The 72,089-nt window shown below is 38.3% G+C and overlaps 2 protein-coding genes across 3 annotated transcripts in view; both read left to right on the top strand.

The window, feature by feature from the left end:
• Positions 1 to 14,888, top strand: part of septin5b (septin 5b) — an 18,543-nt gene extending 3,655 nt beyond the window's left edge. Inside the window, exons 4-12 of the mRNA XM_008280763.1 lie at positions 3,021 to 3,107; positions 3,198 to 3,321; positions 7,928 to 8,062; positions 9,195 to 9,312; positions 10,586 to 10,687; positions 11,919 to 12,015; positions 12,088 to 12,223; positions 14,020 to 14,122; positions 14,281 to 14,888. Coding sequence (XP_008278985.1) covers positions 3,021 to 3,107; positions 3,198 to 3,321; positions 7,928 to 8,062; positions 9,195 to 9,312; positions 10,586 to 10,687; positions 11,919 to 12,015; positions 12,088 to 12,223; positions 14,020 to 14,122; positions 14,281 to 14,343 — 965 coding nt within the window. The 3' untranslated portion in view covers positions 14,344 to 14,888. The remainder of the gene's footprint in view (positions 1 to 3,020; positions 3,108 to 3,197; positions 3,322 to 7,927; positions 8,063 to 9,194; positions 9,313 to 10,585; positions 10,688 to 11,918; positions 12,016 to 12,087; positions 12,224 to 14,019; positions 14,123 to 14,280) is intronic.
• Positions 14,889 to 19,283: 4,395 nt separating this feature from the next.
• Positions 19,284 to 66,011, top strand: mctp1b (multiple C2 domains, transmembrane 1b). Of its 2 annotated transcripts, XM_008280761.1 has the most exons (21): positions 19,284 to 19,936; positions 38,837 to 38,957; positions 39,029 to 39,171; positions 39,250 to 39,329; positions 41,149 to 41,272; positions 46,230 to 46,268; positions 51,074 to 51,241; positions 51,326 to 51,456; positions 53,347 to 53,533; positions 53,621 to 53,714; positions 53,823 to 53,925; positions 58,014 to 58,116; positions 58,248 to 58,349; positions 58,572 to 58,646; positions 59,285 to 59,404; positions 59,479 to 59,589; positions 59,714 to 59,767; positions 61,226 to 61,335; positions 61,528 to 61,637; positions 63,081 to 63,178; positions 63,888 to 66,011. In XM_008280761.1, the coding sequence occupies exons 1-21, from the start codon at positions 19,430 to 19,432 to the stop codon at positions 63,957 to 63,959; spliced, it is 2,652 nt and encodes an 883-aa protein (XP_008278983.1). In that variant the 5' UTR covers positions 19,284 to 19,429; the 3' UTR covers positions 63,960 to 66,011. The 2 variants fall into 2 exon arrangements, with proteins under 2 accessions (XP_008278983.1, XP_008278984.1); XM_008280762.1 differs by lacking the exon at positions 46,230 to 46,268.
• The last annotated feature ends 6,078 nt before the right edge of the window (positions 66,012 to 72,089 follow it).

The following is a 72,089-nucleotide window of genomic DNA, read 5'->3' as shown; positions in this document are numbered from 1 at the left end:
TTTCAGTGATAACAGGTTTTCTAACTTGTGTATCAGTGATCACAAGTAGATTCACTTTTATTGCACTTTTGAGTTTCTACTTTTCCTGTGTTTTCACTAAGCTAATTATAAACACCAAGGAAATATTGGACCACTACAATTGGAAATTATGTAATTTTAAATCATTCGGCATTCAAGTACTGCACCGGAGTGTACTCACTTCTGTTGTAAGCTGTATCTACACTGCTGCTATTGCAGACAGTGGACTTAAACACATCCATCCATCCATTATCTATACACCACTTAATCCTCACGAGGGTCGAGGGGGGGCTGGAGTCTATCCCAGCCGACTTAGGGTGAAGGCAGGGGACACCCTGGACAGGTTGCCAGTCTATCACAGGGCTACACTTAGAGACAGACAACCAAGCACACTCACATTCACACCTATGGACAATTTAGAATCACCAATTAACCTCAACATGTTTTTGGACCTTGTGGGAGGAAGCCGGAGAACCCGGAGAGAACCCACGCTGCACGGGGAGAACATGCAAACTCCACGCAGAAAGATTCCGGTGCCCCCACCGGGACAGCTTAAACACATTGTCAATAAATTTATTATACACCAGCACTTGGGTTTTTGATTTGTAAAGGTCCGTAGAGATACTGAGAATCTCTCAGTAGAGACTTAGTCACACTACTTTAGCATGTGGTAAAAATATAAAGCATTCTTCACACTTAAAGTCTCAAACCAAGACAGGATGTGCTTGTTTCGAGGCAGCTTTCCCATCACACCTCCGCAACGTCTCAGTATTCACAAATTTCATGTGTCCTGTGAAAATGTCTGGCTGTGTTGAAGGCTGAATGCTGATCTTGAGGATTAAAATGAGTCATAAATTAAATGTTAAGAACTAACCCCTGCAGCCTGAAGGATACTGAAGCATAAATCACTTTCTCCTTTGCACATTTTTTGTGTGTTTCTGAACAGTTTTGAGGCCATGACTGATTGTAATTTTGACACCCTATTTTTTGTTAATGTTATCTAAAGTTCCTCCAAAAATGTGACTGAAATAATCAAAGTGTTTGTGTTCAGAGCTGCATCTTGAGTCACATTTGTGGTATACCATGTTGGACAGCAAAAAATCAGTATGATATTTGTGTCAAATCAGATTTTCTACCAGTGTGAAAGAGTCTGGCAGAAATTAGATTTCAAGCAGTCCTGGGTGGATGTTAGATGGTTCTTTGTGTGTGAGATGTAGATGTGGGATAGACTTTTCGTAGGACTGATCATCACTGTTTGTTGTGCTTTAAGTCTGCATTTGTACCACAACCATCTATCTATCTATCTATCTATCTATCTATCTATCTATCTATCTATCTGTCTATCTAATTAGTTTTAGTTACCATGAACGATTTCAACTGTTTAGTAGTTTTAGCTAATTAGCATATTTTGTCAAGTCCCAGCTAATTATTTCAACTACTTATGTATTAGTTTAAGCTAACGTTAACTATTTACACTGTTTTGGTTAAGCTTTAACTATCAACTCTTTATTCACTAGTTTTAGCTAACTACTTTAGCAGTTTATTCATTACTTTAAGATTAGTTTAGATTAGTTTAATGTTAACTATAAGCTTTATATTCAAGTTTGGCTTACTATTTTAACTGTTTAAACTGTATAATCAATCATTTAAGCTAATGTTAAATATTTTAAATGTTTATTCAAGTCTTAGCTAACTATTTTACTGTTTATTCATTAGTTTAGCTAACATTGACAATTTTAAGTGTTTGTGCAAACTTTACCTAGCTAGTTCAGCCATTTATTCGTAGGTTTTAGCTGACATAACCACTTCAGTAACTATTGAAGTAACTAAACTATTTAAGTTTCGGTAACTGTTTCAGCTGTTTAACAATTTATTTGTTTTAGTCTACGTTACCCATTTACACTACGAATGTTCATTCATTTTAGCTTACTAGTTCAGTCGTGCATGATATTTTTTAGCAAGTGTAGCTGTTTATTGATTAATTTTTGCAAATGTTAATTGTTTAGCTTGCATGTTTCTTAGTGGTCTAACTAATGAACTCATTCATTTATTCCTTTAAGTGTAACTGCATATTCTTTAGCCTTTGCTAACATTAACTATTTAAACATTTTATACATTAGTTTTAACTAGTTCAGGTACTTTCAGCTATTTTCTGTTCATTCACCAGTTTAACCGAGAGACTTTAGTTTTGGTAATGTTGACTTTTTGACAACAGTGTCAACTTCTATCTATGTCAGCAGTTTATTGATCTTTGTTTTAACTCTTTTGCTTGTTTATTCATATATTTAGGTACCTTTTAAGAATTTCAACAATTTGTTAATTACATTTACCCTAATTTGTACATCTACCTTTAACTTTTTCAGCATTTAGGAAAATACTATGTCCTTTGAATGTTCATTACTTTTAGTTTTTTATTTTAACGACTTCAACTGCTTTTTAGTTATTAATCAATTAGATTATGAAGAATTCAACCATTTATGATTGCTTGCTAACTGTAGTTTTCCCTGTACATTGCAACAGGGTTGTTGCTTTTACTCTGCTTTAACACAAACATATGGGTATATGTAGTTTCCAATTATATGACAATTTCAGTTTTTCTCGAGTCTGTTAAACTGGATTACTTTAATATGCTCTCTCAGAAATTAATCAGGCATAACATTTGACCACTAAAATTAATTTTTCTGATCAGTAATGCAAGTAAATAACTATAATTTGACATCTTAATCAAGAAATAATAATGTGCTTACTATTTTTTCAGTTTTTGTAAAGCAGCAAATTTAAAAATTCATGGAAAACAATAATAATTATATTTTAGCATTAAACTTATCATTTTGTTTAAAGAGCTTCTGCATACTGGTGTATTAACCTTTACAGAAATATGAAAAATGATTTTGGTAATTACCAATGCTGTTAATTTAGGGCAGCTGTGGCATAAACCTTACATTCAGTGATGGTCTAATACATTTGTTAAGCACTGTCTATGTGTGTATGTGTCGTAACAGGTGAGTCTGGCCTGGGTAAATCCACTCTGGTCAACAGCCTCTTCCTCACTGATCTGCATAAAGACAGAAAGCTGCTCAACGCTGAGGGTGAGTGACAAATCAGTCAGACATCTCTATATCCTTGTTACTGTATCTTCGATCACTTTGTTGAATATCTTTATTGTTTTCGTCCTATAGAGCGCATCAGTCAGACGGTAGAGATCACAAAGCACACAGTGGACATTGAGGAGAAGGGGGTGAAGCTGAAACTGACTATTGTGGACACTCCAGGTTTTGGAGATGCTGTCAACAACACAGAGTGGTAAGGCTTCACTTCGTACTCTGAAGTCTGATCAATGAAAAAAGCTGTAAAAGCTTGGTGATAAATAATATTCTATGGAGGAGGCTCTCTATGGCCTTAAGTTAAGTAAACTTGTTCCACTACGTACCATTTATCTGTGCCGTTCTGTGTTCACCCACACATCAATAAAACTGCTGAAGTTCTGCCCTTCAACATAAAAGTAAAAGCTTTGCTGCTCAACCCTGTTTACTGTTTAAACAAGAGGAGACAGTGTTTTTATTGGGGACTATTTCTATCTGGGGGTCTGTTATATCTGAGTAGCCACTTCAGGACAACAGGACTGTGTTTGTTGGATTCACACAAGAAACTAGTGTATGTTAATGGTGATCATTTTTATTGCTGATTAAACTTTAAATTATTATTTTTTGATGAGTTGTTTGGTCTAGAAAATGTCACAAAATGGTGATAAACGTTGATCAGTGTTTCTCAAAGCCCAACATGACAAATGTCTTGTTTCATCCATAACACTACTGTCGTAGAGGAGGAAAGAAACCAGAAGATATTCACATTTAAGAAGGTGGAGTCAGAGAATTTAGATTTGTCCGTCAAGAATTACTCAAACCGATCAGTACATTAGCAAAACAGCTGGCCAATATTTTAATAATTGACAGTAAATTAATTAATTATCGGAGATTTAATGTGCTGCAAAGAGTTATTAATATTTTGAAGTAAATTCAGCAGTGAAACCGAGACGAGGCTCAGTACTTGCTAAACAATCAGTTTAAACTGTGATAAATTGTTATTTGATTAAAAAATATATGCAGATAAACAGATAGTACCTGATCCATTACTGAATTAGCCCTCTGCAACCTTAACCCAGGGGTGTCCAAACCTGGTCCTCGAGAGCCACAATCCTGCATGTTTTAGATGTTTCCCTCTTCCAACACACCTGATTCACATGATCAGGATCTTTATCAGGCTTCTGCAGAGCTTGATGATGAGCTGATCATTTGAATCAGGTGTGTTGGAAGACGGAAACATCTAAAACATGCAGGATTGTGGCCCTCGACTACCAGGATTGGACACCCCAGCCTTAAACCCACCAGTGGGTTTAAAAGGTATGTTATCTAAATAGTTGCCGATTAATTAATTACTTCACAAGTCGTCGATTAGTCCTTCCGACTCTAGTTTGTGGTAATAAGGGAATGTGTCAGTCAGTGCAACAGTGTAGTGCACTGATGTATTTTTGTTAGTTTTTGGAGAACAACGGGAATTCTGAGGTACGAAGGTAAAAGTCTTATCTGATGGCATTCATTGTTTTCATGGTTGTGGTCTTTTCATGGGATTTGTTAGGATTGGGATTTTGTTAAACTGGTCTAAAAACCGTCAACCAGGGTCTAGCGTTGATCAGACAACCGGCTCAAGACAAACAAACCCTGGTGTATAGTATAAAAACAAAACGGATCAACAACAGGATTTATGTGATGTGATTTAAGCATAGATTCAAAAATGAAACAACAGTTTTAAAAATCTGTCTGCTGAACAGAAGGGACCTTTACCTTAAGCCCAACCTGATAAAGCCGATGACCAGTTGGGGTTAAGTTTTTAAAGACATTTTGCCTTCATCTGAGAGGCTTCTTTAGTTCTGAAAGGAACTGACCTGAAAAAAGCCTTGGATGAAGGTAAAGAGTCTTCTGGAAACTAAATAAAAAGTGCTGTTGCTTTTTACTGAAGCTCCTAGGATTACCATGACCTGGATGACTGGGAACCTGCAGAAATATGTTTTCCTTCCAAGATGTCTCTCTTTACCTTCTGGAAGGCTGATGACTTAAGGGCAATTAACCACATTTAATTTGAATTAGTTGTGTTGAGTTTGTTTTTTGCTTAACTACATGTAGTTAGCACCTGTTCATTTTCGGTTTAACTGATTTCTGAATTACAATTAATGAATAGTTTGCTTAATTAGTGTCACTGTGTGCATCTCCCTTCTTTGTTATGTCGTGAATGAGCCAGGCAGCCAACAACCTCGAGAGGACAGAAAAAATGCTGCTTGTTGTTTTCCTCTCTGAGTTTAGTCAATCAGTGCAGAGACCTGCTCTGTTGTTTTTCATGGCTGCTCAGAAGTGTCTACCCTGGAGTAGGTAAAAACAACCCTGAAAGAGGTTCTGTAGGTCGGCTCTTGTGATCCAAGCACAAAGGTTCAGGACCCTGTAAATGGCCCACAAGTTCCTAGAGTGGAAAACAGCTTAATGTGTAGTTGTGTCACCTTGTGTCATTAAAAAACAGCCAAATTCACAATGTACTGTGAATTTGCATAACAAACCTTCTTTTCCTACATAGAAATTGAGTTGCATCCAGTAAATACCATTTGTCCTTGTTTGGTAAATTCTGAGTTAACCCTGTTCAGGACTTTGGGGGTCTTTTGGACCCCAGGTCATTTGTTTTAGGTGACAGATATTGTTTTATTTATTTTTGAAGATGTTTTTTTTTTTTTAAATAAAAAGAGGGACATATGTCATGCATTTGGAACCAAAAATACGTCAACTTATCAGAACATTTATTTAACATAGTATAAAAGTCTATAATGAATACCAACAAATATTTTGCACATATTCTTTCTTGGGGTCCAATGGGTCCTGAAAGACTTTCTACGTATGGCAACATGAAAGTCCTGAATAGGGTTAAACTACACGGTTGAGGATGTTGGATCGTACACTGCAATGGAAGCAGAGAGACTGAAAGGGCTAATTGGGCGCCTGTTCTTGCGAATGTTCACACCACCTTGCACAGAGTTCTTGGAGTAGAAAGCTGCTTCATTTTTGGCCACAATCCAACATTTCTCAACAGAACATACCAAAATGGTTGATCATATCAACTATAACTGTCAGTGGTTTTAATGTTGTGGATGCCCCTGTATATACACGGTATGTTTTCCAAATAATTTGGGAACCATGGTAATCCAGGTAACAGAAGCTAAAACAGATCTGTGTTGTGTTTATGCCCCACTCTGTGTATTTTGACAGTTCCTCAATAAAAGGTGAGTAAAATATAGTGGCCACACTGGAGTTAATATTGCAGTAAGAGACTCCTGTTTTCCCTCCTGGTCAGCATTGTTCATTAAATCAGTTACAGTTAAAGTGAAGTCATAGTACTAAGTATCCCTAAAGACCTTCATTATATATAAGAATGTGTTACGTCAGCCAGCATTTACTGTTGAATTTCTAAAACTTTACACCAGCTGATAAATTGGAATATCCTACGATGCTTTAAGCTTTTCCTCTTTCCTTTTGTCTGTTATAGCTTTGTTGTGCATGCAAATGATCTGCAAACATAAAATGTCCATGCTAAAGGGAGTTCTCTCCCACAGAAAAGTCTGCTCCTTGAATGTGTTTTTTTTTTTCTTGTCTTTTTTTCAGCGAAGCTGTTGACTCCCAAACAAAATTATGAAGCTGTAAATGTTAGTAATTATTGTTGACTTCATAAAGCAGTTTTTGGGGTTCATTTTGGCTCTGCCTTATCTGTTCTATTTGTTGTTTCTTTGGGCTGGAACTGCAGCACTGATTTGATTCATTAGGACTTTAATTACATTGGCACCATCTCACTGTCCCCCTGGGGTATTGATCTGTTATTGTTCGGTTTCATTTCTTGGTGAAGCAATTTGCGACCTTTTCTTAAAAGTGATAAAATGTTATTTCCCTTGTTGCTGTGTACAATTTCACATGAAGAAACAAAACGTTTCTTTTTACTTTTTTTTTTTAAACCTTTTTTTCCCCATTAAATTTAAATGAAACAGAAAGACTGCAGAGCAGTTTAATCAGAAAATAAGCTGCTGTCATGTCAGGATTTCAATCAGATCAAGCAAGTACATATGACAGTTTGACAAAGTTGCCAATCACTGCAAAACTGACACAATTGTAAAATAAGGGCAGTGGAAATGGTCGGTCAGGAAACATAGACAGGATTCTTTCCATTGGTGTTACCATGGTTACCAAATTATTTGCATAAATATGTAAACATGGCCTTTAGAGATCAACAGTAATAATAACAATACTTTAATCTTTCATGCAGCACATGGAGCTCAAACTGCTTTAACATTAAAAATAAAATAAACACAATGTAAAAACAATAAACAAATAAATAAAATGCAAACGTGAACACATATACACACATATAAAATTGAAAAGCAAACAGGTATAAATGTAATATCATGACATAGGTGATTTCATATAAAATCAACCAAATTGTAAAAAGGTTCCCACCTGACCCCCTTAGCAATAGCTGATTTTTTAGTATATACAATGAAGCCATACATTTTCCGTTCATAACAAATCATGTGAGCATGGAAGACCCTCTTTTTGAGGATGTTTTTGCTGGTTTCTTTCATTTGAAGCTCAGCTTTCACATCAGTCTAAACAAACCAGTCAAACACGCCCCAGAGCCGAATTAAACAGCTCAGAAGTGAAAGTTCCCTTAAAGTGGCTGATAGGTGTATTTTTAACGTCTGTTTCTCCCCGTCTCAAGTCATTATACTAAGCTAAGCTCACCAGCTTGCAAAGCATCACATTGTTCCCTTCAGTGTCTGGCAGATTTACAGTAAAACCCGTGCATGCATCCTTGTGTTTTCCAGCTGGCGGCCTGTCACCGACTACATCGACCAACAGTTTGAGCAGTACTTCAGAGATGAGAGTGGACTCAACAGAAAGAACATCCAGGACAACAGAGTGCACTGCTGCCTCTACTTCATCCCCCCATTTGGACACGGGTAACTCACACATGACTCTATATATATATATGTAAAACATAAAATAAGTGATTGCATAGGTGCTCATCCCTTTCAAGTCAGTATTTAGTAGATGCACCTATAGTTGCAATTACATGATTGAGCCTGTGTGGGTAGGTCTCAATCATCCCGGCTCGTCTTGATACTGTTATTCTCCCACTCCTTCTTAGCAAAACTTCTCAGACTCTGTCAGGTTGCCTGGGAGTTGTGAGTGAACATCCCTTTTCAAGTCTAGCCAGAAAAAGCATTAAACCATTTCTGTGTAGCTTTGGCTAAATGCTTCTGTTCATTGTCTTGCTGGAAAGCAGATCTTTTCCAAGTCACAGTTGTCTTGCAGACTGCATCAGATTGTCCTCCAGGATTTCTCTCTCCCTTTAGGAGAACTTTTAGGGCCTACTGCTGAGAATCCTCTCCACATCATGATGCTGCCACCACCATACTTCAACGGTGGGGATGGTGTGCTTGTGATGATGTACCCTGTTTGATGTACACCAAATAGAGCATAAAACTAATGGCAAAAAAAGCTCAGTTTTGGTGTCTTCAGAGCAAAAGACCGTGTTCCAGTTGACACCCTCTGATGAACTCTAGTCCAGATTTATTATTTGCTTTTTTTCAACAATGGTTTTCTCTTTGCTACTCTCCCATATAGCTATTACCGATAAAGAGACAGGCAGCAGTTTTTTAATGCACATGTCTCTTTCATCTCAGCCATTGAATTTTGTAACTCCTTCAGACGAGTCATAGGTATCTTGATGGCCTCCCTCACTCATGTCTTTCTTGTTTGGTCAGTCAGTTTTTAAGGGTGGCCCACTCTAGGCAAATTTAAATGTGCCATATTCCTTTCATTGCTTAGTGATAGATTTAACTGTACTCCACAAGATTTTGTGACTTGGAAATTTTCAGTAACCTTTTCACTGGATTTTTTGGAGTGTTTGTTTGTCTTCATGGTGTAGTTATATCCAGGAGTACTATTCACCAGAGACTGAACTTTCCAGATACAATGATTTCAAAGCTACAATTCATAAAAGGAGAAAACTTCCAAAGTGGGTGAACATGAAACATGAAAGTCCTGAATAGGGTTGAAATGCTCAGTAAAGTTCATGTCCTACTGCAGGCTTCGTCCAGTCGACATAGAGTTTATGAAGGCCCTGCAGGACAAAGTTAACGTGGTTCCTCTCATCGCTAAGGCCGACTGCCTCACCCCCCTGGAGATAAAGAAACTCAAAGAGCGGGTAACATTTGAAATAAATATGATTTCACTGCAACCGTTGTAGGAGATAAAAGCTGAATATATGTGCTGACCTTTCTGCTTGTGCAGCTTTTCCTTTGGCTACTGGCTACTTTTAGTGTTTTATTTATATTCCTGCACTGAATTAAACCCGTAAAAGACATCTGTGCATTTGTCTAAATATAGAAGATGTCCAGAAAGAGTATCTTGCAATGCTGTAAAGAGATTTCTTCATCCAGTTGGTGTTTAAAAAAATAATGGGCTTGATTTAAAGTAAAAACTGAACATTGTAGGAGAAATGTCCTTATTCAGGTCATAATGTGCTATTTATGAAGCTGGAGCAGGTGGTTAACTTAGATTAGCAAAACAGCTGGACGTACGGGAAGTATCGTAGCTTTTCTCTTTCAAAAATTGAAAAAAATACGTCTTCCAACAACTCCAAAGCTGATTGGCTTCTAGTATCTTGTTTTAACCCATACAACAAAAAAAATGACAAAAATGAAATGTTGTAGTTTGAACTTTTGGGTATTCCTAGAACAACACTTTAGTCTTTGCTGATTATAAGGTTGTAAGGCAAAAATTACGACTGAAAGCTGTGTGTGTGTGTGTGTGTGTGTGTGTGTGTGTGTGTATGTGTGTGTGTGTGTGTGTGTGTGTGGGTGTGGGTGTGGGGTTCTTGGGGTTGTCAAGGCTGTACCTTGACATGTACCTTGACATGTACCTTGACATGTCAAGGTACAGCCAACAACTTCATACCATTTGTTGTATTACAGAAATCCTTAAATCTGTTTGTACATTGAAGACAAAATGAACATCTTTGCTACATCTCCTGCTTCTAGTCTTTATGCTAAACTAAGCTGACCACACCCATCAAACACTACTCTAGGATAGATTTTTTCCAATTATTTCCTAAACTTGTGGACCACTCCTTCAAGATTTTACATTTAAAGTTTAAAAGATTTGTAGAGTTATTTTGCTTTACAAATGAAAATGAATGTGTAGCTGTGAACATAAGATCCATGACTGACTGGGTGGGTGAGTAATTAGGTCAGAAGAATGGAATTGAGAACTGAAGTTCATTTGGATTTATTTTCAGTTCCTTTCAGTGGTGGATGACTCATGCATCTCTGTGCAGAAATTTCATCTGCACTGAGTTTTCAAGCTCTCATATACAGAACAGTGACTTCTGCTACATTTTGGCGCTCTGTGGGAGGCTGCATGTGTGTTTGTGTTTCTGCTGTTGTCCATCACATCTCCCATGTGCTCCGTCCTTCCAGCTGAGGGAAGAGATCGATAAGTATGGGATAAAGATCTATCAGTTTCCTGACTGCGACTCAGATGAGGACGAGGAATTCAAGCAGCAGGATAGAGAGCTGAAGGTGAACTCAGTTCTTATTGAAGACATTATTTCCAGTCCCTGTGTTTTTGTGTTTGGCACTGCTAAAAATTAGTATTTGCACTTTGATACATTTTTGACAAATTTGAACTTTGCTTGAGCTTTTCTTTTCTTTGTATTTTCTCTTTCAGTGTTAAAAATTTCCGCTTTAAAGCCTGCCTCTATGAGTGCTAATAACACATATTTACTTGTAAAGGTGAATTACTACACTGTGAGAAAAAAAAAAGTTTAACAGTTTTAACTTTAAAAAAATAAATAAATAAATAAATAAAAAGCAATTTACCAATTTACTATTTTGCATATGTTCCCATTAAAAAAAAACTAAACATCCAACATAAAAAGTAATAAAATTATTGAAAAAAGTATTCATATTCATGTTAACCTAAAAAATAACAAACAAAAGTAAAAGCAGGGCAAAACCGTCTTTTTTCAAATACCCATTTATTATTTTACAAAGCTTGACCATAGCATTACAATTAACAAAACTATTTCACTTTTTTACTGATATTTTGTGTTATTTAAACAAACAAAAAAATATATAGATATGTATTGAGAGGATTGAAAAATGGTAAATCAATTTTAAATTTCATTTATCAATTAATCAATTTTAGTTGATATTTTTCAGATTTTCCCTGTTTTGTTCAATTATAGATAGTATCCAATAAAAACTATAAAACTATAAAATGGTGTCGACACCAAACATCGGTTAAATTGTGTCATTATTATATATATTAATTATTGTTATAATAATTTAGATTAAAGTAATAATAATATATAATTTGTGAACATAACGTTACGCTGTTTTTCTCAAATTAAATCAGCAAAAAATATTATTTTACAGAAAGAAAACTTGTGTATATTAAAGATTGTTATTCACAAATTTCTCAAAGTTTGGTCTAATTGCAGACAATATATCTCTTCTTTTACAATGTGTGACCATAAAATCACACTGTTTTACTTGATTTAAATCAACTAAAGATATAATGATTTACACGTATTTGCTGTTATTTTCCCCATTTGGAAAGTTTTTGAACATTACACTATTCCACTGTTCTTTACGTATTGTTTCTGGCACCCCTGCTGCCACATTTTCACTCTTTCTTTACAGTTTAAAAAAAAATATTTTTTTTTGCAGTGTGCGTATGAGCATTGTTACTCGTACTTTAGATGCAGACAGTGAGTTTTTTCTTCTGTCGCTGCTGTTTGTGATGCAGGAGAGCACTCCGTTCGCAGTGATTGGCAGCAACACTGTGGTGGAAGCTCGAGGTCAGAGAGTGAGAGGGCGGCTCTACCCCTGGGGCATTGTGGAGGGTAAGAAAGCTGGACGCTGTAGCTGTCAGAAGGGCTGCCAGCCCTGATGGTAATGCTTTTTCCTGTGTGCAGTGGAGAACCCATCCCACTGCGACTTTGTGAAGTTAAGGACGATGCTGATCAGAACCCACATGCACGACCTGAAGGACATCACCAGTGACTGTCACTACGAGAACTACCGGGCTCAGTGCATCCAGACCATGACCAGGTGTGCTTGTTTTGTCATTAACTTTATTATTTTTAAAAACAAAATTTTAGGAGGAGGAAAGTTGGCATTTTTTCCTTCTTTTTAAAAAAATTATGACATAAAAAAAGTTTCCTTTTTTGGTTTCTTAATTCAGGTTTTTTTGTTTAAAAATAACTCCAACTTTGACTTACTAAGACAGCATTTTGAGTTATATCATAATTTTGACTTGATAAAATATAAATAGTGGTTTTACTTACTAAGTCATAACTATGACATGAAATTGTATTTTAAAATAATAATAGTTATATATATATTTCAGTTTGTGGTGTAGTTTCTCCTGGGATTTGTCTCATTTTCCTACTAATGCTATTAAAATGATAAAAAGATGCTACAACCACATCACATTCTGCAACATTCTGTCTTCTTGTTTTTAGTAGACAGAAAGCAGAGGATCCCTGAATGACTTTTCCACTTCGTCACTCTTTTCATGATTGTAACAGACCAGACAAACACTGGCTTGTTCACTGATTCATTACTGAAGCTATCAAAAGACAAAGCTGATTTGCCACATAGCAGTGAAGCAAATCAATCAGTCAAACTTAATTAATATAACTTTTTCAAACACGTCAAATCCAGTTGAAAGTGTTTTACATGCAATTGACAAAACGTAGGATCTCAGGCGTAGATTTCATTTGGAACATTAGAGGGTCTGGGCTTCATCCCCCAGGACATTTTGAGCATCAAACACTTAATTTACTGCAGTCTGGTGACTGTTTATACACCATTTTGTTCTTTTTCTGCATCAGTTCCTGATGGAAATGTCCTAATTTATGAAAAGATAAACAGTAAAGTCAGAGACCAAGTGACAGTCCAGAATAGAGTGCAGTAAAGCTCCCAGGAATTCTGCATTGCTTTCAAATATTTATTCTCCTTTAGATTTCTGATTTGATGTCAACCCTGCTGAGTCAACACACATACAGACAGAATTTCTTGCCTGTCCTTGGTCCTCTTTTGGGTCTTTTCTAAGGATGTGACCTCTTTAAATGTACAGGTGGCCCCTTCTCAGTTCATTAACTTGAGTTCATTTATAAACTCCTCAACTTTAGTAGCTCAGATTTGTTTTAGCAAAGTTCTGCTCATCTTCACAACTTTTCAAAACACATCACACATACCTGTATTTGACCTATTAAAGGCTTTTTTTAAATGTTTTTGAGGAAATGTTCTTTCTTCTTTCATCTTTTTATTGGGTAGCGACAAATGTATAAATGTTTGAAATATTAATGGGGACATATTCCCTGCATCCCTCCCTGAAATCTAAACTAATTCATACAGTGTAGCAGATTTAGAGACTAATGCACACAAAACAGATAGAAGGAAGTTAAGTTAATAAGTGATAAATGAATACAATGCATGCATGCAAAAAAAAAAGCCAAAAAACATGTGAAACAAATAAACTATCGTAAAACAATAAGATAAAATATAGCATAACATAACATAAGCTGACCTGACATGACACAACATCACAGATCAGAACATGACATAATGTAATGCAGTACAATAACAAGAGAAGAAATAAGGACCTGATAGAATAGCAGTACGATACAAGCATGATACATTACTAAAAAACAAAAATACAAATAAGTAAGGTAAAATAGGACAAAGAGAAAACTGAGAAATAACACTGGCAATGATGCTGAAGTAAAAAATTAACATTGCTCATGATGATGAAACATAGCGCTTGATTCTGAAGTATTGCCAGTGACAGTGAGATCGTGCCCTTGATGCTCATCATCATGCCTCATGTTTCTCCTTTGCAGTAAGATGAATGCAGATAAGCGGGTGGAGAGTCCCATCCCGATCCTGCCGCTGTCCACGCCTGACGTGGAGACGGAGAAACTCATCAAAATGAAAGATGATGAAGTGAGTGGCTGCTTAAGACTGAATAATGCATCGCAGCAGGTGTTACATAACCGAGACGCTGATGCGAATCGATGACCCATATGTGTTATTACGTAAGTCGTCTCTCATCCTGCTTCCTGTTCCCTTTTCTCCTCTGCCTCCACCATCGTCTCGTGCAGCTGAGGAGGATGCAGCAGATGCTTCAGAAGATGCAGCAGCAGATGCACGAGCAGGACCTGTGACCGCTGCTGCTATACCTGTCTTTACCTTCATGTCTTTCATTTATAATCGGGCAGGAATCCCTCACTGAGGCCAACCTCACATGGGACGACTGAAAAAATGTCGATATTTTGCCCAATTCTCCAAACACTGGTCACAAAGAAACAGGGTCATTCCGTGAAACATCAATCAGAGCCTCCCTCCTGACCCAGTCAGAATTAGCTGATCTTTTATCGACGGTAACTTCAGTAGATTTGATGAGGTCATGCAGCAGTTTACCTTCATACTAGTAACAGGCCCTTTAAGTACATAAGGGTGGGTCAAAATGTTTGTGATTTTTAATTTGTATTATTTTTATTTCTAGAATTTCTGAGCTGTCATAACTTCATAAGCAGAGGAGATACACTCATGAAAACCACAACCAATGCTGTTTCTCCATTTCAGAGTCATAATTCCTAGCCATAGTATGACTATATTAGAAAACAGTTTTTTGATTTTGGCTTTCCATTGTGACACCTGAAGTGGATGTAAAATTGATACAGTTGTAGTTTTTAACAGACTGCAAATGTGTTTTTTAGCCCTGAAAATTTCAAATGTTTATCTCCTGGACTTGTGAAGTTACAAAGAAAAAAAAAAGTGAATTAAAAGTGTGATGTACCTCAAAAGCCTGTAACTGAAAATAATAGGTAACGTTTTGCATGGCTTCATTAAATAAAAAGTTACTGTGCATAAAAATCTGCTGATTCCTTGGGGGTCAGTTGGGAGCTTTTTGGTTGATGTTATCTGGAATGACCCAACAGAACAGATAGGAGCATGCTGTTTTTGGTGTCCTTTTTTTAACGCAGTCTTTAGCCAAGTGAGTCTTGTTAGGCAATAGGGATTAGCTTGCACTTTGTTACCTTTAGATCACAGTAGATACTTGAAATACTCAGTGAGACAAATGCACCTCGTCCCACATTCTTTTTGTAGTTTATGCACTGACTGTGCGAGCGCCTGCTGTTCATGTGGAGCGATTGAAAAGCTGCTGATGGTTCGTTTCAGTGTGCGGATTCTGACTGCAGGGTTTTTCCCAGTATTAGACGACTTAGCAGCACTTAAGCTGAATAATCAGAAACGAAAGTCAAAGTAGGGATGTGGTGAGATTTATTTCGGGTAATATTCTTATATGGTAAAACACCTGGATTTGTTAGAGCTGGAGTGCGGTACTTTTAGGTACGTTTGACTGTGGTGGTTGATTTGCCAGAGCCAAAGAGAGGAGCAGCCACAGCAACGGAGATAAAGTAGCTACAGCAGTATCTAGGAGTGTGATGCAAGACCTAGGAAGTGTTCAAGGAAAGTTTTTGATGCTGCCGATAAATGTGACACAGAGAAAGAAAAACAGTCTTAAAAAGAAAGAGACTGACAGTGTCAAAAGCACTTAATTGTGTTTTTGTAATTACACTCACTGCCTGAAGAGGGAGACAAAAATTAGCCTCTTCTGCCCTCCTCTGTCTCTCTCTTTGACACTACCGGCATCAGCAAAGACAAACTAATTTTTCATCCATCCTTCCATTATCTATACACCACTTAATCCTCACTAGGGTCGTGGGGAGCTGGAGTCTATCCCAGCTGACTTAGGGCGAAGGCAGGGGACACCCTGGACAGGTCGCCAATCTATCACAGGGCCACACTTAGAGACAGACAACCAAGCACACTCACATTCACACCTACGGACAATTTAGAATCACCAATTAACCTCAACATGTTTTTGGACTGTGTGAGGAAGCCAGAGAACCCGGAGAGAACCCACGCTGCACGGGGAGAACATGCAAACTCCACGCAGAAAGATCCTGGGTGTCCTCACTGAGGCAACAGTGTTAACCACCGAGCCACCTTGCAGCCTTCTCATTTTACATGACTTTATTAAACACACTGATGTGATTGTACATGAAAAATCAGCTGATTCTGGTGTCTTTTTTCAGACTTGGTGGATTTTATATGAAATGACCCAACATGGTTTTAGCTGTATTTATATAAAATAAGATATAAGTCAGTGAATATGTGATCTTAGATCTTACTGCGAGTAACATCAGTCAGCTTAGAGCTCCAGTTTGTTCATACGACTCACATCCTCAAATAGACCAGCCGCTCAGAATCAGCAGATGCCACTGGAACAGAGCAGGATACCATCAGTGACTTTTTAATCTCAGCTCTGCTGCATGTGTGTGTGAGATCCTGCATACATTTTCTCTCTGACTATATATGAGGCGTCAGTAAAGCCATGGTAAATAAATGCTTTCTCGAGATAATCTCCTCCCTATATGAAGCCTTTAACCATGATGAAGCAAAGCTTTGCAGTGGACAATCATCACTGTCCTACACACTGAACGCTAAGTCAGTTCTCAGAGTGCGTTTGATACTGTAAATAACAATCTCCTTGTTATTATTACTGGTGTTATTATTGAAGTCAGAAGGGTTTAAAAATGCATCATTATCATGCTAGTAGAGAAACTTGATCAAAGTGAAATCCCAACAACCTATTAGCTTTATTACAATAATGGTAAAAATAAAAAATGTTTGTATATGGAGCCCTTTTCAAAAATAGTGTAAAAATAAATAAAACCTTTGTTTTCATCTAAAGTGGCTGCCTTCGTTACTTTAAAATCTTGCTGTTTGAAACAGTGAAGTAGCTACAGATGCTCCCTGACCTAACTTTCATACACTGCACCTAAATAACCAAAAACTTCATTTAACCCTATTCAGGACTTTCATGTGACCGTACATAGAGGGTCTTTCGGGGTCCATTGGACCCCAAAAAAGAATATGTGTAAAATATTTGTTGGTATTCATTATAGACTTTAACTCTATGTTAAATACATTTTCTGATAAGTTGAGATATTTTTGGTTCCAAATGCATGAAAAATGTCTCTTTATTTATTTAAAAACAAACAAAAAAATCTTCAAGAATAAAAAACAACACCTGTCACCTGAACCAAATGGCCTGGGTCCAAAAGACCCCAGGCCAATAGGGTTAAATGTGGCGCTGTCCCTTTTGAAGTTGTCTCTCATGCCATGATCCTTTGCTCCCAGTGCTCCTGCAATATTGTAACACTGTCTGGGAATCTGCCACATTTGCAATCACCATGGAGCTATAACTTGTGCAGGGTGCAGACATCAGTTTCTGTGTCAAACTGACTCAGTCTTCATGTGAAGGACTATCAGTGGTGATCAGAGGTGGGCCTGTGGCTATTATCAAGAGAAGAAACAACCATTTTCACATTGGAACACCCACAGCCACATAAATTTGTCCCCCAGGTTTACATTGTCATCACAGAGTTCTTCTGGAGTGTCCCAAGGTCTTCGAGGAAGAACATTTAAACCACCTGTGAATGCTCCAGTGCACAGTGAAAACATTTTTGAATTTTTGACAACAACAACACAATTGTTGCTCTGCATCCATCCTACTCATTAGATTTGACTCGCTGCGACTTCTTTCTCCTTCTCAAAATAATATTCAGATTCAAGGGTTGCTGTTCGGACACAGAAATGTATCATTCATTATCAATGGCACTTGACTTGCTGATGGAATGGGACTACCTGGCAGCATTGTAAGCGCTGCAGGAGCACTGGGAGCAGTGCATGGCTGCACAAAGAGATGGCCCCTGAAGTTATGGCCACGAAGAGGTTCTTGCTGTTTTTTGATGCAGACTAAGAACTTTTTTAAAATCATCCACTGTCTTACTACAGTAGCATATTGCTGCCACACCAGAGAAAAAATTCGTTTTTCCTTTTTGCGTTGACCCGGTTTTTTTTACCAGGTTTTTTTCACGTTATTACAATAACCTTTTCCTGTTATAACAATATACTTTTGGTCTTGTTACAACATAAAACTCATGTTTGAATGAGAAAGCAGTGTGCAGAGAACGGGTAGATTCAAACATTTGCAGATGTATACAATTTGATTAAGTTGTGCTTCATGCTGTTATTGATCACACTGGATGATACTGCCATAAGTATGTAAACACAAAGAAGGCATTGAATGAACAATCAGTCAGTGCCTCCCCAATATGAAGCCAAAATGTTGCTTCGATTCAGCACAGTTGTTTTCTGTAACTAACGATGAGCACATATGTCTAGTTATGTCTCTGGTAGAGTTGTTATGTCACAGAAGGCATCCTGACTAGAAGATGAGCCTGGTATCAAAAAGTAGGTTAAAAATGAGACCTTACATTTGCTTCAACATTTTTTATAACCCACCACCTTTTTGACATGCTGGTATCATCTTTGAAAGTTTACCCAAAATACACTTCCTAAAGTTTTCTTTGGTTAATTAAATGGTGAAAACAGAGAACACATCCAGGGTACGGATGTTGTTTCTATGAACTCTACGCATGGACATTAAGCCGGTGCTGTTACCTTATGATATATCCATACCCAATGATACTGATGCTCAAATTAAACTGTTTGAAAAGTTGTGTTGACTAAAAACAGCAGCATGGCTGTCAATTGTGACAGCTGAAGTGGGTGTAAAATGGATTGAGTTCAAATGTGATTTTTAGCCCTAAAAATTTTTTTTGTCTGTCTCAGAAATGCTCTTGAAAATAACACAAATCAAAAAATCAATTTTGATCCACTTCACTTTGAAAATATTCGTAGTAGGAAAGTAAAATTTTGCATGAATTAATATGATTGACTCAGAGGAGTCACATGAGGGGCTATAATTTTATTTTATTTTTTTCATGAAATGACCTATAGGGAAGTGATTTTGGATGCAAACTGTGTCCATCAGGCTCCAGAAGTGAAAACGATGGGCTGTGTGTGGAGTGTACTGGGTTCAGTACTGGCCGCAGCACTTAAGAGTTCCTGGGGGAGGGGTCTTAAGTTGGGACACACGACAAGCTAAGAGCGGCCCTGCTGGTATAAATATTTCCGTGGAAAAGGGGCTGGACGACCCCGCTGAGCTACAGCGGTGCAGACACAACATGTACAGGCTCCGTGCGCCTGTTTCACCGTGTTAGTGTCGATGTGATGCGGCGCGTTGAGGTGAACACAGGCTGCGTGAGTGTGACCGCGCATCAGTAGCCCGTCCGTCGGTGTGTCAGCCTGTCGGAGCTCCGAGCACAGGCGGGAATGGAGCGGGGCGACGGGGACGAGAATGAGAGCAGCGCGTCCCAACAAAACACGATGTGGAAGCAGTTCCAAGCCCGAGCCAAGCCGCTGCTCAGCCCCAAGCTGGGCTCCAGAGAGCCCGACGACAAGAAGGAGCGCGGCATGTGGATGTTTAGGAAGATGAAGCGGAAGGAGAACGTCGTCCTGGACCGAGTGATCTCCTCCTCGCAGCCTGACCTGCTCTTCTCCTCCCAGGTGGAGGCGAAGGAAGCTCCGCTCTGCGGCAAGGCGGCCGGGAGCGGCTCTAAGCTCGGCCGGGAGAAGCTGCAGGCGTCCGTCAAACACAAGTCCGGCAGTCCGCACAAACCCACGGTGGCTCAGCTGGTGCAGTCCCACCACAAGAGCTCCTCTCTGGGCTCTGCGTGCCTGGAGAGGCTGGCCGAGCCGTCCGACAGCAGCGGCGGGGGCGGCAACGACGCGGCAACAGCTGCAGCGGAGCCACAGCTGGAGGGCAACGATGTTGATCCGGTGAGTTTCCAACAGGTAAACACGGAGAAGATCTGTCCTGCAGGGAGCCACGGTGATGGCATTCAGTCTCAAGGTAAAAGATGGCGGGACAGCTGTGTGTGAGGAAGTTTAGTTTGGCAGAGCTGCTGCACATTCATGTATTAGAATAAGCCTTTATAATAAGTGCTTTGACAGACAGCGCAAAAGCAGGAGCAAACAGTAGTAACAAAAAGGTAAAGTTACACCAAGAAAACAGAAAAAAAAGACAAAAACACGTTATTATGTTAATAATGTTATTATTATTTTATTATTAAATACAAATAAAATCATACAAGCAATAAAAACTCAAATAAACCATAAAAAGACATCACATAAATACATGTCTAGAAAAAATGGGATTTTAGGTGTTTTTCAAATAGAGGCTTTATGCTCAGACTCCTTAGTTAAACACATTTAAACAAATTTGTTCATTCAATCTCAGAAAATGTTCCTCGTGATGCCACCTGCAGCAAAACGTCCTCACAAGATGATGCTGCCGCCTCCATGCTTCACAGTTGGGATGGTTTGTTCGCCTTGTAGGCCTCATCTAACAGTGGTCATTACAACCGAAATAGTCTAAGATGCAGGATGAGAACTTCAGGCATAAATCTGCCATTTCCACTACATATTTTCTCCAGCCTCGCTATCTGCATCTGAACTCCAGGTGAAGATAAATCAAGTCATCAAGCTAATTTTGTTCACCTAAACATAGTTTTTAATCAATAAATCCGAAAACTGCATTACAGACATTCTTATGTCAAGCCAACCCATCAAAATAATGATTGCAACCTGATTTTTTTAAATCTTGCAACTAAGCATTTAGTTATGTGGTGAGAATGAATCCCTTGAGTGACTCTATAAAGTGCAGTGTTGACACAGAGTTGTGGAGAATGCTCTGACTGTATGAGAAGAGGTGCAGTTCTGTTTTCTTCAGACCAGAAGACATCTCTTTGTGCAGCTGAAAACTTTTGGAGCTTCTTGCTTGCTGAGCAGCTCTCAGGTCATACCAACATAGATTTTGTTTTGCTTTAAGTATGCTGTAGATATTTGCTGCTCTTCTGGATTGATTTTTGCACTTTTTGTACCAAAAGTACGTTTGTTTCTAGGATACAGAACTCCTTCCTGAGCAGCATGAAGGCTGGTGTACATATGAGCTTCATGTCTTCAGGCATTTGGAAATTGCTTCCAGACTTGTGGAGCGCCACGTTTTTTGTTTTTTTTGTTTTTGTCTGAGATCTGAGCCAAATATAAGAGGAGAACCTCTGATGTGCAATAGGAGCAATTAGTGTGGAAAAAATACAAAGTTCGACCAAATTTGTGCTCAATTAAAGCCAAAATTTGAACTAAAACAAACCCATGTTCTTTGCCGTGTCTTTTATGGCTTCAATTTGATAGATTAATCTGTTTTACTGGATTTTAAAAGGAGTCTTTTAAAAATGTAGTCTAAATTATTAGGTGACATCTGAAGTCCCAGCAGTTTCTGGACGTTTTTAGCTCCTGTCACATTTTACCTCGCTGTGAGCTCATTTTTCCACTACAAAATAAAGTCCTGCACCTCTGTGAAAACAGAACAACAATGGCTAGAAGTAGAAAAAACAAAAATAAATGCCTTATGTGCAGTATGATGCAGTTGCAATGCCATAAATAATAAAACAGAAATAATTGAAGTTCTTTGATTTATTTTTTTTAAGTGAAAAATCCAGGAATCAACATGTCCATCATTTTTCAAGTGCCCACAGGTGTTACCAAAACTACAAAATTTGGTGTCTCCACATACTATAGTTAACTATTTACATTCTACAACCTCTACAAGCTTTTGACGCTCGTTTGCACATCAGCTCTAAAGAAATTTTTCACCATGCTGAATGCGTGCTTCAACAACTTGCTCTTCTGTATATTGTTTTTGAGTTATACTGTATTTATTTTGTTGGTTCAGTGTGTTTTATTTTCCTCTCAGTCTCTTTTGTTGTCTCCTCTCTGCTCTGTGTAAACACAGTCGGCTGACTCTCCCATACACAAAGCAAAGACTTAAGCTGAACCCTAAACCAAAAGCTGATCTGAATAATGTAAACCAGCTCATGTTGAGTTTTTGGAATTTAAACAGTATAAAAGAGCTGGCATTGATAATAGCAGCTGCAAGGAATTTTGTTTTGGAGTGAGGCCTGCAATCAGGACAGGGTTGAAAATCAAAGCAGAAAGAACAGATGGTAAGTAAGATAGTATGTCGCAATTTCAGTGTGTTGTGTGTGGGAAATCTAACTGGAAAGTAGACAAATGTTGGATTTCTGACAGTGCTGACTGATGCTTCTGTCTCACAGTAGAGCGTACACAGGACATGGAGGTTTACAGCTGGAAACAGCTACAACTAACTGACGGATGAGTCACATCCAGAAACAAAGGTGGATCTTGAATAAGGTTTTCCTGTATTGAGACGTAGAGTTTTAGAAGCCTGTTGCACATATCAAGACTTGTTCAAGTTTACCTGCACGCACAGCTGCAACGACAAATCAACTAATTGTCAGAAAAGTGCACCTTTATGAAAACGGTACAACTGGAGAGAACTCAGAAATGTCTTCTGTGCAGTAAGACACAGTAAATTTGAATTCCGTTGAAAAGCATTTTATTTACCATTCCCCATTTGACATTTTATAGACCAGCTAAGTTTTAATCATTAAAAGAATTGATATATTAATCAGCAGTGTATAAAATTGTTAGTTGCAGCCTCATTTGCAATTGATGTTTGCAAATGCATTTACATTTTGCGTTATATCTTAGTTATATTTTTATTTTTTAAAGTTTGAGTAAGTCACTAGTTAGATATACAGTGCCGCAAAAAAGTATTTGCCCCCTTCCCAAATTCTTTAAAAAAAAAAAAAAAATTCCCCAGTTAAATATTTAAGATCATCAAACAAATTTAAATATTAGACAAATATGACCAAAGTAAACACAAAATGCAGTTAAGCTATCCAAACCTACCAGGTCTTGTGTGAAAAAATAATTACCCCCCTTGTTAAATCATGAATTAACTGTGGCATATCACATTTTTTGGACAGCTGAGTTCAATTTCAGTGACCACGTCCAAGTCTGATTACCTTCAGAACTATTCAATCAACAAATCACTTCAATAGAACCTGTCTGACAAAATGGAGTTGGCCAAAATATCTCAAAAAGCTGCAACAAAATGATTGGATCCAAAGAAATTTACCAACAGTTGAGAAATAAAGTAATTGACATCTGTCAGTCTGGAAAGGGTTACAGGGCCATTTCTAAAGCTTTCGGACTCCAGCGAACCACAGTGAGAGCCAGTAACCACAAATGGAGAAAACATGGAACAGTGGTGAACTTTCTCAGGAGTGGCCGGCCAACCAAAATGACCCCAATAGCACAGTGACGACTTACCCAGGAGGTCACAAAGGAACCCAGGACAACATCTAAAGGACTGCAGGCCTCTCTTGCCTCAGTTAAGATCAGTGTTCATGACTCAACAATAAGGAAAAGACCGGGCAAAAATGGCATCCATGGTACAGTTCCAAGGCCAAAACCACTGCTGACCAAAAAGAACATAAACGCTCTTCTTACTTTTGCAAACAAACATCTGAATGATTCCTAAAACTTTTGGGTTGAACTTTTGGAAGGTGTGTGTCTCGTTACATCTGGCGTAAAAGCAACAGCGTTTCAGAAAAGCAACAGTCAAATATGGTGGTGGTAGAGTGATGATCTGGGCCTGCTTTGCTGCTTCAGGACCTGGATGACTTGCTGTGATTGATGGAACCATGAATTCTGCTCTCTAGCAGAGAATCTTGAAGGAGAATGTTCGGCCATCAGTTCATGACCTCAAGCTGAGGCGCACTTGGGTTCTGCTGCAGGACAGCGATCCAAAACACATCAGCAAGTCCACTTCTGAATGGCTTAAAAAAAAAAAAAAAAAAATGAAGGTTTTGGAGTGGCCTAGTCAAAGTCCGGACTTGACTCCCATTGAAATGCTGTGGCATGACCCTAACCCTATTCAGGAGTTATGGGGTCTTTTGGACTCCAGGCCATTTGGTTTAGGTGACAGGTATTGTTTTTTTTTTTTTTTTAGATATATAAAAAGAGGGACATTTGTCATGCATTTGGAACCAAAAATACACCAACTTATCAGAAAGTTTATTTAACAGTATAAAAGTCTAGAATGAATACCAAAAAATATTTTACACATATTGTTTCTTGGGGTCCAATGAACTGTTTTTTTTTTTCACTCTCAGAATATGAATCATGAGCTCAAACAACTACAGCCCCACCACAGTATACTCTATTACATTTTGAATTGTAGCCTGTGTTTTTCTTTACATTAATAAAGACGTTTCCAACATATACGGCAGCAGAAAACGAACAAATTGGCACGTAATCCAGGAAACTGGTGTTCAGACTTTTTCGAATCCCCCCCAAAGTGAAGTAATCACGAGGGTACTCGGCTGCAGCTGAGACAGGTGGAGGGTGGCCAGTTTCAGAGTGTTAGAAGAGTGTAGCTTGCAGCACTGTAAATGAATAAACAAACAATACTCAGGGGATTGTAAATGTGTTAGAATTAATCCCATGGCGGCACCTTTTTTGGAACTGAAAAATGTCCAAGTGTAATTAGATGTAGGGAGCCTCAATTAGTGATGTCCTCAGGTGGCGTTATAGAGAGACCCAGCTGGTGGAGCTGATGGAGGATTTTAGAGGCGAAAGCTGCAGTAAACTAAGAAATGTTGGGAGAGGCGATAAGGATTCAATTACAAAGAGTAACTTGTTTCAAAGCTAATGAAGATCAGATCTGTAGGGCCTTCTGTGTAGCGTACACCACGGGGCAAAGTACATTTACTCATTTCATGAAAGAAGACAAAAAAAAAAACAGCCAGAAAGTTAAAGAAAAACATACAAACACATACACAACTCCATATTACATATACACATATACGTGTACTCTACACTCTACAATTTAAAGTCATCCACATTTATAGTTTCAAAGTGAGCTCAGAAAGGTTGCCAGGCATCAGAGAACTTCTGAACTGACCCTTTTACAGTATAGCAAATCTTGGTCCAGTGGGACATAGTACATGACCTCTTTCACCCAGTGACCTTACACAGGTGTATTTGGTTCCTTCCATTTTAGCAATATCATCCTTCTAGCTATGAGCGTACAGAAAACTATCATGTTGGCTTGTAGTTTAGTCAGGCTGATGTTTCTTGGGGTCACTCCAAACGGGGCCGTAAAGGGAAATAGCTTTTATGAGGTATTGCAGGATTTAGTCAAATAATCAAAAATAGCTTCCCAAAAGCTGTTCAATTTTGGACATGTATAGAACATATGTTCCAGAGTAGCAGGTCCTTGTTGACATCTGTCACGTCGGGTCAAAACGATGTCTTATCGTCTCCACTGCCAACAGTAAAGACAGGTTTACCTCCACCTGATCTAGACTGTAAATTACTAAGTAAACAACTTTTCGGATGGATCATAAAAACAATGAACCCCTGGGCACCTACATTTCACAGTTCTACAGTTTCATTTTGCAGACGCTTTTATCCAAAGCGACGTATGTCTGAGAGTAGATACAACACAAGCAAGGATCTAGTCAGGAGAAGACAACCTGGATAAGTGCCGTAGCAGAACCTATATGTGAAAGGCCCTCCACTCTATTACAGAGGAACAAGACCCCACATATTAAAGGAGACACGCGATAGCCATGGCTGTGTGGGTGGCTGTGGCTCAGGTGGCAGAGTGGGTTGTCTTCTTATTGCAAGGTTGATGGTTCAATCCCCCGCCTCTCCAAAGTCAAAGTGTTCTTGAGCAGGACACTGAACCTGAAGTTGCTTCAGTAGGCAGGAGGCAAGCACCTTGCATGGCAGCTCTGTCATACATTGATGTATGAATGGGTGAATGAGAAAACATTGTAAAGTGCTTTGAGTACCACTAAGGTAGAAAAGTAGTATGTAAGTGTAGACCATTTACAATACCGTGCAGCCATGTTGTTTGTAGTCATTTGGTGTCTCTAGTTGTGTCGCATCTTTGTAATTTTTTTGTGATTCTTCCTCTTTGTAGGGGATCCAGTTTAATTTGTCATTTCGTCAAAGCTGTTTCGTGTTTTGCTGTAGGTGTTTTGTGTCGCTTTGTGTTTCTTTGTGTTTGTCATCTCTTTGTAGTCATTTTGTGTCTCTGTGCGATTGTTCTTCATGTTATCTTGTAGCGGTCTTGTGTTTCTTACGGAGACCTTTGTAGCTAAAGGGCAGAGCCTTATCACCATGAGTCAGTGACACAGATATTATCGATCCTGCTCTTCAAATTATTTATTTGCTGCTCTACCAGATGTGATGCAACAGAATTGAAACACAGCAGCTCTGTATCCAGTTGAGTCACTGTTGTACCAGGCAGTCTCTTCGGTGAATGTGTTTTTCTAACAGATGCAGTAGTCTGTTGTTGTAGGGAGCTCCAGGGTGGACAGGGTTAAGTGAAGGAGCTTTCTTCCAACAGTGACGGCTGTTTTGTTTTTATTGTGTGGAGGGCTGTCAGAGCAGACAGAGCTGATAGATTCTTTATCTGCCTGCTCTTTGTGACTCCTGCATGCAGCTGTTGGCCCTTTGAATGATGTTAACCAGACCTGTAAGAGAAAGTGGTAGCTGTAAGTCATTGCTTCCCCAAATTGGACAGAAGTAATTGAACGGTGTGAGCGGCTGGATTGCTGTCAGGCCTGTATTTATGAGGAGGCTGTGCAGTGGCGGCTCTGTGATTGGCTATTGATGATGTGTCACTGATTGAGCTGAACTGCTCTGCACAGCGGCTGACTCAGGAAATAACAATCAGCTCGTATGTTTTAAGGTTCATAGTAAACATGTTTGGCTCTTTTTGCAGAAGACAAACAGCCGCCAGACTGGATGATGTTATCAGGGAAAGTGAGTGTGAACCCTGAGCTCAAGTAGCATTAATCGCTGTCAAAGCCTGATAGCAGCACTACTTCAGGGTGTTTGTTTTGTTGTTGCTGCTAAACGGCATGATGCTGTCATTTTAGGTAGGTCAAAGTATCAAATTAATTATTAGCAAATGAATTTAAATGAACAGAACTTTATTTAGGTCAAAATATCGAATTAATTGATATGAAATGTCAAATGTCAAAGTAAGTTGACCTCACACCCATCCATCCATCATCTATGCACCGCTTAGTCCTCTGTAGGGTCACGGGGGGCTGGAGTCTACCCCAGCTGACCTTGGTCACCAGTCTAACGCAGGGCTACACAGAGAGACAACCAAGCACACTCACATTCACACATACGGACAAGTTAGAATCACCAATTAACCTCAACATGTTTTTGGACTGTGTGGGAAGAAGCCGGAGAACCCGGAGAGATCCCACGCTACACAGAATTAACATACAAACTCCACACAGAAAGATCCCAGGCCCTGATGCGAACCAGGGATGTTCTCCTAACATTCACTTTCTAAAGTCAAAGAACACATCCAGGTCACCAATGCTTGTTCCTGTATGACTCTTATGTCATAGGTATTAAACTGGTGCAGTTTTGCTGGTAAAACTGAGAGATACTCTATGATATTGATGTTCTTTGCTGATTACAGAGAAAATCCTGCTGAACAAAAAGGAGATTTTGTCTTTAGATTGTGACACCTGGAGTGGATGTAAAATAGATTTGGTTGTAGTTTTTAGTAGACCTCAAATGTGTTTTTCAGCCTTGAAATTTCATTTATAAGTTATGAGGATTCATAAATAATGAAAAAATACCACAAGATAAATAGAGCAGAATTTCAACCCATGTCACGTACTTCAAGGGCCTGTAATTGAGACAATATTGATAGAAATGAAGGTAAGCGGTTGTGTGATCTTTAGTTATGTTATTATACATATAAAATCATCTGATTCTGAGGGGTCAGGTAACGACTTTTTTAAGGTTTGGCTAATTTTACCTGGAATGACCCTAACTCTGACCTCTGTGCGCGTTGTTTGACTGAATGCCATCTCTCTATAGACTGATGAAGCACACATAGCTGTCTAAAAAGAACTGGAGCCTCACCAGATAAGGTTCATTCCAGCAGATCCACCAGCACCCTGTGGCCAGGAGTTCCCCACAAGTCCTGCTGTGTCTGAGAAGCTCCAGCTCAGTCCCCAGGTCCTTTTCCGTTTTAATCAGAGTCAATCAAAACCTTACACCTGCGCATTTCTGCTGCATCCAACACACCAAACATGCAAACCAACTGTTATTTTACCATCTAATATATCTCAGCCCTTCATCTGTGAGGGCTGTTTGGGTATTGACCTGTTTCTGACCCCAAACTTGGACTTCACGCTGCAAGAGTTTCACTTGGATGTAAATCTGTCTGTGGGAGACTCCTGTCTCGTGTTCCTTCAGTACAAACCTCCAGTCAGGCATAATCCACTGTCAAGGATTAGAGCTGAACCAACCAGTGTAGTTCCGCCCTCCCACTCACCTGCTGCTCCGTCATTCATTCAGCTTCGTCACCTGCTCAGCTCAGCTGCTTCTCTTTGGAGACTTTTTTACTTTTCGAAGTTTGTTTTTCTGTCAGTTTGGAAGAATCATCAGTGTCAGTTGCTCTCCTTTAAAGAACTCACCTCCGTCCACCTTCCACCACACCTTCTCACTCGTATCATCCTGCTGCCTCCTGCTCGACCCTGGATCTCTTTTTAAGCGAGGCCCCGGTGGCAGAGTCCCGTCAGGCGATCCGAGGGTTACTTCGCTGTGCCTCTAGTGATGACTACTTCTCCGTCATGTCCTCATGTGGACGGCTGCTGTCGGTGAGCTTCATCAGACTGTGTGTTCTGTTTCTTTACAATTAGGTGAATTATATACATCGAGAAAACAGAAAAACAGATTATTTTGGATAAAGATGGATTTGATTTTTAAGAAAAAACAAACTGTTCTGAATAATAGGATAGTTTTACATTACAGCAATCTGACAAATAGAGTACATGTTGAAATTATAATGAACATATTTAAAGTTTTGGGATATATTTAGCAGCTATACTACATGTTTATGCAACACTTCTGCAGTTTTTGGAATAATTTTACATAAAAACACAATTTCCAGAATGAAATGTGGAACTAATTGGTGACCAAATAAAGTATCAGAAATATTGTTTGAAATTAAAGAACAACAATAATTTGGGAGGAAGTTGCGTATTTATTATAGAAAATGTGCACATTCTCCTTTGCACAGACTGGGTCTGTCAGTGAAAATGGAATTAAAGATAATATACAGTACTTGATTGATGTTTATGGTTTCCCTCTTGATCAATACTCATCTCCCTCCTGAGGGTGATGAGTGACCCAGTCTGGGACCAGACCAGGCTTCACCTTCTACATTTGCACGCAAAGCTTTAACCCTATTCAGGACTTTTGGGGTCTTTTGGACCCCCAGGCCATTTGGTCTAGGTGACAGGTATTGTTTTTTATTTTTGAAGATTTTTTTTTAAAATATAAAAAGAGGGACATTTGTCATGCATTTGCAACCAAAAATACATCAAGTTATCAGAAAATTCATCTAACATAGTATTAAAGTCTATAATGAATACCCACAAATATTTTGCACATATTCTTTCTTGGGGTCTAATGGACCCTGAAAGACCTTCTACCTGTGGCAATATGGAAGTCCTGAATGAAAGGATGGAAGATTTGGTTGATATGACAACACATCAGTGAGCAGAACCTCAGTGAACCTTCTGAATTTATGGTGGAATTAGTCATTTTATGTTTCCTTCAATACTACATGATGTCTATTAAGTAAATTATGGTTCCATTTTGAGTAAAACAGATGATAAAGCAGGATCTGATTTAGGGTGGAGCTACTTTATGATTGACAAGCTGCTACCATAGCAACCTACTAATCGAATTAGAGGCTAGCAAGGCGTATCCATAGCGATGTGTATTTAAATGCCATGATCTTGTGTTTGGGTGTTGACCCTTCAGTGTGTTTTCAGTTTATGAAAGTTAATGAAAATGTCTTCTTCAGTGGTCAGTCGTACTAAAAGACACTCAGCTGTTGGCTGTTCATTCTTTCCGGTGAGTACATTGTGTTTTGAGCGTGCTTTTTGCTAGCCAAAATTCACATCCAAGTTAACATCACAGCTAAACTGAGTTATGGAAGCACCATGCTGAACAAGCTAGCACTAGCATCAGCAGGTGACAGAGCTCGCAGGTTTGCTAGCAGTGTCTGGTTGGTAACCTGTGTTAACCACTGAAAACTCCCTGAGCTAAATTTAACCACCATTAAGCCAACAGTATTTTTTGTGTGGTTCTGACACGTCTCCTCTACATGCTGTAGCCCGCTTGTGGCTCCAAAAAACATAATTTTGATGGCCAAATTTCAAACTTGAGGCTTCAGTCCACAAACTAACGTGTAGCGTTACGGTGGCTACGTCCATCTTTTATATGCAGTCTATAGTTAGAGATCAGCTAAGAGTGATTTAAAACATCTGTCCCCAGACACCATTCAACATTTGTAGATAGATCCTGCGCCTCAGTTTATCTTCCACCTGGAAAGTGCATTCAAGCAAGTTAGCTTAGCATGCTAGCATTAGCGCTGATTTGAAGTAACTGTTACTTTGTCTGCTCTTTAAGATGTGCACATATTAAGATATTGCACATATTCTTCTGTATGTAGAAAATATTGCGATTGCGATTACTTGAGATATATATATATATTTGTGTTGCAGAAACGGTCTATATCAGGGCATCTGTGTCTTACTAATTCAGTGTAGTTTGCTGTTTGGACATAATTTCATGAGAAGTTTTCATAACTTAAAAAGATTGATGCTGACTATTGTGCTTTGTTTCCTTTTTGTTTAAACCCAAAGATTATTCTATTATTTTTTTAAGAGTGTACTTCTATCTATTTTACTTATAAAGTAACAGTACTTTTACTTGAGTACAATTTTCCAGCACTCTCAACAGCTCTCAAGTCTCTTGTTCTGAGCGTATTCATGTTATCCTGTGTCTACATATGACCTACTTTCTTTGGTGTTATATTCTATTATCTTAATACTGGACGGCTCATCCCTGTTTCTGTCTCATGTTCTTGCTGTTCTGAGAAATCTTATGTTGCAGTCTTTTGCAATTGTGTTTAGGTGTTGTTGACAAACTAAGAAAAAATATTTCTAACCAGCATCAACTGTCTGTCTTTGATAACTCTTTTCATGGGATTTATTATAATATAAACTATTGTCAGTGACTATCCCTTAATGCCTGCATCAACACTGTTTCAGGAGACCAGGACTTGTCTGGAAGTGTGTGAACAGAGCACATGGCTGAAGCTGAGCAGCATTCACAATGCTCTACAGTGTTTTACTATGCAGTCTGCAGTTTTAATATCTGCAGGGTGTGAGGTGACTCTGCTCCATGTGAGAAATTATGTGTGACAAACATGCTTGTGGTTGTGATTGCACAGACAGACATGTGCAGCCACTTTGTTTGAACTACAGGAACTGATACTTTCAAGTTTGAACAAAATGTGTTTTTGTGGGTTATCTGAACTTACGACAAATTATAAATGAGCAAAAATATGAAACTGTACAGTGAAGTGTGTTAGGCTGAACTTCTCTTAAACTCATCTTCCACTTTCTGTGAGCATCCTGTGCTTTTCAGTTACACTATTGATCGCCACAGTGTGTTCTGGCATCAGTGTTCATGTTAAAGGGCCCGTGAGGCTCAGCCATCACGCTGTGGCTCTGTTGTTGACATGAAGGAGATTTACTGCACAGTGTGTTACTCACCATCAGCTCTCCTCAGCAGCTGACTGTATTGACCTGATTTTCAGCCTCCACAGCCAACGCCTGTAAATTCCACTTACTACACGTTATGTCATTCTTGATGTACAACGACAGTATTACAATATATAGTACACGTGAAGATGAGGCTACAAGTTTATTGAAAATAAATAAATAAGGCACCACTGCAACGATTTAATTGAAAAAGAAAATGAATCCAATCAGAAATGCCAAACAATTTCTTCTTCCAGCTCCTTAAATCAGAGGATGCTCCTTTTCTTGTCATTTATGATAATAAAGGAAATATTTCGGGGGTCTTGAGCTGCTGGTTGGACAAAAAAAGCGAAAATTCTGGGAAAGTGTGATGGTGAGATTTTATACTTTGTTTTTGGTATTTCACAAACAAACCATAGGCCTATGAATCAATAGACTGAATATTGAGTTGTAGTTGTGGCCCACAGCCTGGTGCACAGATGTGTAAACACAGAACTGTACAGTCCTAAAATAGGCGCGCATCATTGTCAGCTGATGGGATTGTGTGCAATCTGATGCTATTCTCTGATGCTGCTTTGCTTCCTGATTTACTCCCACAAGACAGTTAATCCTTCCTAAGCAGCTTGTTAATTCTGGCAGTAACTCCTATAACGTAAACACCCTGACTCATCCTTGGACTGGATTTGTTGCAGTTTTTGGCCTCGTGTGTTTCCCCATTCACACCCACGGAGGTGATTAGATGTAGTGTGAGTTTAGACACTTTTGCTTTGCCATGACGAAGCTATAAATCTACCACCACAGGAGCTGCTTCAGACGGCCACAGAAAGAGGATATTTACAGGGGAGGTTTTACTAACCCTCTGTACTACAGGCATTTCCTGGGCGGTTTCCTCACTCTGCGCTCATTTTCACTGCAATATAAAATCCTGCACTTCTATGGAAACAGCACAACCATGGATAGAAAGAGAGAGAACTCAGAATTGTCTTATGTGCTGTAATGACACAGTGATAATGTCATAAATCATAAACAACAAAAAGTTAATTATCTTTGATTAATTATTTCAATAAGAATTTTTTAAAAAATGGAATCAACATGTCCAACATGTTTCCAACAGGTGTTACTAATACTGGGGGGAAAAAGGAGGCTCCACACGCTATAGATATTTAGCTATTTACATTTTTACGGCATCTACAAACTTTGTCCCACTACTCTGCACGTCAGCTGTAGAAAGATATTTCACCACACTGAAAGTATCTTCCAACATGAGCCATGCTGAACTTTATTGATCCAGTGTGTTTTATTTTCCTCTCAGTCTTTCTTGTCGTCTTGTCTCTGCTCTGTGGAAACACAGTCTGCAGTTCATCTGAAAGCTCAGTGAATTTCAGTCACCGAGTATCAGTTGTGTTGCAGAGATCTGCATTTTTATTTTTTCACAGAGTCTGGTGGAAATGGTTTGTTGTTGTGGAGACGTGTAAAATAAAAAGTGATTTTGATCAAATATTGTGATTGTAAGCCTAGATTTGAGGCAAACGACTCTCCTGCTGCAGCTCAGAGGGCAAAACAACAATACAAACATCTGCAAACAACAGTTGGTTGCTTTAGTGGGAGTGACAGGCTGGGTGGATGGATAAACTTTAGCCTCACCTTGGACCGTACCTCGCCCTAAAACCTCACAGAGTTTGTGTAGAGATTAAACACATGAGATACAAAGCTTTAAATGGTGAGGTTGAGTGTGTTTTTGAACTTTACTCAGAGCCAGGCTAGCTGTTTCCCCCAGTGTCCAGTCTTAATGCTTAAACTAAGCTAATCACATTCTGACCTCTGCTCTGGACGCTTATATGAATTTGCTATCCATCAATACAATACCACCACTGGATTTTAGATAAGCATCATCTTCTGAGCTTTGAAAATTTTAAGTTATTGTCGAATATGTGTCTTGTTTTAAAAATTGACAATGATCTGGCCCCTCCTCTGCTGTGCCAGTATCAGTCAGTATCGCCTGACACAATCCATAAAATCCACAAGGATATCTTCCACAAGTGACTGTTCTCTACCTTTTCGACGCACTATCTTTGGGCAGTCAGCTTTTTCTGTAAAAGCTACGACTCAGTGGAACGCCCAACCTGATGACATTAAAAACTGTTTCTAACGGCAGTTTTAAAAACAAACTGAAAAACTTGCTAAAGGACGCTCAGAACTGGAACCATCAGTGTCTTTTTAATTTGCATTGTATGTGAGTGTGTGTCCGTATGTGCTTCTACGAGTGTGTGTGTAATGTGCTTCACTGTGTCATGTATTTTATAGTCCATATAATAATCATAAATAATAATAATAACAATTATAATAATCTTTGCGGGCTGCAAGGTGGCACAGTTGGTAGCACTGTTGCCTCACAGCAAGAAGGTCGCTGGTTCGCATCCCGGTGGGGGCACCGGGATCTTTCTGCGAGGAGTTTACATGTTCTCCCTGTGCAGCGTGGGTTCTCTCCGGGTTCTCCGGCTTCCTCCCACACAGTCCAAAAACATGTTGAGGTTAATTGGTGATTCTAAACTTTCCGTAGGTGTGATTGTGAGTGTGCTTGGTTGTCTGTCTCTAAGGGTGGCCCTGTGATAGACTGGTGACCTGTCCAGGGTCTCCCCTGCCTTCACCCTAAGTCGGCTGGGATAGACTCCAGATTTAAATTATGTAAAAATATCAGCATTGCCACTTTAAAACTGCTCTGTGCAGCTCTGTTACTATTTTAGCATCTTAAAGCTCATTGTTTTGATTTTACGGCCTACAAGCTTGCCGTTTAGGCTCACCAACATGGCTCTCATAATATCGTTTTCAATCACAACAGGGCTTTTTTTTTCAAAGAAACGGACACAACCTGCACCTGAGTATAGCTGAGTATTAAACTAAAGAGCCAGATGCTTCCATCAGGGGTTGATAGTGGCCAAAAGCAGAGCTAAAAAAGAGTAATCGTTGGACTTAAATTCATAAGGGGGACACCAACACGAGTCCAGAGGAAAGATAATGGGTAAATAGGCAGCTGTTTTTCATCCTGTTGGTTTCTATACAGTGGCATATGACTGCTTTTAGCTATGTAACGTTGACCTGGCACACTTCATCCATATCCTTATTTAACTCCATCAGGTCTGAACTGGACTTACCCCAGTTTCTTCAGCTGAAGACAGAGACTACATAACGTTCCACCAGCCTACATACCTCCTCCACACAGCCAACCAGACACACACTCCGCCTCCTCATGTTACACACTTATTTTATTACCTCGTTTTCACTTTGTGCCCGGTGGAATTTCCGCCGCTTGCAAAATGCCAGAGCAGAACTTGGCACACTCGAGAAAGTTTTCAGCCTCAGGAAGCAAGTGTGTTTCATAATGTGTGTAACGGATTTCTGGTTGAGTTTGTCAACTGTGAGAACAGCAGATATAATGATTGTGAAGCTGCTGATACTGTGTGTTGTTACAGCCTCACTGCCATCAATTAGAACCATGTACTTTGACCAAACCAAGCTTTTTTTTCTGACAGTAAGCATGATTGGTGAACAGTTAAGGGAAACAACAGGCGTTTAAATCACAACTTTATTTGAGCTAGACCTGATTGAGGCTAAAAGGAGGTCACATTCAATAGACTTAGGTTCCTTCATCACAGAGCAACAAGACTGGGTTCACCAGATCTGTCCCAGTTCACCAACAGTAACAGGGCATGAACATTGTGATGACATGTTGTTAATTTAAAGCAGCAGCTAAATCTCTCTCAACTGTAGTTCTGATCTAAGATATAAAATTTGAGATTCTGTTTACTGAAGGAATTCAAACTATGATCATTCCTGCATAGCTGGATACCAAGATTACACATTTTTACCATCATTCACAATCTGAGGATGGAAACAGTCCAGACAGGGTAGAACAAGAACTGAACACTATCAGAGGAGAATCTGAAAGACTCTCAAACAAGCTCTGAATGCTGCAAACTGGTTTGGGCAATGGGATTTGAAACATGTGATGTTTCTCCAATTTACAGCCAGAAGCTACATTCACCAGTGTTCAGATACGACTATTATAGAAAATAGTTTTCCCTAGAAGGTGTGCCTGATCAAAATGTAGGCTAAAAAATAGATTTTTTTATTTGCTGTAACTTGTTTTGACCAACCATCTATCACCCTGGAGAGTTTACCTAAAATACTCTTTTGAAAGTTTTTCTTGGTGAATAAGAAACCAGATGCAAAACAGATTAAAGTGCTGCAGTTTCGCTGTTGAAACTGTGACATATATCCAATGATACTGATGCTCAGTTATCAAAAATGAGATTTTTACTTTAGTTTGTGATACCTGTCGTGGATGTAAAATTGATTTGGTTACAGTTTTTTAATAGAGCTCAAATATGTTTTTCAGGACACAAAAATGTATGCATCAGTCTCCTATTAACTATTAGGGCCTAAAAATGAATTAGAAACACAAAATTTGGATCCACCTTTTGTGTTTCAAAGACCTGCAAGTCTAAAAATGAGGGGGTGAAGGTAAAATGTCACATTGCTTCATTAAAGTTTTTGGAGTTTTTTTTTTTTTTTTTTTTTTTTTTTAATCAGCTCTTTCTGAGGAACACTGATGGATTGTTTCTGCATGGATTGACCCAAAAGACCCGTATAGGTTTAGGTTTTTTACTTCTTCCCAGCAGGCACTGGAACATACTGTTGTGTACTGAGCTTGTCATCTGTGACTATGATCTGACAGAGCAATGCAGCATTAATGATATCTTGTTTTTTCATCTACGCAGACTAAAATTTGAATGTCTTTTTTTATTTTTTATACTGCTTTTGAAGTTAGATTGTTTTTTTAGTTTCTACATTCTCATGAATCCTTCAAAATAACTTATCGAGTTCTTAGTCTGTTATCTCTAAATCAGTCATTGGCACCGACATTCATTTACATGTATACGAGACAAAAAAATCCCTCACAGGAACATTGCTTCATAGCAGAACGAGAGGTCAGAAGTTCCACCTTCAAGCAGATAATCTTTTGTCTTTTCTCCAGCTCGTACAATAATTTGACACCAGCTGGCTGAAATGAACATTTTTTAAGCTTTTTCCAGAAGCTCAGTATATTAAAGCTACAGTTGAAACTATTTGCAGCCGTTCAGATTGAACAATTATGAAGTATATCTGTTAAAATTTCATTATATATACAAACATTCTCCTCTCCAATGTGAGGATTTGCTGCTTTCCAAGGTTTGATGTCCAGACAGTGAGGTAAATCAGAGCACCAGCATCAAGACCTCTGGATGTCTGAGCTGTAAAGCACATATTTGTTTTCCACAGCCTGTAGAGCAGTCCTCATATATTATTACGTTGTAGCAGTATTGATCAGAGCGTCTCTGTAAGTGGAAGCTTGTGTGTTGACAGGATGCAGCAGCCCCAGTAGAGTAGTTCTTGAGCATTTAAAATGATGTGTGGTGAGATTGATGTTTGATTATGGCTGTTGCTTACATACAAGATGAAAAACACATTCACTGGCTGAAGAGAGGAGTCATATTTTCTAAACTTTAATCCAAAACTTGCACAGAAATATTGACAACAGCCGGAGGTAAACAGTATACTGGAGGATACTGAAACCTGCAAATAAAGCAGCAGTGACACGTGTTTATCTGCAGCTAAACAGCAGCTTTGTGGTTGTATTCCACATTATTGATGCGTCATGTTTCAGATACTGCCCGTCTCGACTGTCTGCCCTCAGAGTCGCCATTATCAGATCTGTGCAGTGTTTGTTTTTATCTCTTTGTCCATGTTGGCAGTGGGTCAGATATTGCACTGTGCTCACATGAGTATGTCAAAACAAGTCTGTTTTTATCATTTTAGTTGAAAACAACCAGGTTCAAATGACTTAATATGCTGTTAATACTTGTTTTTTTATGTTGATTTAGAATCTATTTAGGCTAATAAGGCTAACAGGTAGCACACACCATGCATTGTGGGTTTTATCTACAGATTTATTAGTTTATCTACAGATAAGGTGCATCGTACAAAACAGTAAAAATTAAATTAAGTGGTTAGTGCCTACCTAAAGTGGTCCAACAAAGGACAACTGGACAGCAGGAGACAGGATCATGGACACCCAAAGATTATGGATTAGCAGTGAAGACTGACCCCAGGGCTCTGATCTCAGGGAAGAGCTACTGTAGCACAAAAGGCTGAAAACCCTCATGCTGCCATGATAGAAAGGTGTAACACACAGAACATAAAATAACCACAACGAGATGCAAAATGACAACAAAGAGACATTAAACAACCACAAATAGATGCAAAACAGTCACAATAAATTACAATATAGCTGTAAAGGGACACAAAGTGACCATGACGAGCTGCAAATTGACACCAAAGACCCAATAAACAACCAGAAAGAGACACAAAATGACAACAGAGAGACATAAAACAACCTCAAATAGATGCAAAACAGTTCCAAGGAAACACAAAATAACTACAAAGAGACACACAATGACCACAAAGAGACGTAAAACAACCACAAATACATGAAAAATAAAGTCACAATAAATCACAAAATAGCTATAGACACAAAGTGACAACAAAGTGACATAAAACAACCACAAATACATGTAAAACAGTCCCAAGGAAACACAACATAACTACAAAGAGGCACAAAATGACATACCTAACTAACCTATCAGTGTTAATATGTGCTATCTGAAGTTCTAAATGATGCAGAAGTTATAGAATGTTGTAAATATGCAGTTGTTGCAGCTGCTGGAGTTCAGCCTGTTGCAAAGCCACTTTCCTAATGTGTATCTGTTGTGTATCTGGTTTGCTGCTGCTCTAGAAACGAGGGTGGTAGAAAAATGGAAAAAAGAATTAGCTCAACAGCACTGTGGTCTGATGGGAGGAAGCTTCTTTCACGTAATTTCCCGTCTGTGGTCGCCCCTGGGACGAGTTACTGAGCTGAATTAGATGCTTCAGTGTTAGTGTGGATGCAGATGCAGCTGAGGGAGTGACGACTTTGCTGCAGCAACAGATCAATCAAGCCTTTGTTTTTCTTTTAAAAATATGTTGGTGAGTTTGCTCTGAGAATGCGGTTTTGGATGGAGAAGCTGATTGTTGCTTCTTATTAATGCATGTGTTTCTCCAACAGGGGATGGGAGCTTCGTGCTCCTCGGCGGCACCTCCTGAGCGAGCCGCCCCCAGCTCGGGGTTGTACAAGCTGGACATCGAGCTGAAGAGGGGACACAACCTGGCCATCCGAGACAGAGGAGGTGCAGTCACATCTTTCTTCTCTCGTCTCTTCTCTTTTATGGATCCATGACAGCTTTATTTGTCTCCACAGGCACCAGTGATCCCTATGTCAAGTTCAAGCTCGCAGGTAAAGAGGTGTTCAGGAGCAAAACCATCCATAAAAACCTTAACCCAGTGTGGGATGAGAAGACAACGTTAATAGTGGACAGTCTGAGCGAGCCACTGTATGTGAAGGTAAAGACCTGGACGCCCTCACACTGCTCTTCCATAAGAATTCGTAATGAACAGGAGTCTGTTGATGCTCTCCTGCAGGTGTTTGACTACGACTTCGGCCTTCAGGACGACTTCATGGGTTCTGCTTTTCTTTATCTGGAGTCTCTCGAGCAGCAGAGGTTGGTCATGTTTCCCTTTTACAAACAAACCAGCTCATCCTAATACAATAGAATAGTGTGCAGAGTAATTTGTATATAGTTAAGCTACTGAGAGGTCGCCTTACAGTAATGAACCCACACACATACAGTATTAGATATCCAAAAGACAAGTCTCCTGATTTGTTGTGTTCGTTTTGCATTTCTCTGGTTACTTGGTCCTGGTCATCATTTTGTGCTGGTCTGTGGTCGCTTTGTGTCTCTTTGTGGGGTTGCTTTGTTTTGTTTGTGGTTATTTTTTATTTTTCTTTGTGGTATCCAATGTCGTCTTATGGCAAACTTTTTAAAAAAATGGTGAAATTCAGGGCTGCAAGGTGGCGCAGTTGGTAGCACTGTTGCCTCACAGCAAGAAGGTTGGTGGTTTGCGTCCCGGTGCGTGGAGTTTTCATGTTCTCCTCGTGCAGCGTGGGTTCTCTCCGGGTTCTCCGGCTTCCTCCCACAAGACCAAAACATGTTGAGGTTAATTGGTGATTCTAAATTGTCCGTAGGTGTGAATGTGAGTGTGCTTGGTTGTCTGTCTCTAAGTGTAGCCCTGCGATAGACTGGTGACCTGTCCAGGGTGTCCCCTGCCTTCACCCTAAGTCAGCTGGGATAGGCTCCAGTCCCCCCGCGACCCTAGTGAGGATTAAGCGGTGTATAGATATTAGATGGCTGGATGGTTAAATACGGAAAAAAAAAAACATAAAAAAATGTCAAACAAAAATCTTTAGTCAATTTAAAAATTATTTAAAGTGTTAAAAAACAAAACTAAGAACCATCATATACATGTAAGGCTGATTAAATAACACAAAGAAAAAATAGAGAGAGATCAAGCTAAAACAAGAGATGATGTGATAACATAAAAAAAGTATGTTAAATACAAATACAACAATTAGAAAATGTATTAAACTATAAGTAATATTATTAGTGTATAAAATGTTGAATGTATACAAGTGATCAGGTTAATAAAATAACATGCAGAATACACACATACATACGTACATACGTACATACATCAACGAAATAGAAAAAGAGAAAATGCTAAAAAATAAATAAATGCATTAATATGGAATAACATTTTTAAAATAATTTTTTAATTAACCCTATTCAAGACTTTTGGGGTCTTTTGGACCCCAGGCCATTTGATTTAGGTGACGGGTATTGCTTTTTATTTTTGAAGATTTTTTGTTTTTTTTAATATAAAAAGAGGGATATTTGTCATGCATTTGGAACCAAAAAATACATCAACTTATCAGAAAATGTATTTAACGTAGTATAAAAGTCTATAATGAATACCAGCAAATATTTAGCACATATTCTCATATTCTTTCTTGGGGACCCCGAAAGACCTTCTACGTATGACAACAGGAAAGTCCTGAATAGGGTTAAATAAATTTTTTTTAAAAAGTTGTCATAAGTTGTCATGTTAATTAAAAACTAAAAAAAAAGGGGTAAATGAAGAATAACTAAAGAGAGAAAAAGAATTAAAAAAATACTACATAGATTAATCAAGTAGAGAAACAAATATTTAAAAAAGACTTAAAATAAAAATCTGTACAATAATGATAAATGAAAAACAATGAAAACAAATAGCTGTAAACAAGTGACTTGACTTGTTTGTTTACTTGCATTTACACAGAACCATGAGGTTTCTGGTGTGAGAGTGGAGTGCTTTGTATGCCCACCATCCACCCAGACCACCTCTGACTCCTAAACAGTTTTGCTTGAACATCATTTGTGGAAGACAATGATATAAGAACTTTTCAGGTAGGTAGCAGCTCTGATTCATACCTGTGTGTTACAGAACGATACCTGTGACTCTGGTGCTGAAAGACCCTCATTATCCTGATGAGGATCTGGGCAGTCTGGAGCTAGCCGTCACCCTCACGCCTAAAGACAGTCCCATCGAAGACAGACGAGACTCAACGGTATGTACACTGGTCATCATACATCCTGTCTCTCACATTTAATCTGACATGTGACCTACGAACAGCGACACAACTGTGATGTTATGCTGAAGAAAAGTGAATTATTGCAGTCAGGACTCAGTCATCAAGGGAAGCAGTGAACAGCTTAAAGCTGTAAATAGTTGTTACATGACCATTCATTGCCTTAATGTATTCTATATTTTACATTCCAGAATTGTGTCAGACTAACCTTTAAAATCTGCTTCTATCTTTATGAAATCTGGATATTTGTAGAGATGTGCGACCAGTGATGGGGGTCATTATTTGATTTTTGTAATTGGCTGCATTATCCCTATTAAACAAAATCAATCGGGGCTGCCAATCGTGACCAAATACGACCTTTTCACCTTTACATCACATACCTAATCAATAACAAAGCAATCACCAAAATGACACCAAGAACTTAATATGACAGAAACCAAATTTGGCAAAAATCTATCAGATTTTGTCATTTTAGTCATTGTGCCCTCTGCTTATTTGGACGGGGCGGGGCTTTTAGTTATGGAAAATTACTGCATTTTCATGTCATGATTACTTTCTCTGATTTTAGGGGGAAAGTTTAGTTTTGTTTTATAGTGGGTGCCCTAGTATCCAGAAATTTCAGGGCTTTTTGCAGTTTTTTTTACAGTGTGTAGTTGGAAAACCTTAAATGTGGCTTTTAAAAAAGAAAATGACTTGACGAATAAATACTACAATTAAATCATCTCAACCTTCACTCAATCTGTCAGTCAACTAATTTAATAATCAAATAATCAGCTTCACCTCTACTGTATTTATTGGGAAAGCCAATAAACAATAAAATAGTCAAATAAATATAAACTGTAAAACTGTGCTATAAATTGCCCTGAAAATGATAACAAGACTGTACAAACAGCTCAAATTTGAACATAAGTACAGTACTTGAGTAGAAGTACTTTGTTACTTTGAAGCACTGTGTGTAGCAGACATACTTTTTCATTAGGTTTCTTTTTTACTTTATTGTCATTCAATTATTACATTAAAAGAAATTAAAATACACTTAGAATGAAATTATGAGCACAGGTCACAGACACAATAAAAAAACAGAAAAACCTGGAAGTGGTAAAAGGCAAAGACGGGTACCTGAATAAATAAAGTTAGAAACTGTTTCAGATTGCACTATGGGCCTAAAAAATAAATCAATCAATACTGAAACCAGTATTGCACTGCAGAAATAAAACATATTATACCACAGACAAATTTATTGAACTGTATAAACGACCACACCAAATGCGTCTTTGTGTTTTGTGCAGCAGCAGAACGCGGTTAAGACGTATCGGTGGAAGCCGTATGTGACTAAAGTGAGTGTAGCGGTGATTAGGCTTCTCCTGTAGCCTCACCCTGATCGACCCTTTATTCTAGTCTAGTGAGGAGCTTCTTCCTTATCAGTCGCAGTAGAGAGCAAATTAGGTTATTTCCATCTAATAGACATTTATTAGGTGTCTTTGTTCTCTGTTATACAACCGCTACAATTCCAGTTTTTCTATCTTATCTTTTATATTGACTTTTAGTCTAGTTGCTGTAGGGTTTCTTTAAAGGTTTTGTCTTCATTTTTTTGACTTCATCTTGTCTCAGCATTCCTTATGAATAAAATAAAGATCAACATAAATTATAGAAACTATTACAACATTTCCACTCAGCACTACTCTCAATGTGGTGCAAAATGAATTAGTTGAAATTAAAAGAAAGAATGAAATCAGAGTTTCCATCCAGCAGCTCACTTCAAGTAAAATCAGACTGATGATTTTGGAGGAACAAAATCAGTCAAAATAAAAACAGCAGAGGCTGAAATTGTCTTAATAGTTTCAGTTTCAGTCCTGAAGTGCTCGGCAGCATGTTTTCTTTTTGTCCACTGCTTTGTAGAAACCCACATCTTGAAACCTGAGTCCACAGATGTTGCTAACATTGGAAAGAACGATGACGCTACATGCGATAGATATTGAACTATTTGCATTTTTACAGTTTCTCCAAGCTGTTGCTGGCTGATGGTTGCCAACGTAATTAGAAAACGGATTTAATGTTAAAATCTAAACACCACTTAACTCATCTAAACACACTATTTTACTTTTTAAATGTGATTTTCAGTTGTCTTTGGATTCCCCAAGGGTCTATTCCACATCATACTGTTAGTATTTTCTGAAAATATTAGAAAATTATTTTAAAACTAATTATATTTTAAAGACAAGGCTGGTATCAAATGCAGGATCCTGTATTTTGTTTTGACCAGGCATATATCCCACACACTGATATGACCCTTAAAAGTTGAACAAAATGCACTTTTTAAAGTTTTCTTTGGTGAAATATCACAAAACAGAAAAAAAACATCCAGGCTACCAGTGATGGTTTTTATGACTCTTTGTTACTGACATTAAACTGCTGCATTTTTGCTGTTTAAAATATAACTTATCCCAAAATACAGATGCTCAAACCTGTTATAAAAAAAATAAAAAAAGGGCTGCAGCAAAAAGCAGATGCAGCGGATGTAAAATTGGTTTGATGCAGTTTAACAGAACTCAAATGTTTTTTTGTGAAAATTTATTGTGTTTATTCACTCATGAAATTATGAGGACTGAACACTGAAAAATAATTTGAATTAAAAGGCACCAAATTTGGACCCACCCCTGTGTACTTAAAGGCCCTGCAACTCTGAAAGTATTCATAGTACGAAGGTAACATTTTGCATGGCTTCATTAAATATACATAAATTATTGTACCTTAAAGAATCAGCTGATTCTGAAGGGATCAGGTGGGAGGCACTGATTAGTTTTCCATGGAATGACATCTCTCCAATATAACTGCAAATTCAGAGTTTAGATGATGTACATTCCCTGAGCTTTCAGTCGTTCATGGGAAGCTTCTCTTTCTTGCATCATGTAACCCAAAGGTCTATGTTTCACCTTTGACCACCGTGATTTATCAAATTTGAAGCAATTTGGGGACATTTTTGCATTTTTTTCACTGGTGGACAGCAGAAGTTAAATTAGATTTTCCTGTAATTTACTGGAACTTTTAGATCACATCATGAACTTGAATACATTTCAAGTGGAGCATGTTCTGTTAAAACAGCTGCACGCTGTAACAAAAGCTGCTATGAACATTTCAGATGTGGGCTGGACAGCAAAAGAAGCTGAGCTAAAACTGATTTACACTACATTGTTGTTATAAAGGTATTCATTATAGCCACTTTAATCATAAAATAGTCTGCACTGATTAAATTTCATAATAGTTTTCATGTGTATTTAGCTGCGATTACAGTTTCCGCACAGTTTCCTTGATTATTATGACAGAGTGGTTTCCAAATGTCTCCTGAGCTCTAAGATATTAAGCACAGCATGTCTCATTCATGTTTTATTCAGTGTATAAATTAATAATAGGCCAAGTCTTAGTCTGAGCTGCAGCTCCGCTCAGAGAGATAAATAAGAGAGAAAAAGATGGAGGAATTAAGATTTGGGAAACAAACAACAACAGAAGAATGAACACAATGAATCAGGCGTCTCAGATAGATCAAAGTCTTATTAAAGCTAATGAGCACACCAGAGAGGCTGCAATAATGAATGCTGAGTACTGGTGGAGAGCATTTTTCACTGTTGGAATCTATTTTTGGATGCTTTATTCATGAAGCTTAATTGAAGTAGGACACCTCCCCTTCATCATGTGTTTTAGCTCCTTGTAGTCAGAAGTAAACCTGTCCTATAGCCTCCTCTAGTGGCTCATAAATGACGGTGTATCAGTTAAAGGAAAGAAGCTTCTGACTGCTTTCTTTTTCTTTTATTAACCCTCTGATCTCCAAACAATTTCTGGGTATTTCTTTGCTCCTGTCACATTTTGACTCACTGTGTGCTCTTTTTTTCCTGTAAAATAAAGTCCTGCACCTCAATAGAAACAGAACAACCATGAACAGAAGTAGAGAGTAACAGTTAGAATGACCTACATCATAAAGAAAAACAAAACAAAACAGAATTGACATTTTTTTGATTACTTGTTTTACAAAACATACATGTATTGATCCAGTATGTTTTATTTTCCTCTCAGTCTCTGTTGTTGTTGCCTTTCTACTCTGTGTAAGCAATACCGGCAGTTCAGTTGAAAATTCTTAAACTTTGTCCAATATGACCTAGAAATTGTCCGGGATGGCTCAAATTTTGTCCAAAGTGTTCCACAAATTGTTCAAAATGACACAGAAATGGTCAAAGATGACTCCAAATGTGTCCAGAACAACCCCAAAATTTGAGAATGAGTCCAAATTTGTTCAAAATAACTCAAACCTTGTCCAAAATTACTCAAAATGTGTCCCAAATAACCCAAAATTGTCCATAATAACTCAACTTTGTCCAGAATGATTTAAATATTGTCCAAAATGTTTCACAAATTGTTCAAAATGACACAGAAATGATCCAAAATGACTTAAAATGTGTTCCAAATAACCCAAACTTGCTGAGAATAACTCAAACTTTGATCTACTCGAAATGTGATTTAAAATTGGTATTCACGTCTTCTCTCTATAAATACAGTCACTGCTTGCACAGAATCTTTAGTTTCATGCACAGTTTGTCTTGTGCAGTGGTTTAGTTTTGACAAATTTTAAATGAGACATGAAGAATTAAGTGATATTAAAGATATATTTGGATAAATTTAGCCACAAACATTTACTACGTCACACATGATACATTTCAGAATCGTCTGAAGGTTAAAAGTCTGACAATTCTTTGTGGTTTTACAATTCCTGGCTGATAAATAGTGTGGTTTTGGTTAAAAAAAAAAAATTAAACATAACATACCTTTCAAACTTGAGATTTGGGGTTCAGAGGGTTAAAATGCAGACACTTGTAGCAGCCCTGTAGTTACAGTCTTTAACCCCTGCAGGAGTCAGTTGAAATAATGTATTTTAATGTATATTCAGACTATGCTGCTCAGGAGGTCCTGGAAACGATCCACTAAGGTAAATCCCCACCACCATCATCATTGTCGTTGTGGTCGTCTGTGTGCAGTCGCAGCTTTTCATGAACTGTCGTGATGCCTTCACGTTCATCACTCTTCAGTTTATGGTGTCTGTATTTTTGAAACCACTTTTCCGTCTTGTGCCAAAGATTTTTTTTTTTTTTTACAGTTCAATACATGCTATGTATTGAGATCCTTAAATGTTGTTGTCATGTGTTGTTGCTGCTGCTGTCATTTCTAGCGGGGCTCTGTTCTTCAGACAAGACGAACGTGATGTTATCAGGCTCAACCGATCAAGCAACTTTCTCAAGTACAAGTTAGACAATTGATTTCTTGAACTTATATTATTGTCAATAAATTCCATTGGAAGAGTAGCAAAAAAAACAAATTCAAAACACAGTATACCAAAATGACTAAAAAAAAAAATGTAAATAAAAAGACAATAAAATAATGTGAATAAGGAGTTACAACACAATAAGAGATGGAGTCAGTGTGTCGAGCTCTGCTTGAATCTAATGCCAACGAGAGGTGCTGCTTTGGGACCATTATTAGACTGCTTTAGGACTAGGTTTAGATTGCTTTAAAGAGATTTTTGGACTTGGTTCCAGACTGCTTCCGGATATAATTTTAGATTGGTTTTAGACTGCTTTTGGATGTGGGTTTGGGTTGATTTACACTGGTTTTAGGTAGTTGTTGGACTTGGTCTAGGACTGATCTTAGACTAGTTTTGGGGTGGCTTTGAACTGGTTTTGGACTGGATCTTGGTTTTGTTACAGACTGGGGTTGGTCTTGGTTTGTAGACTACTTTTGGACATGATTTTAGACTGTTTTTGTACTTTGTGTGACGACTCGTGCTCGTGATAGTGCGGGTGGACCCAAACGAAAAGGGAGACGGGGTGAAGGGTTAAAGGAAACAGGATTTATTAAGGGAAGGTGGTGGAGTGATGGGCACCAGGAGGCAGAAACATAGTCCGGAGAAGGGGTGCCGGTCGTGGGGGATGCCGAGGGTGGTGCGAGGAGGTCCGGTGCTCGTGCGTGCCTCTGTGGAGGTTTTCCTGGTGTAGAGAGGGAGCCGTGACGAGGGAAACCGGGGTGGTGCGCAGGGGTCCGGTGCTCAGGGTTCGGTGCTCGTGGGGGGGTGCTCTCGTGAAGGTGTCCGTGAATTCCCGTGGGTGACAAACGCTGGAGTGCTTGAAGGTGTGCCGAGTGCTGGAGTCGAGGAGGAGAACCCGTGGTAGGTATCACAATCCTCTGGCGTCGGTCTTCTGTGAGACGCCAGTATTTAAGCTGGGCACAGCTGATGAGCCACAGCTGCCGGCGATCTCCCCTGATCGGCTCCGCCCAACCTGTAGTGAACAAAGGCACACCCACCAAAACCCAAAGACAGACAAAAACTCAAAAACCCAGTGAAACAAGAGTCTAGGATCCTCACACTTTGTTTTGAATGCTTCAATTTAGTCTTATACTGATTTTAGAACTAATTTTTAGGGTTAGGGTGGACTGGGGTTTAGACTGGCTTTAGACAGGTTTAGGACTTGGTTTTAGATTTGTTTAGATTTGTTTAGACCACTTCTAGATTTGCTTTTAGACTGCTTTTAGGCCTTGGTTCTAGATTGCTATTAGGCTTGGTCTTGGGCTGGTTTTAGACTAGTTTTGGATTGGATTTAGGACTAGTTTTTAGACAGGCTGTGAGATTTTAGATTTAGATTAATTTTAAACAAGTATAGGACATGGTTTTAGACTGGTTTTTAGACTTGATCTTGGACTTAGTTTTAGACTGCTTTTGGATGTGATTTTGGGCTGGTTTTAGGCTGTCTTTAAACTTGGTCTTTAGAAAATAAAAACTAAGAGTTAAAGTTTACAACACAATTAGAGATTGAATCAGGATGTCGAGCTTTATGTGAATGAGGAGCAACTCCATCATAAATGTTTTTGTTGCTGGATCTCAGAACATGTCAAGAGCATGTGGTTCTCCAGTTCTCTACCCAGGGTGTGATGAGCAGAGAGTTCTGCTAAATAAAGCGGCTCCAACCCAAAGAAGAAGATCACTGCAGGGTTTTGTTTTATTTTGTTTTGTTTATTTTCCAAAACATCGACTGTATGAAGTCAAAGGGCCAAGTGGGTCATCTAGAAGGGCCAGTAACAGCAAAGACTGTACTGTGTTATTACATTTTACTTTTATGGGCAGATAGCTCTGTATATCGTCTGCAAAACAATGAAACGGAATCTTTTGCTTCTTAAAAACCAACAATGAACGTTTCCTAGTATTGTGTCAGAGCCTGATGACTGTTCCTATTCCTCTGTGGCACAGAGTTCCATTGTTGTCCAGAAAACACACAAGTCTCACACACATCATCCTGCTGCCTAGAACACTCACTGCACCACCCACTGTGGATGAATTCATCACTGGAAATATCCCACATTAATGCATTTTTTGTTTGAGTGAATAATATTTGCAGTGGCCAACTGTTCTATTGAACTGCAGAGCCTCTTTTGAAAAACAATATAATCCTCTAAAATCACCATTTAGAATGGAAATTTTATACAATTTCTTTAACAAATAATAAGATAAAATAAGATGATTATTTATTAATACCCAGAGGGGAAATTTGGGCATTGCAACAGCACAAGACAGTGGCACACAAAGAATACCCATCAATGCATCATCTATACACCACTTAATCCTCGCTAGGGTTGCCGGGGGTCTGGAGCCTGTCCCAGCCAACATAGGGCGAAGGCAGGACAGGTCGCCAGTCTAATGCAGGGCTACACTTAAACACAGCCAACCATGCACCATTCACACCTACAGACAATTTAGAATCACCAATTAACCTCAACATGTTTTTGGACTGTGTGGGAGGAAGCCAGAGAACCTACGCTGCACGGGGAGAACATGTAAACTCCATGCAGAAAGATCCCAGGTGTCCTCACCGGGACACGAACCGGCGACCTTCTAGCTGCAAGGCAACAGTGCTAGCCACCACGTCACCTTGCAGTCCACACAAAGAATACAATAGATTAAATAAATAGATAGATAGATTAAATAAATAAATAGATAGATAGATAGATAGATAGATAGATAGATAGATAGATAGATAGATAGATAGATAGATAGATAGGTAGATAGGTAGATAGAAGGAAAAAAAAGTATGTACAACTGTTCAAAAGTTTAAGTGGCAATCTAAAATGACTTGGTGTGAGAGTATGTGTGTGAGCGTGTGAGAGAGTGTTTTTGTGTTATTGTTATTTTGTGTCTGGGGCTGTTGGATAATGCAATCATCGATTCAATGTTGAAATGAATCAAATACAGCAGCAACTTTTTTTCATGTGCTGATAAAAGTGTGAGGTGTTCTCTAAAAATGCAATTTTCTGGCAATGAGAACATAGAATAACAGCAGAATCATCCTTTAAATAGCTTTTCTTGTTTGTTGTTTTAAAAATTTAAAGTCAAAACAGGATCAGCTCTTATATAAATAGCTGAATTCTGTTTGTAAAATTTACATTCTCATTATAAAATTAAAAAAAACCCAACCTGTTTGGCCAGTTGGAGCTATGAGAACAGTTTTAAGTCTGGTATAAGAATTAGAATAAAATTAGAATTAGAATAGAATAAAACTTTATTGATCCCTTCGGTACAAGACCTCAGGGAAATTGCTAAATAATATAATAGCTTTCAACTGTTGTATTGTCTTCTATGAAGCTTCCTTTACAGTCCATTTAATAAATGCTTGTATCTTATGAAGGCCTCCTAACAGGCACACCAACAACTTTTGAGGACTACTTTTGCATTAGCTCATAATTTAATTTGAGTCCCCTGCAATACTTTTGTTACTTCACAAAATGTTTGCATTCCCTCATGGTATTTTTGCATTGCTTTTGTGCTACCTCAAGTAAGTTGTGCGTTACTTCGCAGTACATTTGCATTAACCCTATTCAGGACTTTCATGTTGCCATGCGTAGAAGGTCCCAAGAAAGAATATATGCAAAATATTTGTTGGTATTCATTATAGACTTTGAAACTATATTAAATAAATTTTCTGATAAGTTGACATATTTTTCATTCCAAATGCATGACAAATTTAAAAACAAAAAAATCTTCAAAAATAAAAAAAACAATACCTGCCCCCTCAACCAAATAGCCTGGGGTCCAAAAGACCTAAAAGTCCTGAATAGGTCTAACTTGTAATGACTTTTTCGTTACATCCTAATACTTTTGCTTTCCCTCGCAATACTTTTATGTAGTTTTACTCAATAAGATCTTAAGTCAAGACCTGTTCTTCCCCAGAGCTTTCTACTGCTTCTCCTGGTGTGCCTCTGCAAATGGAGCCTGCTTTGTTCTCATTAGAGCAAAAGAAACTCTTGAAAGCTCTGAAAACAAAAGTTGTAAGGGACCTTGAATTAGGATTTTTATTTTAAAGTACTATTTATAATCTCAAAAAAATAGTATTCGCTCTCTGCATTTAATGCATTTTAATGTGTTTTCCTATCCTGATCCATATGACATCATTATGTGCGTGCTTTGGCCTGATAACAGACAGAAGCATCTATATCTGTTTAGTTCCAACTTTGGATAACTATATTATAGGTATAGATCTTGTGACAAATTAATTCTGACAACGCAGTTGAACATTTTTTTATTTACCTTTGAAGAACATGAGTCCAAGCTTTAGTTAAATCATCACCATTCAGATGAAGAAGAGCAGAGCCCTGCATTATGTCTTTTCCCTTTGATCTGATGAATACATTTCAATGTGTGTGTGTGTGTTGTGTGTGTTGTGTGTGTCTGTGTGTGTGTGTGTGGACCAGCACCAGCAGTCAATACGTCTCTCAGAGCTGCATCGGAAGTCTCAGCTCTGGCGAGGGATTGTCAGCATTGCGCTAATTGAGGGTCGAAACCTCATCCCCATGGACCCCAACGGTCTGAGTGACCCATATGTCAAGTTCAGACTGGGACCGCAGAAGTACAAGAGCAAGGTACAGTAGCTCTGTTCACTGACGACACACTGTCATGAGGAGACAGGAGCGTCTGTAAGTGGTGAGTTGTGTGTGTTTGTGCAGACGGTGCCAAAGACCCTGAGTCCTCAGTGGAGGGAGCAGTTCGACCTGCATCTGTATGAAGAGACCGGAGGGATTCTGGAGATCACGGTGTGGGACAGAGACACCGGCAGGAGAGACGACTTCATCGGACGGTCAGTCGGTCTCTGTGCATTCAGATGCATTCTGATTGTTTAAAGCTTCTAAACGCCAGTCTTCCAAAATGTGTTCTGTCATTTAGAGCTTTGATGTCTATGGTGCAGAGCAGGAATAATGAATTCTTAAGGCCTGCAGTCTTAAAAGCACAAATATCAGCAGTTAGCAGCAACATTGATTCTGATATATTATTATCTTTTCTGCAGTCCCAGATTTAGAACAAACAAAACTGTTTAATTCTGGTTGTTTGTAGCCTTAATGTTGCTAGGCTGGTAAAGTCAGTCAGTACAAAAAATGGTTCCCGAAGTCCAATTAAGAAGGTCCTGATGGGTCATTCCACATATAGTTAACCACCTGACCGCTTCAGAATCAGGTGATTCTTTTACAATAACTTGAGTATAATTTCAATGAAGCTGTGCAAAATTTTACCTTCATACTATGAATATTTTCAGAGTCCATTAAAGTAAATAGTGGTGGGTCAAAATTTCACACTTTCATGTTACTTTTTCCAGCATTTCATTGGGCCATCAAAACTTCATAAATACGGGACACAAACACATGACATTTTCAGGGCTGAAAACACACATGTAAGCTAGTAAAAAAAAAATTAAAAAAAACTGCAACCAAATAATTTATACATTCATTCCAGGTGTCACAACGCCAAAATCTTTTCCCTATAATATTATGTGATGTGTGACTATATTAGAAAAAATATTTGACACAGAATGAGTCATGACTAGAAGGTCAGACTTGCTTCAAAATGTAGGTTTGCTATATTTTGTTTACACCAACCATATATCCAACACGCCAACATGAACCTTGAAAGTTTACCCAAAGTCCATTCATCCATCCATTATGTATACACCGCTTAATCCTCAAAAGGGTTGGGGGGGCCTGGAGCCTGTTTACCCAAAATGCCCTTTCTAAAGTTTTCGCCAGTGAATTTTTAGAAAACTAATGACACATCCAGGGTACCAGTGCTTGTTTGTTTGAGTCCATGTCATGGGGTGTGACATTTATTGGGTTGCGGTTAAGATCAGATCAAATGTCTTGTGTAAAGAGAATTAAAACATTAAAAAAGAGCAAAATTTCACCCCTTTGTACTTTAAGGACCTGTAACTAAAAATGGCTTTTTTAAAGACTCTTTACTTTTCAAGTTATTGTACAAAAAAAAATATATATATATATCTACTGATTCTAAGGGTCAGATTGGGGCTTTGCTGGATTTTTTACAGAATGACCCTGATGTGTTTGTATGTTTTAGAAAAAGTAAACTCTCTCTGCAGTGCCCCCTGGTGTGTTTACATGTAAAACAAGCTTCTAATTAACCAAATCCAATTTTTTTCCCCACACAAATACAGGACACAAAAAGTTATATACACTACAGATGTTTTGTAATTACTAAAAGCATCTTCAAAACTTCACCTTCGAACTACATGTGTACAGTAAAAACCATTTAAAGTCATTTAGATCTCCACAACAAAAATGTGATTTACAATCACAGCAACAAGTAAAAGTGTTTTCAGCCTGAATGTTAATGATAAAATTAAACACTTTAATGACAAAATAAAGTGTGATTTGGATTTCCCCAATAAAATACATTATATTAAGCTAGTAATAGTAGTGTGTTAAAACAGAATATAGTTATTTTTAATGCATATTCTGTCCAGACACAAGCTAGTAGTAGCTTGATGTTCCACACAAAGTATCTCCTTCCTGTTCCGCAATTCTTGTAATTAGATGTTTAACATTCATTAAAGGAGGTGCAGGTCATTTTCACTGAAATGATGCTGTTATGTGGGATGATCATTTTTTTAAATGACTTTAACTCAGTTTTGATTAAATGTGTAGTCGTTGAGCTCAGTGTGCCCGATCTGTTTGTGGTCCAGCTGCCAGTTGGACCTCTCCACTCTGTCCAAAGAGCAAACCCATCACCTGGAGCTGCCGCTGGAGGAGTCCCGGGGCTTTGTGGTGCTGCTGGTTACGCTGACTGCCTCGGCCGCCGTCTCCATCGCTGACCTCTCCGTCACACCGCTGGACGACCCACAGGAGCGCAGGGAGATACTCAAACGATACGTAAGCAGCAACCTGAGGACAATCTAGATGGAATATCTACAAAATGTAAAAACAAAATTAATCTTTGTGCTCATTCTTGTTCTTCAGGGCATGATGAAGTCATTCTCCAACCTGAAAGATGTGGGCATCGTGCAGGTGAAGGTGATGAGAGCAGAGGGACTCATGGCTGCAGACGTAACCGGTAATGGCAAAGTTAGATTTCTTGCCTCCTCCTCCTGCTCATCATGCTCTGTTGATGTACTTTTATGTGATTTATTATAAAGCAGCTGTGAATCTAATGCTCTCTCAGGTAAAAGTGACCCTTTCTGTGTGCTGGGGCTGAATAACGACAGACTGCAGACACATACTGTTTACAAGAACCTCAATCCAGAGTGGAACAAAGTCTTCACCTTGTGAGTCAATATTTCTCTGTCTCCATGTTTAATTATTTGTCTTGATAAAGAAAGTAGCAGAACAGCGTTAAGCAACTTTCAAACCTTAAAACCTGCTGATGGGTTTGAAAGGTATGCTGTCTTTAAGAATCACTCACATGACACCATTTATCAGCCAGAAACTATAAAAACTGAAAGACTCATTAGATTTCTTATGGTCCTTGAGCGAATTGTAATGTGACCATTCACTGGAAACATTAAACAAGTCTGAGCTTAATGTTAGGTTATTTATTTAAATGTACTTTGTTGTACATGTCTTAATCAGATATGTTATAAAAAAGTTCTTGTACTCACTACATTTTGTAAAAGAAAATAAATATTTGCGCTCCTTGATGCACTGTGACTCAACTGTGACAAACAGTTGTGTGACAAAAATACATGAGTTTTTGGCTGAACTGAGGGCAGGACGACAAGAGAGACTTGGAGAAAAATAAAAAATAAATGCAGCGTGGCACAAAAATAATATCCAGAGGAACAAGTTTCGTGAGGATACAATCGACGTGGTAACACATCTTTCTAGAGTTGATGACTTTATATTGGAGTGAAAAAGGACAGTCAGTAAAAATGTGAAAGCAGCAAAAAAAAGAAAGGGAAAACAAACAAACAAAAAAACAACGACCAGAAACGGATTGTTTTTAGGGTAAAGTGGCAAGTTTCTCCCTCATGATGTATCTGGTTTAACTCTTTAATTGGAAATTATGCTGACGTTAGATTTTTTTGATTTGTTTAGAGCACAGACTGGTAGTAATGTAGGTGGCACTGATCGTGACATGATTACTGGGTGTCATGATTATCCAATAGGAAGCCTCATATTATGTGTCAAAATGTATATTAAGAAATGATGCATGATATTAAAATTTCTGGCCAATGCCGGTATCCAACATTAAGATTTCTGATATTGCTGATAACTGATGCTACCGATGTCAATATTCAATTTTTGCTCAAACCGCAAAGGAGTGCAAGTAAGCACTGTGAGAATGTGAAAACTATTCAAAAGAAGCCCATACCACATTAGACCACATAGTCTTCTTTATTACGTAACAAAAGTAAAACATATTTAAACATATTTAAACATATTTATTGTTCAAGTCCAGGACCATTTAAGTAAAAATATCTGTGAAATAGCAGCAATATCAAATGCAGAGATGAAGGCACTAATGTTAGACAATCATTGGTTTTTCAGAATGGCTAAATTTGTTTATCGGCCAATACCGATACACACGTCGGCAAAATTCTTGGTTCCCCTCGGTTAATGAAAGAAAAACCCACAATGGTCACAGAAATAACTTGAATCTGATAAGAGTAATACTAAATAAAAATTCAATGAAAATTAAGCAATAAAAATCAGACATCGCTTTTGAACCGTGGTTCAACAGAATTATTTTAAAAAGTCTCATAAGTCTCAAAACTCATGAAACAGGCCTGGACAAAAATGATGGTACCCCTAGAAAAGACTGAAAATAATGTGACCATAGGGACATGTTCAATCAGGTGTGTCCTCTAATTGGCATCACAGGTGTCTACAAACTTGTAATCAGTCAGTCGGCCTATTTATAGGGTTACAAAGAGTCACTGTGCTGTTTGGTGATATGGTGTGTACCACACTAAACATGGACCAGAGGAAGCGAAGGAGAGAGTTGTCTCAGGAGATNCAGTTGTGTGACAAAAATACATGAGTTTTTGGCTGAACTGAGGGCAGGACGACAAGAGAGACTTAGAGAAAAATAAAAAATAAATGCAGCGTGGCTCAAAAATAATATACAGAGGAATAAGTTAAACATATTTCAACATATTCAATGTTCAAGTCCAGGACCATTTAAGTAAAAACATCTGTGAAATAGCAGCAATACCAAATGCAGAGACGAAGGCACTAATGTTAGACAATCATTGGTTTTTCACAATGGCTTAATTTGTTTATCGGACCAATACCGATACACACGTCGGCAAAATTCTTGGTTCCCCTTGGTTAATGATAGAAAAACCCACAATGGTCACAGAAATAACTTGAATCTGACAAGAGTAATACTAAATAAAAATTCAATGAAAATTAAGCAATAAAAATCAGACATCGCTTTTGTTTAACAGAATTATCTTAAAAAGTAAACTCATGGAACAGGCCTGGACAAAAATGATGGTACCCCTAGAAAAGACTGAATATAATGTGACCATAGGGACATGTTCAATCAAGGTGTGTCCTCGAATTAGCATCACAGGTGTCTACAAACTTGTAATCAGTCAGTCGGCCTATTTATAGGGTTACAAAGAGTCACTGTGCTCTTTGGTGATATGGTGTGTTCCATACTAAACATGGACCAGAGAAAGCACTTCTGCGTAGAGTTTGCATGTTCTCCCCGTGCAGCGTGGGTTCTCTCCGGGTTCTCCGGCTTCCTCCCACACAGTGCAAAAACATGCTGAGGTTAATTGGTGTGAATGTGAGTGTGCTTGGTTGTCTGTCTTGAAGTGTGGCCCTGCGACGAACTGGCAACCTGTTCAGGGTGTCCCCTGCCTTCACGCTAAGATGGCTGGGATAGGCTCCATCCTCGTGAAGTGTATAGATAATGGATAGATGGATGTTAAAGGTGAAGGCTATAAGAGCATCTCCAAGCAGCTTGATGTTCCTGTGACTACAGTTGCACATATTATTCAGAAATTTAAGATCCATGGACTGTAGTCAACCTCCGTGGATGTGGCCGCAGGAGGAACATTGGAAAAATGGAAGAGACGGATAATACAAATGGTACCAAAAGAGCTCAGAACAACCTCTAAAGACATTAAAGGTGAACTCCAAGGTCAAGGTACATCAATGTCAGATTGCACCATCCGTCGTTGTTTGAGCCAAAGTGGACTTCATGGGAGACGACCAAGGAGGACACCATTGCTGAAAACTAATCATAAAAAGCCAGACTGGAATTTGCCAAACTGCATGTTGACAAGCCACAAAGCTTCTGGGAGAATGTCCTATGGACACACGAGACAAAACTGGAACTTTTTGGCACATCAGCTCTACGTTCACAGAAACAAAAATGAAACATATCAAGAAAAGAACACTGTCCCTACTGTGAAACATGGAGGAGGCTCTGTTATGTTCTGGGGCTGCTTTGCTGCATCTGGCACAGGGTGTCTTGAATGTGTGCAGGGTACAATGAAATCCCAAGACTATCAAGGTATTCTCGAGAGAAATGTGGTGCCCAGTGTCAGAAAGCTTGGTCTCAGTCACAGGTCATGGGTCTTGCAACAGGATAATGACCCAAAACACACAACTAAAAACACCCAAAAATAGCTAAGTGGAAAACATTGGACTATTCTAAAGTGGCCTTCTATGAGCCATGATCTAATTTCTATTGAACATCTGTGGAAGGAGCTGAAACATGCCGTCTGGAGAAGGCACCCTTCAAACCTGAGGCAACTGGAACAGTCTGCTCATGAGGAGTGGGCCAGAATACCTGCTGAGAGGTGCAGAAGCCTCATTGACAGTTACAGACATCATTTGATTGCAGTGATTGCCTCAAAAGGTTGTGCAACGAAATATTAAGTTAAGGTTACCATCATTTTTGTCCAGGCCTGTTTCATGAGGTTATTTTTAAAAATAGTTCTGTTAAACCACAGTTCAAAAGCAATGTCTGATTTTCATTGGTTAATTTTCATAGAATTTTTATTTATTATTACTTTTGTCAGATTCAAGTTATTTCTGTGACCATCGTGGGTTTTTCTTTCATTAGCCGAGGGGTATTAACAATTTTGTCCACGTGTGTATATCGGAAAAAACCCTAATATCAGCCGAAACCGATGTGGTCTCTGATATATTGTGCATCCCTACTATTAAGTTGTTTTTTTAAAAAATCTGTCTTATGTAAGTTCTCATTCTCATTTAATGAAGTGTAGGACTACATTGCTGGAGAATTGCTGTAAAGTTTCTAATTCCTGCAAATTGTGGACGTTTTTTTTTTTTTTTTCTAATATTTTTGTTCTTGGAGCAGATTAGCAGTTCTCTGCTTCACTCCGAACCATTAATCCTCTTCTCTTTGTCATGTCGTTCCTTATTTCCTCAGTAATTTGAAGGACATCCACTCAGTGTTGGAGGTGACGGTGTTTGATGAAGACAGAGACCGGAGCGCAGACTTTCTGGGAAAAGTGGTCATTCCTTTATTAAATGTGAGTGCAACACAAGACAATGCACACTTAACCCTGAATGCATTTATAGGAAGGTTTAAAAAGGCTGTTAGAAGGGTACGGATACACTTAAAAGTGAGTAAATCCAAACTCTAACCACTTCTCTGTGTTAGATCCGTAATGGCGAGCAGAAGGGCTACGTGCTAAAGAATAAGGAGCTGACCGGCCCGACCAAAGGAGCCATCTATCTGGAGATCGACGTCATCTACAACACTGTGAGTGTTGCACAGTGCTGTGCAGTAAAGCAGACTGACTTCATGATGCTGACATCAGGAGGAGCTTTGCCTCCCTCATGGTGATCCATATGAATCTGAACGGCTGAACTACACAACACTTCTGCACCGTGCCGCTGATGTTTCTGTCTTTACCTTCTCCTCTCTTCCCAGCTAAACACTTTAAAGCTGTAATGTGGCCTCAATGTGTGTTTTTCTCTTCAGGTTAAAGCTGCTTTGAGGACTGTGGTCCCTGCAGAGCAGAAATACATGGAGGAAGAACCAAAAGTGTCCAAGCAGGTGTGGATTATTATTTATGGGGTCACTCCATTAAAAATCAGTCAGAACCTCCCACCTGAGAATCAGCTTATTTTTTATGTACAATACCTTTAGTATTAAAACTTCCTTTAGTTATGGGCCCTTGAAGTACACAGGGGTGGGTTGAAATATTGTACCTTTTAAATGACTTATTTCAGCATTTTTGAACTTGATTGAAATACATACGGTGAAGACATTAAACTTTCAGGGATGGAAAACTGATATACTGCAACCTCATCAATTTTAAAACCACTACAGGTGTCACAATGTAAGGCTACAATTTTTTGTTCAGCAGGATTTTTTCTATAACCAACGCTGAGCTCTAATATCATAGGTCCATTAAACTGCACCAGTTTAATGTTTATGACAGAGTCATGAAAACAAACATTGGTACTGTGGATGTTACAGAAGTGCATTTTGGGGGACTATCACCATGAGGGATAGGTGGTTGGTCAAAACAAGTTATAGCATTAGAAAGGTCTGTCGTGTGTCTGTCTCTTCGATTATGGAGTTTTGAGGCTCAGAAATGCTGGAAAAAGTACATTTTAAAGTGCAAAATTTCCATTTCCACATGTTGAGAGTTTAAAATGATAGAAACATGTTTACTTTGTGTCTTTCAGTTGCTCCAGCAGAACTTTAACAGGGTGAAGCGGTGCATCATGGTCCTCATCAGCTATGGGACGTATATCAACAGCTGCTTTGAATGGGAGTCTGCACAGCGGAGCATCTTTTCATTTGTGGTAAGAAAAGCACTGATACACATTCAATATGTATATGTTGTTGTGTTTTACTTGAGTGTCTTGCTTTTTGGCAGCTGTTTGTGGTGGTGGTGTGGAACTTTGAGCTCTACATGCTGCCTCTGGGCCTGCTGCTGCTGCTGGTCTGGAACTTCTTCTTCTCCTCCAGCAGGGATATGGCTGACGTGGTGAGATAACAAGCACAACATGTTTCAACCAGAAAGAGACACAAAATGACCACAAATAGACATAATATAGAAATAGAATAAAGTCAAATGAATCAAATGATTGTTGCCTTCTCTCCTGCTGCAGTCCATGGAGGCCATGTTCGAATGGGAAGATGAAGACGAGGATAAAGACGACAAGGTAGTGTCCTTATAAAACTGCTGCACATTCATGTCTGAAATTACAACTATACTTATGATGTGTTTACCCAGATAGAAAACAGCGTATACCACCCTATACAATATATTTACTGGTATCCTGAAAACTGATCACAGCAAGTGTCTGTTTTGATATCTGAATTTACAATTTACTGCAACCACTGACCTCCTCAATTTCCCAATATCTCTGCAGATCAGGGTTACATATTTATCTGTTTTTGTCATGAAAATAACCCCGTCAGCTTAAAATGATTTAACCTTTCATATCTACTCAAACCTTGTGGAACTACTCTACACTACACAACAGCAACTTGTAATACTGTACTAATTCAGCTCTACATGTTGGAACCAGAAACTGATTCTGAAGAAGAGTAATGACACAGCAAGTCCCACACCCTGCAAGCTGAAAGGATTGGTTCTTTCAGTGTGTTACTTATGAAGCCTTGGAAGTCTGAATCTGTGTTTTTGAGACTGTAATTGATACACTGAAATTTCAAAGGGATCAGGTCCAAAGCACTTCAGAGGTGAAAAGGCCTCCCCCAAAACACAACCTGGAGACTTGTCGACCATATGAGCTCCTTAGGTGTCTAGATTAAACCCTTAACAGACACATCTCACATCACTATAAGCAGCAGTCCACTTGCACCTGCGAAGACATCAACATTTTCTTTGTTTAAACACATACGACACTGATTTTAACTAAAACAGTAACCAATACTCAACATATCAATAAGTGATAACCTAAGAGCGTTTCACTTTCACACTGACAAGGTAACAAACTTGATTTTCAGCAGATGGTGTATTCAAGACTCTGACATTGTCAATGTCTTCATGTGTTTCGCAAAACAGCACTGAGAAAGATGGATACATTTTAAAGGAATTATGCATTTTAAACTGTACAGTGTGTCACAGTACTGACAAATAGTATTCACCCCCCTGAAAGTTTTCCCTGTTCTTGATTTTCACTATGAACTGCTTTTTTTTTTTACTGCAAGAGTCAAATCAAACAAAATATTTACATTTTTTTAATTTAAAAATGGAAATTAAGGGGTCAAATGTGAAAAAGCCTATGAGACGCTTTTGTTTGTGTGCGTTAAACCAACTTGGATCAGGTCAGAACAAAATTAAAGTCATTAGGTATAACTAAGTGCTCTATACGCATGTGCTTCTCTAGAAGTGAGAATCTGTCTCTGCAGTCGTTGTTTGTGATTCTGGCTGAAGCAGCACATGTGCAGGTAGTCGACAGAATACAGAAACCTGGATTGGATCCACACACGCAACACCTTCCTGCTTTTCTTTAAAAAGGGCTCCGCGTAGCAGATTCAGCTTTATCAAAACTAGATTAAGGTTTTATATCCACGTTCCTGAAGTCTTGTTGCTTTCAAACACAAAAATGTGAGACTGTGCGTATAACGCTGATATTTGTCCTCATACCTGTCAGGACTCAGAGCACAAGGGCTTCATGGATAAACTGTACGCCATCCAGGACGTGTTCATCAGCGTGCAGAACGCTCTGGACGAGGTGGCGTCGCACGGAGAGAGGATAAAGAAGTAGGTATCAGAACATGGCCCTCGTTTTTACTTTATGTTCTGCTCTCCTTTTGCATCATGATGCTATCCTTAAAAGGCAGTTATGCTAAAGTAATAACTCAGACTACGTGAACCTTAAACAAGCTGCTTGAACATCACACTGTTGATTTTATTGTATTTATTGTATTTGTTTTCTGTGTCTACCCATTGCAGCACCGTGAACTGGACAGTGCCTTTTCTGAGCTGGTTGGCGATCACTGCCTTATTGTTAGCCACAATTCTGCTCTACCTCATACCTCTACGGTACCTTGTGCTCGCATGGGGTGAGTTTCACACCACAAGTTGATTATAGATAGATACAGTTAGGTTCATATATATGGACACTGACACAAATTTTGTTTTTTTACCTGTTTAATGAAACATATTCCAATTACAGTTATATAATGGACATGGACATAAAATGCAGACTCTCAGCTTTCATTTGAGGATATCCACATTCAAATTGGATGAAGGGTTTAGGAATTTCAGCACCTTAACATGTGCCACCGTATTTTAAAAGGGACCAAAAGTAATTGGACAATTGACTCAAAGGCCATTTCATGGGCAGATGTGGGCAATTCCTTTGTTATGTCATTACCGATTAAACATATAAAAGGCCTGGAGTTCATTTGAGGTGTGGTGCTTGCATTTGGAAGATTTTGCTGTGAAGACAGTGTGCAGTCAGAGGAGTTCTCCATGCAGGTGAAACAAGCCATCCTTAAGCTGCGAAAACAGAAAAAACCCATGCTACAATATTAGGAGTGGCAAAATCTAGTCTGGTACATCCAGAGAAAGAAAGAAAGCACTGGTGAACTCGGCAACACAAAGCAACCTGGACGCCGACAGAAGACAACAGTGGTGGATGATCACAGAATCATTTCCATGGTGAAGACAAACCCCTTCACAACAGCCAACCAAGTTAGAAACACTATCCAGGAGGTAGGCGTGTCATTGTCCAAGTCTACCATAAAGAGAAGACTGCATGAGAATAAATACAGAGGGTTCACGGTGCAAGCCACTCATAAGCCTCAAGAATAGAAAGGCTAGAATGGACTTGGCTAAAAAACATCTAAAAAAAAAAAAAAAAGCCAGCACAGTTCTGGAAGAACATTCTTTGGACAGATGAAACCAAGATCACCCACTACCAGAATGATGGCAAGAAAAAAGTATGGAGAAGGCATGGTACAGCTCATGATCCAAAGCATACAACATCATCTGTAAAACATGGTGATGGCTTGGGCATGCATGGCTGCCAGTGGCACTGGGTCACTGGTGTTTAATGATAATGCGACACAGGACAGAACCAGCATGAATTCTGAAGTGTTCAGAGACATACTGTTGGCTCAAATCCAGCCAAACTGACTGGGTGGCGTTTCATAATGCAGATGGACAATGACACAAAGCATACAGCCAAAGCAACCCAGGACTTTATTAAAGCAAAGAGGCAGGCAGTGACGCAATTTCTTACCTGCCTCCTTGTTTGTGTGTGTAGCGGCAGCCGCATTGGAGAGAATATCCGCCGCAGCCCCCCCCCCCCAAACACAGTACTGTGACGGGTAACCTAAACCTGCTAACCTAAACCGGTCTTAGTCTGTAAATGCACACTATCTGTCATATATGTTTTCATACATGTGACTTGTACTGAAACACTGGATATATACAGTGTAACAGTGTGCAGCGTGTGATGCAGCTGTGGGAGTCACACCCTGATCTCTTCCCCTCTGTAGGTGTGAATAAGTTCACCAAGAAGCTCCGTGATCCGTACATGATCGACAACAACGAGCTTCTTGACTTCCTCTCCAGAGTGCCCTCTGACGTTCAAGTGGTGAGTAACTGGGCGGTGCAGGAGGGAACGAATGACTGGAAGCTCTGTGAGGTACACTGTCTGTGGAAGCATGTGGAGCTGGTAGATGTTAATGTTGACATTTCCAGGTGAAGTTATTACTTTACAATCTAAACATATCATCAAAGCTCGAATTTTACAGAACTCAACGTCCATTACATTCAGGCCAGATGAGTTCACACATTACTGACTTAACCAGTCCGTTGCAGGTAAATCTCTCAGTATTTCACAGTCCACCAGAGTTTTACATCTGGTGTCCAACAATTGTTGGTCTGCCAGAGATGTCTCAGTGACGGAGATGGAACATCAAGTGGTGACAACAGCAGCTATTATCCAAAACCTGTGAAGCTTTAACAGCATTTGTGAAATCGCTCTCACGACAGAAGGGGGAGACAAAAGTTCCACACTGTAGGTTTAAAGTACAATTTGATTAGTCAACTGAAATATATGCCATAGTATTACTGAAAAGTTGAATATTTGTATTAAAGGTATCTTGTTTAAGGAAGAAAAAGAAGAGGGAGTGTAAGGAGTTCATACGGGGATGAAGAGTGAATGTCTTCAAAGAATTAGACTGCTTTCGACCTGAAATTCAAAGCCCTCCTCAAGTGGAGGTTCTTATAGAGTCCAGTCAGTCTGTCTTGTGTTTTGTTGTTTTGTGTTTGACTGTGATTGTGTGTTCGTTGATGGACAGATGCAGTATCGTGAGCTGAGGGTGGATCCCGGACAAAGCCCCAACAAACGACGGAGGACCAACCTGAGCTAACTGTATACATTTTATCTGTAAACAATGTAAACTACGTTATTTATATATTTCTTGTATATTTTGATTATTATGAGAACTGTTGAGTTGTTGTTTGTTTTGTTACTGTGGGAAAATTTATTTTCTAAATCTTGTAAAGGAGAAAAACGACGCTCTTTGAGGTTTTTTTAAATCCCATTTCTTTCTTGTAAGAATGCTCCACGCAAACTTATAATCCCAGTGACAATGAATGTCACATACTGTACGTACATGTGTGTTATACAGAGTCTGCATGTGATGAAGGTGTGCTGCATGGAAACCGTTGCATTTCCTTTTCTTTTTGTTTTTTTTTACATTTCTGTACTGTTTTGTGTGGATGTATTGTCAGTGTGTGTTTTAAAGATAGAGCTGCATGTTGTTACTGCCGCTGTTATTGCGTGTGATCACAGTATAGACAATGATGCCTCATACTTCATAAACTCCACACGACGTTGCATGATAAATTTACAAATTGCTCCTTTATGTTTGTAGTTAAAAACAGAGAAGTAGCATCAGCTGGGCTTGAGTCAGGGAAACGAGTGTTGCTATGTTGATTTAGACCAAAGAAAAAGGTGCACATGCCTAATTTTACATATTACGTTGAATTTATCCTGAAGAGCAAACCTAGCAAAGGGCCCCAAATCCACAGATATGCTATAGAAGTTTATTAATGGCTAATCATCATCACCTTTCTCTTTAGTTGTCGCTCTCTGTTATGATTGAAGTTATATTATAAGTTTATATTTTCCTCTTTTGTTGTATATTTGTGTTTTACCAAATCGTTTTCACTGTTTTATGCATGTAAAGTAATTAACGGCCAGAAACTTTTGATTGACTTTGTGTTGTTTTGTCACCTGTTTAAGACTGCGACTACCAAGAACTGAGGCCCGGGCAGCAAGTGTTGTGAAGAGTTGCTTTTTTGAGGCTCTAAAGCTACTCGAAAACTCTTAAAAGTTTGCCTCAAAGTGGTGAAACTTTTTTTTTTTGTATGTTTATTTTTAGGGATGTTCCAACCCCGTCTTAGAAATCTGGATTGGAGCCAACCAAGGCATTTTTAAGTGATTGTATCAGTCCAACCCTGAGCCTGATCATTTGTTGATGTGTGGGAAATGAAGAACACACTTCATGGCAAGATGCTACGGATGCAAGTGTTGAGTCATTTTTTAGTAAATAATCAGCAGCCTTTACAGTGGACAATTGATTATTGATAACACAAACTGATCCCAGTGGATGTTTATCCCGTGTGGATGTTGCTGTTTTAGTCAGTGTTAGCATGATATGGGCTCCACATGTAGCTCCATTACAAAGGTCATGCCACATTTTTGAAAAAAGTGACCTTTGACCTCTAGCGGAGCTACTTTTGCACTGATTTAACCAAAATCTAAACTTTCCAAGGAGAGGCCATTCTTAGCTCGTGTGTAAAATATCTAATTGTTAGATCGTAGTACTCGAGCTAGAGACTGTTCACAGACACACAGATGGGACGATAACTTCACAGTTTTCAGTCGTCAGGGGCAACTACAATAACTTTAATGTACTTGAAGTGTGTACAGTCGAGGAAAATGGAATCAGATTGGGATTCAGTATCAGCAGATACTACATTTTCAGTGACTCAGATTGGATCAGAGCCAACAAACCTGATCAGGACACTTCTAGTTCTTTTATGGCCTGACTAGTTAGGCTTAATGAGGCCCGCTGCAAAACTTCATAGTAGCATCCACATTTGGTTTTACTTACATGTACCAAGTTTTGTTGTGTCCCAGTGTTAATACAGCTAAACTTTAATATTGAGTTAAAATCGTATCGACTCCTACTGGACACATTCAGTCTGACCAATGTTACAAACATCTGTTGATTTAAGTTCAGTTTACATGCACGTGTATGGGTGTATTACATGATGTACAGTAATGTAATACGTGTGCACCGCCAAGCATTCCAAGCAGGGCATAACTGATTACTTGTTTGTTATGTGACCTCAGTGGGATAAGAACTGAATGTTTACTGCATACGATTTTTATAAGAGAGTGAAAAAAAAAACATTTTAACAAGTTGCTTTTTTTTTCGTCTGAACAACAGTCAAAAACTCAAAAATGTTTACTGCTGAAGAACAATTTACATTTGAGCACATTTGGCTTGCCAGTTAGATTTCAAAGAGTCCACTGATTGGTTAATTAGCCAATCATCTCAAAAAAACAACAAAACAAAACTGTTAACTCTAAGAGTTCTAGTGTCAGTTTTACTTAAGATCATGTGTGTATTTGGCTTTTTAATGTTTACTGAAGGATTTTTACAACATATAGAGATAAGAATATGTATGTATGATAACAGGTAGATCGATAGATAACCAATTATACATATTATATATAAATATATATAAAAACTTTATTTTGTTTACCACTGCTTTTACATATCATACACTGATGTAAACACCTTAATTCAACGTTTTTGGTGTGAAAACACCAGAATTATACAAGAAATCTTTGGTTTAACAACTAAATCTTTAAATTAAATTTAACAGTTTCACCTATTAAATAAACGAAAATAGTGATCTGATAAATTTGCGAATATATTTTAACTACCTTTTGACATAAAAAAAAAAAAAAGTAAAATAAAACAAGGGAGATTTTATGGTTATTCAAAGTTTCAGCTTTTTTATGTTGCTTTGCATGGTCTACTTTTTTTTTTTTTTTTAATTTGTGTTTAAAACCATTTTTTAAAATTCTCTACAATACAAAGTAAAGATATGTAAAATGACAAGTTTTTTGTTTTTACAGTGTAGATGAAGCTGCTGGTTGGTTTCTGGGGAAAATTATTACAACAACAACAACAACAACAATAATAGAAGCAGATTTAGATCTGGGGATGTTGGTTGAGTCAACACCTTGAGCTCTTTGTCGTGTTCCTCGAGCCATCTTACTGACGTTCCCATGAATGAAACTGATGTCATTTACTTCACCTGTCAGTGGTTTTAATGTTGTATCTGGTTGGTATAAAGCCATAAGATAAACATGAGTTTTAAGAAGGAAATATGGAAATAATGACTGGTAACTGTCATGTGTGGTGGAGGTGACAGTGACTTTAAGCATTTAGCCCTGATTCATCGAAGGATAGTTGTATCAGGTGTTTACAGACAAATGTGCCTCTCTGTGGTGTGTTTGGAAAGGAAAGCTGGAGGCATTACTGGGAGTCTGGATGTAAGAATGCAGCCATATTTTATTTTACCATCACCAGAAGATGTCAGTAGACTCTAGAAGCAGAAACAGCTGATCAGTCATGGCTCCAACAATGACTATTTTCAATATCAATACATTTGAAATATGTTTTTTCTTTTATTTTAAATAGATATTTATTGTTTTTAATGGCATGGCAGGAATACAAACAAGAAAAATAAACTAAAAAAGAGAGAGAAAAAAAGAACGTACAGAGCAAGACTCTGTACTGAAAACACCACACTTGTTTTTAACATTAACATGATTTTAAGTATTAACATTACTTTAAGTATGAGTTAAGAAATTAAGATACTTTATTGCCATTGTCTGTATGCAACAAAAATAAACAGTAAATACCTTATGTGACCCATGTATGAATAAAACAGCGTGAAATAGCAAAATACATACATGTGAAGCAAAAAGAATGTCGTCAAATTCACACCAAACAACGTAAATGTTGAATTGTCTCATAAAAATTGAAAATTTGGTAAATATTCACATTTAAGGGGCTGGGACCTGAGAAGCTTTACTTGTTAACTAGCTCAAATGAATAATTACTTAACAAAAATAACCAGCTGACTGAACATTTCAGCTCTAAAGTCAGTTTCTTTGGGTCTTAGTTCAGTCGTTTTCCCAAATAAGAAACTCAGAGATGTGAAATAAAAAACATCACAAGATCATAAAACAAATTAAAATACAACAAACTCTGTTGTGTTTCTGTCTCGTAATTCAAGTTTAATATGCTGAATTAAAACATCAGGTCACACTGAAAAAAAACTCCGTTATTTATTATTAGTTACACCAACAAAGTGTTTTGGTATTAAAAAGTGAATGAAAACATTACACACACACACACACACACACACACACACACACACACACACACACATATTTACAAAGAGCCTTGATTGTGCTTAAAATAATTCAGTTGCTTGTTGTGTTTCACTTACTGAAGTCATTTATGTTTTAAAGATATAATCCAATGACAGACCTCACAGGATTAATCATGACACAGTAACTGCATATTTGAAAAAGAAATACATATAAAAATATTTTTTCTATTTAGTTTCTTTGATTTCTTTTGATTTTGGCATTTTAAGTTCTCCGTAAAAGGTTCATAGAAGATTTTCCAGGAAGTGGAGTTCATTTAATCTTTACTAATGAGTCTTTTTGTCTAATTCTTTCAGTTTGGTTTCTCTCATTTCTGCTTCTTTGGGCCAAATATCAGAGTGATCAGAATCTGTTCTTTTCTGTGAACCGTGGAGGGCTGGACTGATCTCCTGCATGTCTGTGTCAGCTGCTGCTTGTGAGTGTTGTTGCATGACTGAACATAAACTATATGCAAGTGCATTTATGGATACTGAATGTGAAGTTTATCTCATGAAAACCGTGTTATCGATCTGACATGCTGTTTACTGTCTCACCACCAAACCATCACTTCTGGCACTTTGCACATCTTCTGTTTCTGTTTGGACGCGCTGCTGCTGCTCAGTTCTTACTGCCACTGTGTTCATGTTAAACACAAGACTGACTGTAGTGACTGACAAACAGCTGTCTGAGTAAATATATTTCTACACAGATCCATGTGTCTTGATGTGTTGATTTAAAGTTTGAAAATGGAGGTTAGATGGGAACATTAGAGGAGATATTTGAGTGAAGCATGAAGGATTACTGAACAGGCTTCAGATCCAGATGAAAACAATGCAATCCGTGATGAAGACAGATTCACTGGGGATGAGCGGTATTAGACTCTTGCAGATGGCCACGCTGAGCCTCTCCACAAAGTTTCATTATATTCAGTGAGGTGATTTCTTCCTAAGCCTGATAACAAAGAGACAAATGGTACTGAAGACACATCACTGACTGGTGTTGATGTAATATAATATGTTTCTCTAACTTAGAATAAAGGAGAAACATTTAAAGTTGGATAAACTCAAAGCTTCATAAATGAAATAAAACTGCCAAATTCTAAAGTTTGTTGTCTTGAAATGCTCCGCATTTTTAACCTTCTATTTAATTACATTTTTTTTTAACAGTGTAGTTTATATTAAGCTGAATTGCTTTAAAGTTAGTTTTCTCAAATTGTTCATTTTTTTATTTTATGTTTACCACACAGAAAGTCTCTGGTAAAAAGATGCAACCAACAGTGATACAGGCACATGAACGTTTTAAATATGTTGTTTAATTATTATATTTTTAGTGCGGATAGTGCCTAAAAATATTTTAAAAAAATATTAAGATAATAAATGTTTTATTTTTCACTAATATAGAAAATTAAAGAACATGATCACAACTGATCATCTGTGATATTTCAAAGCAATAATTTAAGTGAAAGAAAAGAGAATAAAATTCAACACATGTCAGAAACTGCTGTCAAGTGATTTTCTCTCAGGGGATGAATTTAATAAATATTGTAGCTGGTTTGGTTCTCTGTGCTTGTGGAAATAATAAAACTGACTTGTACAGTCCTGTTTCCATCCAACCATCATAATGAGTAATTAAGTAAATAAATTAATGAAAATAATAAGTGAAGTAGTTGTTAATATAGCAGCAATAATTGAATCAAATTTAACTCAATTTAACTCAATTTTAAAAAACAAGTTAAGTAAATTAAATGAAATTCTATTTCATTTACTTTCTTTTACAGATACACAGTAGGTGGATGAATTCCTTCTGAATTTCTCAGCTGTAAGTGATTTTCTGCATGAAATCAATAATACATTCTGTACACCAACACGACTCAACATTTAGCTTGTTGGAACATTGTCTCTTTAATTTATTCATTGGACAACATGTTATTGTGGAGACGCCTATGGAGTAGTGAGAATGCCAAACAACAAAAATAAATCAATAAAAGAAAGAAAAAATGAAAGTGGAAATAAAAAGAAGAATAAATATAATAATTAATTTTTTTTAATTGATTTTTAAATTTTTATTTTTTATCTTTTTTTTTTTTTTTTTTTTAAAGATTTTATTATTTTTATTATTTTTAAAGTTATTTCTTGTAATTTTTGTAATTTGGCACTCTCACACCTCCTGGTCTGTCTGCATGTTGTGCTTTGGACCAGCAGAGGGACTCAAACATCACTTTTAACTGAGTCCAGAGCTTGAAACAGCTCAAACAAATACTCATTTACTACAGTAGAAGTACTAATAGTGCAGTTACAAAGTACTTCCTTACAAATAAGAACACTGAAAGCACACTTAAGAAAGAAGTATTTTTAGTGATATGTAGTGAAATTGTTGTAAGAAATCGTTCAGCAGTGAAACGTTCTCTGTGATTGATGATGTGATTCTATCTGACATCATGTGACATGGTTCATACTGAGACATCTCTGTGTCATTTGTCTTGGTATTTTGGTGGCTCTTTTAAAGTCACACCAGATAAATCTGAGGGGCCTTGAAAAGATTTAGGAGCCCAAAGTAGAAAAAACAAAGTTCTGCTGCATTAATTTATATGAAATCTGTTCGTTATGTTTTACTGCAACAATTTGGATCATTTGTATAACAGCTTCAAAATAGTCTCTTTATTTTCTCTTTCTTTTTACAACCACTGACTTAATCTGTTTATCCCCAAAGAAACAGAAATTTCCCCTAAATTTTGTCATTTAAACTTTATGACTGTGAGGCAGTGAGCTCTGTGGATCAGAGACAATAATCCTGATACACAGTAAATATCTTTCTCCTCATCACCAGGTCGGATTGAAAAAACTGCAGCCAAAAGAAACTGCTCATGATCTTATTAAACTGGTTCTAAATAATCTCATCTGCAAGTCCACCCAGTTTGACGCACCAGAAATGAAGCACAACAAATACAGCATCTGTTTTAGTCACATTTTTTTATTTCTGTGTCACACTTGGCAACCTTTGAAAAATTTGGGGATTTTTAACAGACATGGGTCATTTACTATAAAAGTAATCAAATCTGAGGAAAGTTCCCCACTGACCTCCTCAGAATCATCGGATTTTTCTTTTTTCTACAACATCTTCAGTATATTCAATGAAGCCATGCAAAACTATACCTTCAGACTAGGATTTTCAGTTCAGGTACATACAAGTGGGTCAAAACTTTGCATTTTATTTTGCCTTTTTTCCATCATTTCTAAGCCTCGTGACTTCATAATTACAGGAAAAACACACACTGACTTTTCAGACAAAATCATTTCTTTGATCTGCAGTATTTTCTCTATAACCAACTCTGAGCATCAGTCAGTATCATTGGACATGTCGTAGTTTTAACAGCAAACATGCACCAGTTTAATGTCTGTGGCAGAGGAACAAGACAAGCATTTGTATTCTGGACTGTGTTTTCTGATAACTGAAGTGTATTTTGGCTAACCTTTTTATATATATATATATCCTGTACTTATGAAGTTATGAGGCTCAAAAATGCTATAGAAAGGAACATGAACTAAAAAGCGTGAAATGTGGACCCACCTCTGTGTACTTCTCTAAAAATATTTATAGTACAGAGGTAAAGTTTTGCATGGTGGTAGATATAAAATATATATATACTAGCTGATACTGAGGGGGTCAGGTGGCAACTTTTGATCTTATTAGGCATGATCCAGCTGCAAATGCAAAAACCTGAGCTTGGGCAATGTTACATGTAGTTGGGACGAGGGCTGATGGGGAGCAGCTCTGCAGCTCTGCAGGTGATCAGCTGCTGCTGCTGCTTGTGATTCTGGTGAGTCAAACCTGTTGTTATCTCGTGCACGATGCTTACACTATTCTATTATTTACTAGTGTCTTGTTGTTGGGGTGATGCAGAGGAGTGGTGTTTAAAATATATGATACTGTGAGTTCTTCCTCACGCTGCCTGATAAAGTGTTTCTTTTTGCGGAGGTCATTGGAGTCTGATTTGTCTCATCGTGGTTTGTTCTGTTGTCATTGCAGCCTTGACCTT

The sequence above is a fragment of the Stegastes partitus genome, unplaced genomic scaffold, assembly GCF_000690725.1.
Source record: "Stegastes partitus isolate 25-593 unplaced genomic scaffold, Stegastes_partitus-1.0.2 Scaffold209, whole genome shotgun sequence".
NCBI lineage: Eukaryota > Metazoa > Chordata > Actinopteri > Pomacentridae > Stegastes > Stegastes partitus.
This window is presented reverse-complemented; position numbering and strand designations above follow the sequence as displayed.

What these genes read in the sequence shown, in the direction of transcription:
- mctp1b (XM_008280761.1), top strand. Translation starts at nt 19,430, where the DNA reads ATGGAGCGGGGCGACGGGGACGAGAATGAGAGCAGCGCGTCCCAACAA. An exon ending in AAGACAGACGAGACTCAACG is followed by an intron (nt 41,273 to 46,229) that starts GTATGTACACTG and finishes ATGTATATTCAG; the next exon opens with ACTATGCTGCTCAGGAGGTC. An exon ending in GCAGGGATATGGCTGACGTG is followed by an intron (nt 59,590 to 59,713) that starts GTGAGATAACAA and finishes CTCCTGCTGCAG; the next exon opens with TCCATGGAGGCCATGTTCGA.